At 32.6% G+C, this 67,921-nt stretch overlaps 6 protein-coding genes across 13 annotated transcripts; 5 read left to right on the top strand and 1 right to left on the bottom strand.

The window, feature by feature from the left end:
* Positions 1 to 3,410: 3,410 nt before the first annotated feature.
* Positions 3,411 to 9,972, top strand: LOC128195547 (uncharacterized). The gene is made up of 3 exons (XM_052873498.1): positions 3,411 to 5,397; positions 5,493 to 5,716; positions 9,778 to 9,972. The coding sequence occupies exon 1, from the start codon at positions 3,556 to 3,558 to the stop codon at positions 4,888 to 4,890; it is 1,335 nt and encodes a 444-aa protein (XP_052729458.1). The 5' UTR covers positions 3,411 to 3,555; the 3' UTR covers positions 4,891 to 5,397; positions 5,493 to 5,716; positions 9,778 to 9,972.
* Positions 9,973 to 12,051: 2,079 nt separating this feature from the next.
* Positions 12,052 to 22,322, top strand: LOC108329129 (D-lactate dehydrogenase [cytochrome], mitochondrial). Of its 5 annotated transcripts, XM_017563179.2 has the most exons (18): positions 12,055 to 12,382; positions 12,742 to 12,844; positions 13,196 to 13,296; positions 14,283 to 14,331; positions 15,173 to 15,265; positions 16,564 to 16,678; positions 16,754 to 16,814; positions 17,610 to 17,646; positions 17,720 to 17,781; positions 18,551 to 18,647; positions 19,335 to 19,409; positions 19,479 to 19,587; positions 20,079 to 20,188; positions 20,413 to 20,475; positions 20,974 to 21,053; positions 21,194 to 21,324; positions 21,472 to 21,515; positions 21,832 to 22,322. In XM_017563179.2, exons 1-18 carry the CDS (start codon positions 12,162 to 12,164, stop codon positions 21,949 to 21,951), a joined length of 1,671 nt encoding a protein of 556 aa, XP_017418668.1. In that variant the 5' UTR covers positions 12,055 to 12,161; the 3' UTR covers positions 21,952 to 22,322. The 5 variants fall into 5 exon arrangements, 4 of the variants coding, with proteins under 4 accessions (XP_052728778.1, XP_017418673.1, XP_017418672.1 ...); XR_008246863.1 differs by lacking the exon at positions 21,832 to 22,322 and having other exon boundaries at positions 12,053 to 12,382; positions 21,199 to 21,324; XM_052872818.1 differs by lacking the exons at positions 21,472 to 21,515; positions 21,832 to 22,322 and having other exon boundaries at positions 12,052 to 12,382; positions 21,154 to 21,281.
* Positions 22,323 to 30,214: 7,892 nt separating this feature from the next.
* LOC108328614 (probable carboxylesterase 15) lies at positions 30,215 to 32,971 on the top strand. Its single transcript, XM_017562496.2, has 2 exons — positions 30,215 to 30,951; positions 32,415 to 32,971. The coding sequence occupies exons 1-2, from the start codon at positions 30,275 to 30,277 to the stop codon at positions 32,719 to 32,721; spliced, it is 984 nt and encodes a 327-aa protein (XP_017417985.1). The 5' UTR covers positions 30,215 to 30,274; the 3' UTR covers positions 32,722 to 32,971.
* A 7,001-nt stretch (positions 32,972 to 39,972) lies between these two features.
* On the top strand, positions 39,973 to 43,364 carry LOC108326986 (myosin-binding protein 7). The gene is made up of 4 exons (XM_017560629.2): positions 39,973 to 40,412; positions 40,625 to 42,074; positions 42,252 to 42,298; positions 42,918 to 43,364. The coding sequence occupies exons 2-4, from the start codon at positions 40,806 to 40,808 to the stop codon at positions 43,024 to 43,026; spliced, it is 1,425 nt and encodes a 474-aa protein (XP_017416118.1). The 5' UTR covers positions 39,973 to 40,412; positions 40,625 to 40,805; the 3' UTR covers positions 43,027 to 43,364.
* A 2,111-nt stretch (positions 43,365 to 45,475) lies between these two features.
* LOC108328158 (pentatricopeptide repeat-containing protein At5g06540) lies at positions 45,476 to 48,718 on the top strand. Its single transcript, XM_052873990.1, has one exon. It carries the CDS (start codon positions 45,792 to 45,794, stop codon positions 47,658 to 47,660), a length of 1,869 nt encoding a protein of 622 aa, XP_052729950.1. The 5' UTR covers positions 45,476 to 45,791; the 3' UTR covers positions 47,661 to 48,718.
* A 2,251-nt stretch (positions 48,719 to 50,969) lies between these two features.
* On the bottom strand, positions 50,970 to 57,847 carry LOC108329462 (uncharacterized). Of its 4 annotated transcripts, XM_017563672.2 has the most exons (17): positions 57,711 to 57,847; positions 57,346 to 57,540; positions 57,197 to 57,252; positions 56,862 to 57,008; positions 56,304 to 56,377; positions 56,099 to 56,234; positions 55,886 to 55,974; positions 55,651 to 55,804; positions 55,369 to 55,553; positions 54,557 to 54,714; positions 54,363 to 54,458; positions 53,948 to 54,069; positions 53,596 to 53,697; positions 52,968 to 53,077; positions 52,565 to 52,652; positions 52,028 to 52,224; positions 50,970 to 51,528 (listed from the first exon to the last, which is right to left on the bottom strand). In XM_017563672.2, exons 4-17 carry the CDS (start codon positions 56,955 to 56,957, stop codon positions 51,312 to 51,314), a joined length of 1,824 nt encoding a protein of 607 aa, XP_017419161.1. In that variant the 5' UTR covers positions 56,958 to 57,008; positions 57,197 to 57,252; positions 57,346 to 57,540; positions 57,711 to 57,847; the 3' UTR covers positions 50,970 to 51,311. The 4 variants fall into 4 exon arrangements, with proteins under 4 accessions (XP_017419161.1, XP_017419159.1, XP_017419160.1 ...); XM_017563670.2 differs by having other exon boundaries at positions 57,197 to 57,540; XM_017563671.2 differs by having other exon boundaries at positions 57,197 to 57,532; positions 57,711 to 57,846.
* Between the last annotated feature and the right edge of the window lie 10,074 nt (positions 57,848 to 67,921).

Below are 67,921 nucleotides of genomic sequence, written 5' to 3' on the forward strand. Positions count from 1 at the left end.
GAATATCCTTCTTTGCTATAAATCTGTATGGGTAATTGTAGAACTATCATGCTGTAAATCTGGGATAAGGGGTGAAAGGTACGGGTCTCTGGGTTTTTCTCTGCTTTCTGTGCAATTCTGCTGAATTCTGCAGAATGTACGCTCGTCCCATTTTGATGAGTCAAAATTGGACGTTCGTCCAATTTGTGCTCGACCGGTCGGCCAAAGTATATGAGCGTTCGGTTTGGTGCTCTCAGATAACGAACGTTCGCGTTCGTCATTGTTAAAGTTAGAAATCTTAAACGTTCGTCCTTAGTCAAGTTACCTCATTAATGACGAGCGTCCTCTGGCTGAACGAGCGTCCCCTGGCTGAACGAGCGTCCCCTGGCTGAACGAGCGTCCCCTGGCTGAACGAGCGTCCCCTGGCTGAACGAGCGTCCTGTCTGAACGAGCGTCCTGTCTGAACGAGCGTCCTCTGGCTGAACGAGCGTCCTGGCTGAACGAGCGTCCGCGTCCTGGCTGAACGAGCGTCCTCGGCCTGGCTGAACGAGCGTCCTCGGCCTGGCTGAACGAGCGTCCTCCTTTGTTGGACGAGCGTCCTCCTCTGTTGGACGAGCGTCCTCCACTGTTGGACGAGCGTCCTCCACTGTTGGACGAGCGTCCTCCACTGTTCTTGGTATTCTGAGACTCTGATTGTAAGCGTTCTGTATTAATGATAAGTAGTTCGGTTTTATTTATGTTCTTTCCCAGATAGAAATTGTCCATAGTGAACGTTCGGTATTAATTTGATAGTCTTAAGTTCCAATCTTGAGCGTTCGTTATTATCATGTGATTAGTAAATTATAGCGTTCAATCTGGAATATGCTTAGGTTAGATTATAAGTGTTCGGTCTCGATGATGTATCACTCAGATAATGTTCATCATAGGCAGTGTTCGGTGAGATTTGACCTTTTAACATTTGTTCAACTGGGGCTCAACCTGGCGTTCGGCTTCGAGCGTTCGGTCTAGTGTTTGATCCATGTTTGTTTTAAGAGCATTTGGTTTGGGTCCCGAGTTTCAGTGTTCGGCTCAATAGTTCATTGATTTCCTAGCGTTCATTCAAATAGGATCTAATCAAACAGTGTTCAGTGAATAACGTTTGGCAGATAGCGATCGTCCAGTAGCTTTCGTCCATTTGAGTTGGTGAACAGTGCTCGTTCAAATGTATTCTACTTTTAGTATTGGATTCTAAGTTGGCTGAATCTATGCGTATAAATGTTTGGAATATAGGATATAATGTGATATGTGTAAATGCATGAGGTATGATAATTATTGTGATGTATGTATTCTATGACATTGATATGAGATCATGCATTTATGCATGATATGAGTATTGTGGGGAGGTTTTGTAATGGTATCATATGAGTTGAGGAACGAGTATGGTATGAATCTCATGGAGAGATTCTGAAATGTTATGTTGTTAGTGTATATGTTGATGTTGAGGGTCCCGTAGTTGGAGGTTATCCTGATACTCTAATAATTCATCCAGTCTCATGTAGAGAAGGATGAATTATGTGGTGAGAGGAGCAGGAGGTCCTGGTCTATGTGCCGGTGTTGGACATAGTGAGGGGACTAACCTTGTGAATGGTATGATGTATTTTGGAAGTGTATTTGTAAGAAAAAGTAGGAGTCATCACAAGTGCATAACCTTCCGTGACCGCTCATCAACGTATCATCCGGATGAATGTCTAGTAAGAATTGTGGTAATCTGGTATATAGGGATGTCTGAGATAAATTTTATATGATGTTTACATCAAAGCATTTATGCATGTTTTATAATTGTTGTGTTGCATGTTAGCTAACCCTTACTTATTTGTGCATGTATCGGAAAAATCTTATTTTTGCGATGATCGTATAACATTTTTGTTGTACGGGAGCAGATGAAGGATTGTCGCGTGATCCGGTGCGAATGAAGATAGAGATGGAAGACCAAATTAGAAAGATTCAATGTTTTATATTTGTAGTTAAATTTGAGCTTAAAATATATGTATAGGGTTAGGTATGAGGTTACGGGGTGTTACTGTAAATGTATTATTATTATATTTTTTTGTTGAGTTTGAATTTGATATGGTGAATTTTTGGGATGTTACAGTAATCCTTTAAAATCAAACTCTATAAACTTAACTAAATGATACATCTATGTATATCTAAAATTGAGAATTGTGTTTGTCTAAAATTATATATATAATTCTTTTAAGGAAAATATAGTGTAAGTTTTGTATCTAATACTTGGAATATTTAAGTAAAAAAATTTACATATAAGTTGTTTCATTAAAAAATTATTTAAATCGTGATTCATTACTTTCATTTGTATCAAATTTTAATTTTAATTTTTCAAATGCATGTAATTGTCTTTTTTAATCTACAAAAGTTAGTTTTAAGGAAAATGATGTTGGGTTCCTGTCCAAATACTGTTGTTTATGAAATAAATAAAAGACACAGTCATTAATTATCCTCCAGTATTAATTAATTCACTCTAAAATAAAATTATTATTGAACAGGTTAATTATTTTTTTAATAATTTTTTTATAGAATCTTAATGTTTAATAGGGAAATGTTATCAGTTTTGTTTTCTGGAATAAGGATAATAGTTGAGATGTAGAATATTATATTCTTTTTTGCGTCAATCTGTTTAAAAGATTATTAGTTTTTAGGTTTAATACTCAATTTTGTCCCCAGTTTGGTTCGGAAATCTCAATTTAATCCCTCTTTAGAAAAGTAATTGTAATGGATCCTTACTTGTAATTATGTGAGTTAAGTTAGTCCCTTCCGTTAAATATAAGCAAACAGAGTTAGTGATTAGGTGTCAAAACGCAATTGTGTGTGTGCTTACGTGGTGTTAGGGCAGCTGATTTTGAAATTGGGTTTTATTACAAATTGGGGATAAATTGATTTGGGTGATTTGTTGCAGATTAGGGCATTTTCGTTTGTGCGAAAGAAGACAGAGGCAGTGATCGCGAGAACCATTAACTTTAAGACAAAGCATTTATCAGTGGACGAGCATTCGTGGAGATTGTGTTGGTGGGGTAAATAACGAAAAACGACATTCGAAGGTGCGTTTATGGTAGGTTTTGTTTTGTGTTTGGTTGCTTTCGGTGTGGTCCCCCCAGAACTTTTGATTTTTGTATGGTTTTTCTGTGTTGTGTGCCCCATTGTCAATGCATTTGTTTTGTTTCTGTGGCGACATTGTGGTTATGGTCCTCCCTGATAATGTGTGGTACTGTGTTGTGGCATTTGCTTTGTTTACTGTGGTAAATGTGGTTTTGCTTTGTTTGAGTTGTTTATGGTCTGTACAGTGGTATGTTTATGCTTTGTTTTTGGCTTAGATATCATTTGGGTTAAGGGTTAACCATAGATTAACTGTGAACAATTTTTATATTAGATAATATGGCCAACTCAGACATTGAAGTCGTGTTTCACCATGGAGGGAAATTTGAGAATAATGGGACATTTGGATATCACTATGGTGAAACCACAACTTTAAAAATAGACTCTGATCGATGGAGTTATTTTGAAATATTAAGCATTCTAAAGGAGATGGGTTATAGGAATGTAAAGGACTTATGGTATTCATTGGATTGTGGTCCTGTATTAGAAGATTGTTTGGAACCTTTATTAGATGACAAGGGTGCTTGTCATCTGATCAATATTGCTATGTTGAATGGTGAAGCTCACCTTTATGTTGCACATAGGGTGTGTGAACCTGAGTATCTTCTGCAGTTGGAATACTTTTCTGAACCCCAAATTAATAGACCTAGTGGTGAAGGACAAGTTGAGAGAGAGTGTGGTGATTTACAAGTTGATAGACCTAGTGGTGAAGGAGAAGTTCAGAGAGAGAGTACTGAAAAGCAAGTTGAGATAGAGGTTGGTGAAGCAGATGTTGAGGCAGTGGGTGAAACAGAGGTTGAGACAGTAGCACCTGAGGTAGAACCTGAATCAGAAGTTGAGCCAGAAATGATAGAAGTTGAGGTTGATGTAGTGGCTGATGTAGAGGCTATGGTAGAAGTTCAGACAGAGGCAATGATTGATGTACAACCTGAGGTAGAACCTGAATCAGAAGTAGCCCTAGAAATGATTGAAGTTGAGGTTGATGTAGTGGCCGATGTAGAGGATGTCGTAGAATTACAATCAGAGCTAGTGGAGGATGTTGGTGTGGAGGCACAGGTTGAGGTACAGCATGATGGTGTAGAGGCACAGGTTGAGGCAGAGAGTGATTCAAATGCTGAGGGAAACATGGCTGTTGGTGTGAATGTAGACGGGCAGTCTGATGTGGAGGGGCAGGCAGAAGAAGAGGGTGAGGTAGAGGGTAATGGAGTAGAAGCTGATGAGTATGATGTTAGAAGTTGGAATGGGTCCGAAGAGGATGTATTGATTGACCATGGAGATGAAGTGGGATTTGATATATTTGAAGCTACTAATGAAGTTGAATTTGGTGGACCTAGGGGTTTATCTGATAGTGATTGGGAATCTGAGAGTTTGAACAGTGTTGTGGAAAGTGATAACACAGATGATGACAAGGATGGGTATGGGGATTTTGGTGTTTTTTCAATACCCAAAACTATGGAACAATATAAATGGGAAGTGGGCACGTACTTCAATGACAAAAAAGATTTTACAGAAGCTATAAGATCGTATGGAGTAGAGAATGGTAGAAAATTAAAAGTTTATAAAAATGACAAAAGAAGAGTGCGTGTCAGATCTTGTGGGGCAAAAGGGAAATGTCCTTGGAATGCATATTGTGCATATAAGGCAGCTGAAAATACATGGCAACTAAGGAAAATTGTAGACAACCACACTTGTAGTAGAGAATTTAACATCCGTTTAATGACTTCAAAATGGTTGAGTGGGAGGTTAGAGAAGACTATAAAATAGAATCCGAATATTAATCTGTATAACCTCCATAACAAAGTTTCTAAGAAGTGGAACATTGGTGTTTCTCGGTCCACAACCTGTAGGGCAAAAGCAATGACTTTTAAACAAATAGAAGGTGATTTTAAATAACAATATAGAAGAGTGTATGACTATGCCAATGAGTTGCTTCGGTCAAATCCTGGTTCAACTGTCAAAGTTCATGTTGAACCTAATGAGGACACTCCAATTTTCAAGAGACTATATGTGTGTTTGAAGGCCTGCAAGGAAAGCTTCGTGTCATGTAGGCCTATTATAGGTTTGGATGGTTGTTTCTTAAAAGGAAAATTTGGAGGTGAGTTGTTAACTGCAGTAGCAAGAGATGGGAATGACCAAATGTGTCCTTTGGCATATGCTGTTGTGGAGGTGGAGAATAAGGACAGTTGGGGTTGGTTTCTACATTTGCTCATTGATGATCTTGGTGGTGTGGAGATTTCTTCAACCATCACATTTATGTCAGATCAACAAAAAGTGAGTAACTTACTACCATTGGCATCTTTTTTTATCTTTTAAACCTTCATGTCTTTTATTTTAACTTGTATACCCTTATGTATTTACTTGAATAGGGACTTTTACCAGCATTACAAGAACTTCTCCCTGGTGTGGAGCAAAAGTTTTGTGTGCGCCACATCTATGCTAATTTCAGAAAGAGGTTTCCTGGCCATATTCTAAAACGTCTACTATGGAAGGCAGCAACATCAACACACCCTTAAACATGGGAAGCAGTGATGAGAGAAGTTAAAGAGGTGAATCCAGATGCCTTTAAATACTTATTAGCCATTCCACCAAGGTATGTCAATCCACATGCCTTTAAAATTCATTGTTCCTATTAACTGATCTTTGTTTTCGTAGTTGATATTTTGCACTTCTTATTTGTGTAAGTAGATTTTGGTCACGGTCAAGGTTTACAAGTAATGTTGTTTGCAAGGTTGTCAAACTTGAGAGTTTACGTAAACTCGTGAGAGTCCAGTAAACTCGACTCGTAAACTCGTAAGAGTTTACTTTGTATGAAAAAAATATAAATAACATTCTAATTCAAATAAGATAACAAAATTATATAAATTGAAATACATAAGTTCATAGAAATATTGTTCATAAAGATATAATGTAAAATATAAATTGAAATGTCAAAGTCTCTATGCCTAATCCTCTAATCCTCTAATAATGGCATCATCATCATCATCATCTAACTCTTCCTCTAATGAATGTTGTGCTTGTGCATCCTCATTGTTCTCAAATGTTATGTTCTCAAATGTTTAACAATGCAGTATGCAACACTTTATTTTTGAAAAAAATAAAAGGAATGATGTTGTAAAGTGGTGCAGTGCCCGTAACATACTATTATGTTGCAGCTGGAAAACAAAACAATATTTAAAATACGTGTTGCTGTTGCATACCAATGAACCCCACATAAAATTATTAAAAAAATATTTGTTGTAGTACAGTGCCCGTAACATCAACTTTACTTAAAATTAATAAAATATTATAAGTTGCAGTGCCCGTGAACTCAACTTTACTTAAAATCAATAAAACATTACAAGTTGCAGTGCCCGTGACGTGAACCCAAAGTATTGCAGTGCCATAAAAATGTTTAAAAAATATGTTGTTGGCCCGTGACATCAACTACACTTAAAATCAATAAAAAAAATCATGTTGCAGTGCCTGTGAGTGCCAGAAAGTGTTTAAAATATATGTGAGGGAGGCAAGGTCGAACGTGATAGAGGGTTTGCACTTACAGAACGATGAGAACGAAGGTGCGACAGAGGCAAGGTCGAACGTTGAGATCGACGGCGCGACGGAGGCTGAGTTCGAAAGTCAAGATCGACGACGCGGCGGACTGCGAACCTGATGGACGAGAAAGCGACGAAAGGCGAGATCGAACGAGATAGAATGCGAGAGTGCGAGAAAGAAGATGAACAATGAGTGAATCTTTTATAAATCCTAATCTGATGCGTCCTAAAAACGTAGCCGTTTTGCGTTTTCAAATTTTTTTTCCAAACTCGCAAAATCGGAACCAAAATCGCGATTTTAGGCGAGTTTAGCGAGTCAACAACCGAGTCTACCGATCCTACTCTAAAAACGAGTTTGCTTACGAGTTAACTCGAAAGCATTGTCTGAACTCGTAAACTCGGTCGAGTTAACGAGTTAACTCGCGTTTTCGATAACCATGGTTGTTTGTGACACCTTAGTGAATAATATGTCCGAAGAATTTAATAGTGTAATATTACATGCAAGAGGTAAGCCCATGATCACAATGATGGAAGACATTCGTCTGTACCTCATGAAGAGATGGGCAACAAATAGAAACAAAATAAGTACATATGAAGGTAGTCTTTGTCCAAAGATTAAAAAAAGATTTGACAAGGAATTGCACTTGACTAAATACTGGATACCTAGGTATGTTGACATCACTACATTACCGTTTGACTTCTTTATGTATTCAATTTTGTACTATAAGCCCTGATTTGTCTTTTAATCATTGCAGTTGGTCAGGACAAAAAAAATTTGAGGTCAGACACATTTCAATGATGAGTGAGAAGTATGTGGTTGACATAGATAAACTGGAATGCAGTTGCAGAAAGTGGACTTTAACAACCATCCCATGCTGTCATGCACTAGCTGCCATGACATTTATCAACATCAGTGGAGAAGACTACGTCCCACATTGGTTTACAAAGTCAACCTACCAAGAAACATACATTCCAATCATCTACCCTGTCAATGGTCCTCAGCTATGGGAAAAGACTTCTCAGCCTGATGTTTTGCCTCAAACTAAAAGAGTGTTGCCTGTAACATCCCAAATTCTCACACTTGATATTTCATAAATAAAATGAAAACTGTAACATTTCTACAATCATTCATTTGGAAATATAAAATATTTCACATGAATTACATATTTTAAACTCAGATTTCAACTTAAAGACAACCCGAGTTTTTCTTTACTATCATTCCTCCTCTATCTTCACTTGTACTGGATTAGACGACACTCCCTCATCTGCTCCCGTATAACAAATACGTTATAGGATCATCGCAAAAATATGATTTTTCCGGTACATGCACAAATAAGTAAGGGTGAGCTAACATGCAACACATCATTTATAAAACATGCATAATTGCTTTGATATAAACATCATATAATTTTTATGTCAGACATCCTCATACCATCATACTACAATTCCTATTAGACACTCGTCCCACAATCCCCAAAAACAACACAATACCCAGTAGACACTCATCCGGATGATACGTTGATGAGCGGTCGCGGGAGGTTATGCACTTGTGATGACTTCTACTTTTTCTTACAAATATACTTCCAAAATACTCCATATCATTCACAAGGTTAATCCTCAACACTATGTCCAAAACCGGCACATAGACCAGGATCTCCTGCCCCTCTCACCACATAATTCATCCTTCTCTACTTGAGACTGAATGATTATTAGAGTATCAAGATAACCTCCGACTACAGGACCCTCAACATCAACATATACACTAATACCATATCATTACCGAATCTCTCCATTAGACTCATATCATGCTCATATTCCTCAACTCATATTATACCCTTACAAAATCTCCCCATAATACTCATATCATGTTCAGATGCATAATTTCATATCAACATCATAAAATACATTCATCTCAGAAATCATAAAGGATAAATATATTACAAACAAAATAACAATAATAAAATATTACTATAAATGGTCACCGGAGAAGAATCAAATGTTTGACAATCATTAAAATAATCTTAATATATAAAAATTCTTGGGGAACAAGAAGTTGAATTTGGCAGAGCCGGTTAGACAACTTCTAATCCTTCCAAGAAGATGCAATAAAAATTAGATAGAACAGTAAAAGTTCTGGGGAAACAAGAAGTTGAATTTGGCAGAGCCGGTTAGACAACTTCTCGTCCTTCCAAAAACATGTACTGAAAATAGATAAAACAATAAAAGTTCTGGGGAAACAAGAAGTTGAATCTGGCAGAGCCAGTTAGACAACTTCTCATCCTTCCAAAAATACAATATAAATAAATAAGAAAACAATAAAAGGTATGGGGAATACAAGAAGTTGAATCTGGCAGAGCCGGTTAGACAACTTCTAATCCATCCAAAAATACAAAAATAAACAACTAATAATATACAAATGGCATAACATAATCAACATCACATTTTACAACTATCACACTTGGATCTAAACACAGAAGCATGTTCTCATTCAAAATTCAAGATCATACAGAAACAAAATACTTCATATTCAAGATTTAATATCAGACAAAAGCAAAATATTGCATATTCAAGACTCAAGATAATACAAAACGAAATACTCAAGGTTAGCTCCCCTTACCTCTATTCCAGACTTAATCTCCTCCTCTGAAACCGTTCTCCGAAAACTTCTAGAATTTCTCCTCTACAACTAGAATTTCCTCCAACTCTCTTCTCTCACAAATTTTTCTAGAATTTTGGTGCAAGTTTCAGCCTTCCCTCCCTTGCTATTTATAGCAAAAAAAAAAAAATTTACTATTCATTTTTACTATTCAAAAATATTATTTTAATCACCATTTGCTAAATTCTTATCTCTGATGATTCAATTCTACGTGGAGTGTTTATCTCTTCCACAATTTAATTTTTTTTTTTACTATTCACTTTTTACTATTCACTATTCCCTTTTTACTATTCATTTTTTTTTCAAAATCTTCTAAAATAAATTCTCAAAATTTTAAACTCCTTCCTCTGAAATTATTATCTATCATAAATTTTAATTTTTCTTGCCATAATTTTATTAAATTTTATTTTTATCCGTCAAAATTAAAAATTACTACTATTTATTAAATCTAAATATTTTTCATAGGTCTTACATTGCCTGGTAGACCAAAAAAGAAGAGAAGGCTAGAGGCTTGAGAGCTAAAGAAAGATGACACACAACTCAAGCAAAATGGAACTCGTAAGAGATGTTCCATATGTAGACAACTTGGTCATAAAAGAAATAGTTGTCCACAAGCTCCTCCAGCAAACCAAAGTCAATATCAATCAACTCAGCAACCTGAAACACAAGCTGAACAAAGTCAGCCAACTACTGGACCAAGTTAGGTTACTCAATGCGTTTTGGAACAAACTCAGCCATCTACAACACAAGTTTAAAAGTGATTTAGGACTGACAGTATGTTTAGGTTAAGTATGTTTAGCTTAAGTGATGGCTATTTTGTAAACCTTGACATGTATTTCGTAAACTGTCAGACGTGCATTTGAAGTCCACTTTGTAATTTCAATGATAGATTTTGTTTTCATTATGATGTAATTATGAATGATGTTTGGATGATTATAATATCAATTTCAATGACATATTTTCTTTTGGATGTGCATTTCACAAATCCAATTTCTCATTATATTGTCATCACAGCTTCTCTTTTGATTATGATGTCATTATGAATGGATGTGCATTATGAAGTTCAACAAAGTCCTGTGTATTGCAAACACTGACAGTGGATTTGTTCTTCAATTATATTACAAACACTGACAGTGTGTAATACCTCTGTTACACAACTCTCTTTTTGGATTAAAAGAATGCACATATACTTCTTCTTGTCTAAAAAGTCCCTTCTTATACAGAACTCTCTTTTTCGATTACAGAAGCCACTTCCTCATTTTATTGGCAGTTACACACCACTTCCTCATTTTATGTTGTATATATCAAACAAAATGTAAATTGAAACCATAATTTCAGATGCTTGAATTCAAATTTCACCTTCATTTGAAAACATCATATTACAATTTGCCCAAAGTGCTCTTCACATAAACTATTTAATAGAACACATCATGGACTTTTAAACAAAATACATACAACAATGATGTTAATCAATCCCAGAAAACATATCATTGATATTAACATCTTCTCACTTTTCTGACAATCCCTAACACATTTCTCCAGGCTATTAATCTTCCTCCTTTGCCTACCAATAGTACTAGCATCATCATCTACATAATCTTCATTAAGCCATTTAAAGAAATTGCATCCTTGAAGTTCTTCATTTCTTGTCCGTTGTTCAAAGTATCCAACCACAAAAATTTCATTAATAAATAAAAATAATTTATCACAAACATTAAACTACAAACCTTGTAGTTAGGGCAGCCCCAGAATTGTTTCCCCTCGTTCTTAACTGTTTTTGCCACTCTCAACACAACAGCCTCCCCACAATGGCATATTTGTCTTCCAACCAATCCTCTGGATGAACCACCACGAGAGCTCTCCCATGAGCAAGACGAACAACCGTGATTCGAAGACATTGCGAAGCCCAAAGCGAGACAACCACTAAGAAGGAAGAACAACTCGCCAACCACGAACCACCAACAACCACTGACTGAAGCACAACCCGTAAACAACAACAACACAAATGAGAAGATCATGAACAAGAAGAACACCCACAACTGTTCTGTGTTGGCAATGTACGTGAAGAACTCCAGCTGCCCTAACTTTCTTTCTATTCAATTGCACAAAATCAATTACAAACCCTAACTGCTACCAATTTATCCCCAATTAAATAAACTCAATTTCTAATTAAAACCCAATTTTAAAATCAGTTGCCCTAACACCACGTAAGCACGCACAAAATTGCATGTTGACACCTAACCACTGACTACTGTCATATCATCAACCCATTAACTCCGTTTGCTTATATTTAACGGAAGGGACTAACTTGACTCACATAATTACAAGTAAGGATCTATTACAATTACTTTTCTAAAGATGGACTAAATTGAGATTTCTGAACCAAACTGGAGACAAAATTGGGTATTAAACCTAGTTTTTATCTCTTACAAGAAGTAAATAGATTCGATAGTAAAAATGTAAATTGATTTTAATGATTGATTTTTTTTAAGATTAGTAATTGTGTTTTTTAGACTAAAAATATATTAATTTCTCTAATTCATGTGTCATAATTTAAAATTTAAATTTGAATTAATGAAAATGAGTTTTTGTGAAATAATTTTTTAAATTTATTTAAATTTGAAGGATACTTTTTTTTATTATTAGAGTTCTGACGTTGGATAATAGATTAATGAGAAGTTATCTGTAACTTGAAAAACTACGTCTATGAGTTTTGGTTCAGTTTTTAAAAGTAAGTTACCATTAGTAGAAGGAGCCCAGATATAGATCCATTTGACAAAACAAATTGTAGCTAAAAATTAGGGGAGAGAAGGTAGAACCACCCTTATCAGTTGCCACCATTCATCAGCATGTCAAATTTCTCGTCATGGTTCTTTCGCTTACGATATTCTTCCTCCAAGCTCTTCCATCGCTACCGCACCCTCCACAATAAATACACACCCACCGTCTTCAACAACTGCTCTGCCAGGAACGCACGCTCAACTTCTCTGCTTCCTTTCGCTCTCGCTCTTTCCGCTGGATCACTCGCTCTTCATCCACACTTCAGTCCTTCCTTCTGCGACTCCGACAGGTTCTCTTTTCCCAATTATTTTATGCCTCAATTTGAATTCATTGATTATTACTCGTCGTCGATTATGAATTCAGACGACACCTGTGCTGTGAAAACCTAACACGAATTAGTCATATGATATTATGTGTGCTTACTCTCATCCTTTTTTTTAGAGATTGTAGAGTTACGGCCGTAGTTTTTTTTCTTTCAAGGATATGCTACTAGGAACTTCTAAGCATGCATGAACTGATTCTGATACTGCAGTCTGAATACGATAACTATTATGCTTTTGTAACGATTTAAAGAGTAGTTAGTTGTGAATAGTCTCGATTAAGTAATTGTTTGATCACGGACATGCCGTGTCTTGTAATGGATGTTAGAGGTGTGAATGTCGGGGGCAAAGGTAGCACGCAATACGTTGTTAAGGGATCACAGAAGGAATTTCCGCGGGAGCTTCTCGAGGAGTTGAAGATCATCTGTCAGGTACAGCATATGTTCGCTTATCTTAATATTCTGTAAATGTGCACATAGGAAAGACAGGCTTTCAAATAATTCGGTCGGTTCTAATTTGATGATCAATTATATTTGAAAAATTCTTTTAGTTCTTGCGGTTTCTTGTCTGGTTGTTTAGTTACAACTTACATTCTAATTTGTGAAACTTGGTATGTGTTTTGGAAGGCAGGCTAGTTTTACTTTTTCATTGGTTAGTTGTTAGGTAGCATTCACGAATACTTTTTGTCTGTTTTGGATGAAGTCAAACTAAATGATCAATTGTTTTGGAACTTCTACCTTGTGATTGTCAACCTGCATTGTTATAATGTTTCATTCCTACAGGAAAACATATCAGTTGATTATGACGAAAGGTATATCCATGGAAAGCCACAAAACAGCTTTCACAAGGCTGTTAATATCCCAGATGTGATTGTTTATCCGAGGTGAGACGTACTCTGAATTGAAGCTTTGGCTGAAATTTCTGTTTGCTTCCTCGTTCATCTGATCATTGTTTTTGCAATGTTGCAGTGATTGCATTGTCCTATTACATTTTAACTATATCACAATTTGTTACTTGCATTGAGAAAGACCTTTGAAGTTTCTATTGCAGTGTTTTCCCAAATATTATAGTTTTGAAGAGACTTAAATTATGTTGTTCTTTCTTTCCATTACGATTATCAAAATAAAACTATTGAAAATACTTTCTGCTAAGCTATGCTGATAATCTGTTGTATTTCTCAAGTGGAGTTGTAATATTGTGACAATTATAATATAGTAGGTTATGGTGATCATCAGAGCAATTGGACCTGGTGATATTTTATTAGATGCATTTGTTCTGAATATCATTTTGATATATCATATGCTGATGCAGCCATGATGCTATAATTTTTTGCTCGTGGTGTATTTCTACCTTAAAACAAGTTTTTTTTTTCTACATTTGATCTGAATGCTGCTTGAAAACAGACAGTTCATATAACGAGGTTAATTTCTTTATTAAAATAATTTTCTGCACAACATTGGTCAATCTGGATTTTTGAAGATTGGTAAATTGGATCATTTCCATCAGGTCACCGAACCCTTGCAGAACTATATATTTTTGTTTACAAACATTAAGGGCTTTATGTCTAATATGCCATTTTATTAAGAGATTCCAGGACATTTGTTATGTGCAAATGCTTATGTGAGATGTAATGACTTTCTGATGTGTCATATTGTTGATTTCAAATTTTTTATCTAACCTGTCTATCATTTCTTACATACAATTACAATATATCAAAAAGACTTCTTATATTTCTAAATAGTTAATACTTGGACATGGATGAACAATGGAGAGTAGGAGAGGTTTTTAAAATATTGTGGATACATTCTTGTGGTAGAAGTTAAAGCATCCGCGTGTATTTATTTTCTTGCACTGTACTCTTATTTGCAGATCTGAAGAAGAGGTATCTAAGGTTGTCAACTTATGTAACATTCATAAGGTTCGAGTTGTTCTAACTCAATAAATATTGTTTAGCATGTTCTAGGTGATTTCTTTGCCTTAACATTTTATTATAAAGGCATTTGGATCAAACCAAATATCACTTGATCTTGCTTTTTCATCACAATTTCTGTGTTTATTTTTCTCCCTTAAAAAGAAACCTTTATTTCTCCTGTCCCTTCATACTTGAATTATTTCACATTTGGAATTTATTTCTGTTTTCATCATAATGAATTTGGTCCAGTCTACTTTTTTAGGTGTAGTCCTCAAACAAGACTATATCATCCTTCATCAAATACATATGTTTTTCTTTCACCTCATAGTGAATCATGAGTTTATCTTCTCTATCTTTGTTGCAACCATATATGTCTATTGTGATAGCCCAGCAATTTTTCTAAGGCATAATGGGTCTCATAGGAACTGCTTCAGCCAATGATCACAATCCAAAGTATAGTTCTTTGTTTTTAGCCATCCAACTAATTCATCAAGATGGTTCCCTTGATTGCACAATGTTTTTCTACTACATTTATCATTACTTGTATTAAAGCATCTGCAAATGGTTTAAACAATGCCATTTGTTTCTTCTAGTAGTATTGAGTTCTTTTATTGCTAAGTTAGACATATTATTTGAACTTACATTATAAAGACCACAAATCCATGCCATGACCACTACCTAATAATTTAAATTTTAAAACGAGCAGTTATATGGCATGCTAGTAGAGTGCCTTTTGATCAATAAAGTTAATAAAAAATAATGAGTGTGATGTTGAGAAACTGATAGTTGTAATTTAGTTTTTTTTCTTTCTTTTCTATGTTTTATTTAAAATAGCTTTTGGTAACAGGTTCCTATTGTACCATATGGCGGAGCTACATCAATCGAGGGTCACACCTTATCCCCTCATGGAGGGGTTTGCATTGACATGTCATTAATGAAAGTATGTGCATGTTCAATTATGATAGTATAATATCTGCATAATATTGTCAGTAGTATATGAAGATTATGAATTATGAAGTATATATTTGATTCTAATGGACTATGGCAAAACTCTTGTAAGACCAATTTGGCCCCATGTCTGCTTTAGAGTTGCTGAAGACAACTTGTCTTTTATATGTTTGAGATTAAATCAGGCATAATAGACTTGTAGAAAGTTGAAGACACCTTTATTGGCTTGGAATGGGTGTTAAATCCCTAGTTTTCCATTTTTACGTTCCCCTTTTTTTTTTCTCATTGTGTTTCTGGAAGAAGTCTTTTTCTTCCTTTTCTATTTCATTCTCATCCTTCATGAAAAATTCTACTCCTATGAACAAATAAGACGTCCTTTGTTGGAATTGAGCATCTTCTTTTTGATGCACTTACCCGACCATTGTCCTTAAGGTAAAATACAGAGTATGAATTTTTTATTGTACCTGCCTGTGGAGTTGTCTTCAGTCTGCAAAACAGGAAGCAATTTTACACACTTGTAATTAGTTTTAAGATGTATTTTTCCCCTCTGAAACAAAAGTTAAGGTTTGTATTGAATTGATCTCAGATGTATTCTTATTTTGTTGCCTTTAGGGTAGAGTTGAGAGCTCATAGAGGTTATATGCTTTTTCTTTGTGGCCTAAATATCTTCTTGCCATATCATAGTTTTTGTCAGAGATGCTATGTAAAACCATTTATGTGCACTCACCTAATAGCTTAAAACTTTTGGGATTTTGGGTTCAAGACAATCTGTATTGTTACTTATTTTCAAATGTTACTTTTTTATGCTTCCTTTTCTGTAAAATTTAGGAATTATATTTGTCAACCCATGGAATACATAGTTTTAATGTTGTGCTGAACTGTAATATGCATTGAGCATTACCATTGTAGAATGCTGGATGCTTTTCTACGAACACATTAATCAATGCATTATTGTTTAATTGTTATTACAAATTATGAAAATACTTTTGGTATCGTCATCCCAAAACTCTAAAGCCATTATGTTGCATCTATTTCTTGCTATAGTTAATTGAATTTGGAGTACAGAAGTTTCTGTTAGAGTCAACAACTGTATATTTTTTTGATGATTATTGTATTGTCATTAGATTGTTTATTGTGCTTGCACCTTTATGTAGACAGTACGCTTAATCATGTATTTACACATGCAGAATACAGAATATAATCATGTGTGCATATAGGTACTGAATGGGATGCAAATAAGTGAACTTCACTTTAGCTGTTATACTTACACTGTTTAGTGGTATAATCTAGACTGTGAAAGCATTACATGTTGATGACATGGATGTTGTTGTTGAGCCTGGCATTGGATGGATGGAGCTTAATGAGTACTTGGAACCTTATGGACTATTTTTTCCACTTGATCCAGGTCAGTTGGTTCTCTGATAGCTAAAGGTCAAAGAGGCTTAATATTTTAAGTTAAATTTTTATTTGTTACAAGCAGGTCCTGGTGCTAGCATTGGAGGCATGTGTGCTACACGTTGCTCTGGTTCATTAGCTGTGAGGTAGTGACTCTGATGTATATTATCATGTCATTGGCACACACTAGTACATGCTGGTTTAAATGTTTAATCCTGGTTGTTGCCACTCGTCTGCTTATAAGGTCAAATATTTGGTTTGAAGTTCTTTTACTCGAGGTTTGTTGCTTAAGATAATTGTTGGAAGTCCCACATCGACTAGAGATAAGGCCAAATTATAATATATAAGTGGTGCAAACCTCACCTTACAAGCCGGTTTTGTGGGGTTAAGTTAGACTTAAACCCACTTTCTAATATGGTATTAGAGTCATGGATAGAGTCTATCCTAGCGATATTTCTTGTTTATTGGGAATTTCTATTCCACTCGTTGTCGGGCCGCTATCGGACCACCCAATTTCTACTATCACGCTCGAGATGTCTATACCTCGGCGTGAAGGGGGTGTGTTGGAAGTCCCACATCGACTAGAGATAAGGTTAAATTATAATATATAAGTGGTGCAAACCTCACCTTACAAGCCGATTTTGTGGGGTTGAGTTAGGCTTAAACCCACTTTCTAATACTCTCTATTTGTAATAATCTAATTCTCCTAAAAAGGGAAATAGGGAAACTATGAAAGTAAAATAAAATAAAAAATTATATATCTATTTCCTCTAATTGGGAAGATTCTAAAGATATTATCTCAAATTACAACAATAACTAAGCTTAATGTTGATGCAATTCCATCGTAATTCAACATTTCCTGATCTTATGAAAACCATTAAAAGAAGCTATAAAAATGTTCCATCTTACTGAGGTTAATGGTTCCCCTTAAAAATTTGCAGGTATGGAACTATGCGTGATAATGTTATCAGTCTAAAGGTTTGTTAGTCCCAATTTTTGGTCTCTAATGTATTGATGTGATGCTGTATTTATTGTACTATGTGTATTCCAGGTGGTTCTTGCCAATGGAGACATTGTGAAGACTGCATCACGTGCCAGGAAGAGTGCTGCAGGGTTTGTTTTATTTTGTTCACTTTAGCTATTAATTCATTTCACTTATAATTTTTCCTCTTTGGTGTGCTTTCGAAGAGGTTGGGTAGTATGATTGAACTACGAAGAAAATATTTCGCAAACTCTGTCAACAATACAATAAATTGACCAAGACACTTCTCTACATCATTTATCCTTCTTGGATATGATATTTAACATCCTTAACAGTCCCTCTGTCGATTATGATGACTTTTCTAGTATTTGATGACACAATCAATAAATTTTGTCTGATGTTCTCAATTGAAATGCTCGGTCTCCAAAGCAATTCCTTGCAACTCCAACTCTAGCACCCATCCTTCAAACAATGTCATTAGCAAAACAATTCGCCAACACACTTCATCTTGAATTTGCTTTGTAAATTTGTTCACTAGGAATCAGAAAATCTGCAGAGTTAAATGTCAAACCTGGATATAAACTTGAAAAATATTCACTTATACCATCATTTGTCCAAACATTTATTACTGCTTCAACTTTTATAATTTGGGTTTAAGGTTTAACTTAATCTCAGAAATAGCTTGTAAGATGAAGAATATCCAAGCCTTATAATGATTACATTGATCATATCATCAGGTGGTGTGAGATCCTAAAATCTGCAAACATATCCTTTCTCTCATGGATGCAAGCAACACAACTCCCTTGCATTACATTACAAAATTCTTCAAAGAATCCCTCTTGGAACTGATGTAATAGCAAGCTAAGCTACTGAATTTTTCGTTCAAACTATATATTGTAGGTATGACTTGACCCGCTTGATGATTGGAAGTGAAGGAACACTTGGTCTTATAACAGAAGTAACCCTGCGGCTTCAGAAAATTCCTCAGCATTCAGTGGTACATTGATTAAATTGATCCTTTTCTCAAATTTGATATGGTCCATTGAACTTTGTTATTGTGATGAACATACTAAATTGTATATTGCATTCTCTTTTTAATGTTGGTTTTGATCCTTGACATGTGTCAATGCAAGCTGTGTGTTCTAAATTCTAAATTTGGATAGTAATGTTGTGTTTCTAGTTTCTATCCTGGAATGTTTTTAATTTACAAACAGCATCTCATTATGAAGTAGTGCAACATCCAATATTTAGACGTCTCTCCCCCCTACCCCCACTATAGGTTGCTCTGAAAATTGCTTTACCTTTTCCACTGCCTTGTGTTTCTTCCTCCTGCAATTTTCATACATGGCCAGTCTAAGCTCCTGGTAGAGTACACGTTCACTCTTTCCATTTTTTCACTTATTATCTGTTGGTACTGGCCTATTGTATTTCATAAACTTTTGGAATTGGCAATTAGAGATATAAAAACACGAAGACAGTATATTTGAACAATCTTGTCATATGACCCCATAGGGTGAAAAATGCTTTTGAACCATGGTTCTTTATTTTCACTGCCGGTGACTTTTTATTTATATGGTGCATGAGGGGATATTTATGCAAATAACTTATATATGTTTTATTCTGCCAGAATACATTTGTATTTGTTTAGAATCATATGGGTTATTTGACTAATCAAAATGCACAGGTTGCAATGTGCAATTTTCCTTCTGTGAAGGATGCAGCAGATGTTGCTATTGCCACAATGAGGTCTGGTGTACAGGTAGGATTCTGAATTTGAATATCAATATTTCTGTCTATCCAATTACAAGTTGCTGTTTATGGGGGTTAGGTGTCAAGGGTAGAGCTATTGGATGAAGTTCAAGTGAAAGCTATCAACATTGCTAATGGGAAAAATTTGCCTGAAAGTCCAACTTTAATGTTTGAATTTATAGGAACAGGTTAGTCCTTTCAAATTCTTCTTATTGGTGTAACTTCAAATTGTTGTTTAGCATAGAATATATTTTCTGAATATATTAAAATATCATAGATCAAAAAATTCATAGCATTTCAAATCACATTCTTGAAATGTATGAGAAAGTTCAGAATTTTCTTGGAAGATTTGATAATGTTAGGATCCAATTGCAAGGTATGAGATTTTACTCCCACCTAGGAAGTATGGGATTCCAATATGAGTTTCATATGGCCTTGGGTTCTTCCACCATAATTGGCTTAGTGTAAAATATCAGGGGCAAAACAAATCTTGTAGCATGATAATTTTAATAGTTATGACAGTATGAAACAGAAAAAAGTCGAAAGTTGTCTATGGAATAAGCTAATTACATTATTCACGTCAACAATAATGTAGTGTCCTTTAAATTGGATGCTCTACACTTTCATAAATGTAATACCTAACTTAGTATGTGTGTATATATATATATATATTCTTCAGAGGCATATGCACGTGAGCAAACACAAATTGTTCGGAAAATTGTTTCTGAGCACAATGGCTCAGATTTTGTATTTGCAGAAGAACCTGAAGCAAAAAAAGAACTTTGGAAGGTAGTAGTTTATTCGTTTATTATGCTTAGCTTCCTCCACCTCCATCCCCTGAAACCCAATGTTTGTGCAAATCCATCCACAGCTAGCAAACTTAGTTTTTGTATAGCGTCTTTTGAAGTTATACTCTTTATACTGTCTTGTACACTGAAGCTGACCTCACTATCAATTAGTCAGTATTACTATTTACTTATACATCTAGGTTAATATCCTCTGTTCTGTTGCAGGTAAGGAAAGAGGCACTCTGGGCTTGCTTTGCAATGGAACCTAATCTGGAGGCAATGATTTCAGTGAGTTAGTAATGAAATATTATACATTTTAATTCATTTTTCACACTGTTTAATTATATCGTAGTTGATAGGAAACTAACTAAAGAGTTTCGTACTATAAAAAATATATACTTTGATCTGATTTCTAGTAAAGATATACATATCAAACCTAGCTAATGTGGATCTAAGTGCACGTGCTTATTGTTGATGGGGAAATAGAATGACAGCAATTTTTTTTCTTTCTTAAAATGATTTTTTATAAGATTTAGCTGAGCTGCCTTGCCTCTCTGTAATCTTCATGTTAGTCCCAAGGTCTGATGAATAAAATGCTTTTGTGAAGACCTGATAGAGAAGCATGTGAAGTGAAGCTCTTTTTAAATTTGCATTTGAATATATTCCGATTTTCCAAGTTTTTTGAATGAGAAGAGTTCCAACTGTTCTAGACTTCCAATTGCATTTATGTTTTTCTGAGGACCTTTTTTTTTCTTGTTTGGGGGGGTGGTAATTTAACTCCCGCAGGATGTATGTGTTCCTTTATCTCACCTTGGTGATTTAATTTCAAGGTCTAAAAAGGAGCTGGATGCATCACCACTAGTTTGGTAAGTCTGGTCATGATCAGGGTTATTTGATTCTGGATACTGGACTTAAATTCTATTGGTCATAATTCATGTTACCTGATGATTGTGGATGATCAAACAGACTAATGATCAATGCGTGTATGTATTGTGTCCCTTGCCAGCACAGTAATCGCTCATGCCGGTGATGGTAATTTCCACACGGTTATTCTATTTGATCCTAGCCAAGAAGAACATCGACGGGAGGCAGAGAGACTCAACCAATTTATGGTTCATGCTGCCTTGTCATTGGAAGGTATTATCATTAACTTGTTGACTCTTGCTGTTGCCTGTTAGTCTGGTATTTCAGGTGCTTTTTAATATTCTGTGTTTTTCTTCTAAAAATCATAAAGTCAGTAAAGCCGTTGTAATTTTGAAATTCGCTTATGGTTATTCCAAACAGGAACTTGTACTGGTGAACACGGTGTTGGCACTGGAAAAATGAAGGTACTGCACTAGTGATTCTAATAAATCTTAAAAACAATATGTTGTGTTTAGGCTATTAGCTTTAGAAAACAATCTTTGACAGTAATCTGCCTGCTCCGCTCGGCTGCAGAATGCCTTGTTTTATATTAAGATAAACAAGAAATAAGCCGATCATGTTTTACGCCGTGGTTGTTATTAATAATCATAATTTACATAGAAAGATTGTCGGCAGACGACCATGTTTTGATGGTTTATGGTTCTTTAAGAACGTATTTTATTTTCAAATGCAGTATTCGATAAATTTTATAATTATAAGTTTGCCGTGTACTTCATGCAGTATCTTGAAGAAGAACTCGGAGTGGAAGCATTGAGGACAATGAAAAAAATAAAATCAGTCCTAGATCCCAACAATATCATGAATCCAGGAAAGCTAATTCCTCCCCATGTTTGTTTCTAGTAGTACCGTCCCTCCAGAAGTAAGTTCGCAGTACACTATCATGGATAAATTTTCAAAATCAACGTATTGCTGCTTCTATCATCAAGCCATGTCCGTAGAATGTATTTTTTACCATATAAGGCCATGCTGCTCCCCGTTATTTTCTGGCCATTTTTGGAGTTTCTGGCCTCGCGTATCTCAGTAACTCTATGTAAGATGCTTAATAATACTCCCTCTTCTCATTTCAAATCATATGATATATATGGTTTTAACTTGTTGAGGAGTTGTTCCCTATACCTACCGAGAAAGGAACCACACACAGTCATTGTCCCCTTTCCATTGACACAACTTCATTTTTTTCACAAATGAAATGAAGTCAAATTTAAATTTAATTCGTATATTTTTCTCTCCTTTGAGCAGTGATTTTTAATGACCATTTGTTTGAATGAGATGATGAAAAATAAGGGAGTGGGAAAATGAAAGAAAGAGAAATAAAGGGGAAATGAGATTTTTTTGAATTTGATGAAAAAGAGTTGAAATAGATGAGAAATGAGTGAAAAGTTTCTCAATTTAGGTAAATGATTTGGATAAATAAAAATGAGTTGGTAGAAGTTATATAATTACTATAATACGCACGTGACATATTACACTTTTTAAATGATTTGGCATCGCTATTGTGAATGATTTTATATGCAAGAAACAGAACTATTTACATGTATATAAAAAAGTCAAAAAAGTTTTAATCAGGGTAAAGAACTCAAGCGGGTTTTGTTTCTATCATCCGAGCAATATCATCATACAAAATTAGAAGGAAATAGATGTAATTCACTTCTAAGCTTATTTTTTACTTCAAATCTCATCTTTACGGCCACGCAAAAAGAAAATGGCAAAAGAAAGAACTTCCCATTGTACATAATTCACTGACTCGTTTTATAATTAAAAATTAAAATAAAAATAGTTTTAAAAATACTTTTTTGTATTATCTAACATTTATATATTAAGTTTTAATTATTATCTGTAATAAAATAATTTAACATATAGATAATATTCTTTTTAATTTAACCAATTAAAGATGTTAATTAATTAATTAAAAAATAATAAAATTATGTTAAAAGAAATTATCGAGTCAAGACTTTTGGCTCATTTCGTCCCAGTTTTACACGTAAATGACAGATGGAATCAAAACTGTCGAAATGACCCGTATTGTCCACCTTAAATTTCATCATACGACTATCACTATCAAAATTAATTTAATAATATAGATGGGAAATCGTACTTTAATAAAATAAAGGATTAAATAGATTTTTTTTATTATTCCGACTAAAAGAAAAGGGGAAAATCATATCCGATCTCTTCTGATCTAAACAATCTCTCGTACCATTTAACAGTAGAAGATATTTTTAACTGTAAATTTAATGATATTTGGGGGTAAAGATGGGTTGAGGGGGAAATTAGTCTCTATGAAATTTACAATTAGCGCCACGTAATTAGAACTTTAGCAGTTTATTTAAGTTTTTTATTTTTGTAAGAGAAAATAATATTTATGCACTTAGAGTGCAAAACAATTTTTTATTATCATCTAATAAAAAATCATGTATCGTGATTTTATTGAGTATTACACTCATCATTTTAAAAATTAGATTCTTTTATTGATTGTCGGTGTAATTTTTTCCTTTTCTAATTTATAGTCATCAAATTCTACTTTTTAATAGGTTAAACCCTAGTTTCTATTTATGTGGTTTTTTTTAGTTACATTTCGTCTTATCGATTTCGTTAATTTATGTTTGTGTCGTTAAATTGATTTAATGAAATTAAATTTTTGATGACTTGACACGTTGACGTGGTAACTTTTTTATAGGTGAGACATTCAAGCCGGTTACATGGATTGTATAATTAAAAAATAAAAAATAAAGTTTCTAATAATTGAAACCCAAATTAGGGTTCATCATCTTCAACTTTCTTCATCATCATCAACCTTAGCGATTGATGCTTAGGGTTCATCACCAAATTAGGATTTACTAAAATCAAATTGGGTTTGAGATTAAAGACGTAACAAATCACGGATTCATATAGTTCGAGATTGGAGTGAAGTCCAATGTTTCCTAGGGCCTCTCCTTTGAGATTGCGGGTTTTCTCATGTTTCTGTTTGCGTGAGAGAGATAAATTCGCAATGGGTTTCTGTTTCTGTGTTTTGTGATGTCTCTGGGTTTGTAGGTTGATCAATTTGTGAAGAAGGAGACTTGCAGAGATGGAGGATGCGTCGGTTCTCGCAATTGCTCGAGGAAGAAGAAACGAAGGCGATTGAGCTCTCACGGCGTGGTCTCGCAGCGACGCAAGGAGTTCGCGATTCTGTGTTTTTGCGCTACTAGGGTTTAACGTGATTTAGGGTTCTGCGTTGATGGAGATGAAGCTGTGTCGCAGCGCCGCTCACGATTAGGAAAAAAAATGTATTAATAGATTTGGACCCTTCAAATCTGTAGTAGTAGATTTGGGGAAAAAAGGACAGGTTAAATACTTGAATTCCTGCAGTTACCTCAAACCATGGCCAACCCTGACGGATTCATCTCCATTGAAATTCTCCAGCTTTTTCTTTACTGAATTGGTTATATTTTTCTGTGATTATTTTCTATGATAGTCATTCTTCAATTGAATTACAAGGATTTGATTTTCACCTTTTTAATTTTTTTTGGACATTATAATGCAGGTATTTCTTTTTTATTATGTAAATTGATGGTTAATTTGTCAGATGCTCCAAACAGAAAAAATTCTTAGAATCATTTTAGCGAAAGAAGATTTGGCAACCTTCGACTGCTTTCAATGCTTGCCAACCTTCAAGAAGAACGAACCCTAAATCCTTAATTCCTCATCTTTAGATTTAACACGTTTTAAAATTCACCCCCAAACCCTAATTTTAAAATGTTTAATGTTATCAAATTACACGTATAAAGCTATGTGAATGCCACGTATAAAAAACTGGTCACGTCAACGTCCCAGGTCATAAAAAACATAACCCCGTTAAGCCAATTTAACGACAGAGGCCTAATTGAATCAATTTTTCACTTTTAAGGACTAAATTGACAAAACTAATAAGACGGAGATCTAATTGAAAAAACCCCACATAAATAGAAACTTCCGAAGGAGTTTAACCTTTTTAATATCAAGCTCGTGAAAAAATATTATGAGTTTGGATAAATTTAATTCAAAATTATCTGCTTTTCAAAATTAATTTTGTTAAAAGTGAGACTAGTGTTAATATTACAAAAAGTATCCTCAAAGGTAGGCTTGTAATAGATTTAGCATAAAAAATTTCGCCATGATTTTTTTTTCCAAGACTTTTAACCATAATTTCCTTTGAGCAATGTCTGTCGCGATTAATAGTTTGACAGCAAAATCTTTCCGTCAACATGAATTTTCGGAGTATTACCAAACACTTCTAAAAGATAAGATAAAATTAAGAAAAGAAAATGAAAATCAACCTTTGTAAATTAAAAATAACTTGTACAAAAATAACTTTTTTTTCTATATATATATATATATATATATATATATATATATATATATATATATATATATATATATATATATATATATATACATTACATGTTTCAATACAAGGTCTCCGAATATACTAATAGTAGTTCACAAGTGGTGTTTTTAAATTGTAAAAAACTTAAAAAAGTTGTTAGCAATATATATTTTAACTATTGTGGGAAATTTATGTAGAACTTCATAAGATGTGGATGTCTTATTCTTAACAAGATTTACACGAACACAGTACTCGTATTTTCTACTTAATATATATATACTTAGAATGATCTTCAAAATCATGTCCAATAATAAAAATAACGTAACAGTTAGTAAGATTTATTTAAACGTTAATGGCCTTCATTTTAAATAATATGCTTGCGGACATTTTCATTGATATTTTGCAGTATCATGACATGCGATAGTTATACATTGTTTAGAGTTGCATTGTTCTGGTTTACACAAGTTGAAAATTTTGGATTTGTATCACTATGCACAAACGATGAGCAATTTTAAGGTTAACAACTAGAACCGCAAAATGGTTCAGACTAATACATTTGGGTAAGTTTATCTTGTATATAATAAGATGAGGATAAGGTGTTTGAGGAAATGATTCTATCACAATGTAACCAATTGATACGCATCTTCCTTGCCCTCTGACCCTTGTGTCTTATCACCAATAATATGACACCTTCTTTTTAGCATATGATTTTCATTCCAATAGGGTCCATACGTCACAAGGAATAGAGGCACCTACTTGGTCCTTCCCCTCTTCTCTTTCGTTTTTCAGAAAAGGTGCGGTTCATGCAAGTGAAATAGCAGAACACTGTTTTTATTGCGACTCAGAAAATGGCCCATTGACCAATGGAATGGTTGAGCCGTGACAGGGGAGGAGGGACATTGATAACGACGAAAAAGAACATGACAAAACAAAATTTGAGAAGATTGGCTTTAAAAGTTGAAGATTCTATTCAGACTTATTCTCCTGTTACAGAATTTTGTCTGAAGAAACTATATCTGTATAGTTTGTAGGTGATAATAATAGAAGATTATTGATTTGGATGAATCATAACAGAGTACGCATTATCTATCTACAATAAAACGAGCAAATCATTGATAAGGGGTGAAAACTTAAGCTTATCTTAGAGAAAATTATTGTTGGAAACATATCTAAATCATAACAGTGTCCGAATCTGAGGATAATTTCTTCTGATGATGATATTTAACAAAGAAAAAAAATTGTTTTAATTGTCTTGTCTCTTGTCTATTGGTCGTAAAGTTAACCACATCATCGTTGGCTTCCTAATGGACACTCATTTCATGGCTTAAAATGGATAATTTAAGGATAATAACATTAAGGAAAATAAACCCCTTGATGCAAAGCAATGCCTACCTACTAACAAAAGGTCCAAAATATACCTTTTTTTTTTTTGTGTAGGGATATGTTTTGAACAAAGAAAGAGAGTTCGATAGTTCTCTAGAAAAGATACAAGAGAGCCACCAAAACAAGTCTAACCAAGGTAAAGTGTGATATCCTTTCTCAATGTAATATAATCTGATTTTTAATTTAATTATAATTTAATAAATAAATAAATTATATTCGAATCTTTATAGAAGAGATATATACTTATATATATTTTAACTTACAATGCAAATCTTCTAATGTTTAAAGACAGAAAAGGAATTTTATTTATTTTTTATTTTTTATCAATACTATTATTAATTTTCATGTAGAAAGAGAACATAATTGGTTTTTCTAGAATAATAAGCATAATTGTGATCACTTTTAAGAAAAAAGTTTAGAATCTTTTGTGTTTCTATTTTTTAAAATAAAATTCCAAAATTTATTTTTCATACACATTAAAATAAAAAAGTGAAATAAATCTAAGTCACAACATATAAAAATAAAATATAAAGATTATTTTAAATTGACCAAAATATATTTTATTATATAATACATGGATTTTGTCATTTGGATATAAAATAAAATAACTTAATAACATGTCATCTTGAGTAATATTTATTTAAATACTTAAGATCACACTCTAACTACAATAATCAAATATTTATTTATTATAAAACTTATCATTCCGAAATAATACTTTGAATTATTTTATCATGTTATAATAAATAAATGAAATAATAAATATCAAAATCAAGCAATGAATAGAAAAGACAAATACATCATTACAAATAAATATAAATAAATAATTAATTAATTAATGAGGTTAGAAACATTCACTAAAACTAAATATAAAAATATATAACATGGAACTAGAAATAATAATTATAATTATAAAATAAATAAATAAGATAATTATTGTTTCATTATCTTATTAAAATATTTAAAGAAAATAAATTTCTATTATTCATAATATTTTTGTTATTCTCATATTGTTTCTTTTTTCTTGGAGAGGATGTAGATTCGAACTTTTATACCCAATTTAGTAATCATTATTTTTTTATTTTAATTAAAACTATCAATATAATGGAAACTTGTATTCAAATGATCGGTTTAGTTTGTTGCATTAGTAATAGATAAAGGTATTTGTAAAAGATAAGGCAATATGCCAACTTATCCATTATTTATGACACTGTTTATAATTATGTCTTTTTTTCTGTCTCTCAGTGAGTCACTTCAATAAATTATATTATTTCAAACATAATTATCATTACAACGTCGTATTAAATTAAAACTCTAAAAATTCATTATAGTAATCTTATATATAACCTTATTCTTTAAGTTATTTCTGCCATGAAACAAATAATAAAACAGTACATATATATTGGTAAACAAGTCGTTTGATAATAACATTTAAAATTTATATTCGATATGAACATTGATTTTTTCTCACTTATACATATTTTGATATGAATTGTTGATGACGTCAATTATAAATAAATTGACAAAATAATGTTGATTGTATTAAATAACTATACTTTTCCATCTATTTATGAGCTTTTGTTCGTGTATGAAAAAACTTAGAGAAAGATGGAGAAATAATTTAAAGTTTTTATCACTAAAGTCTATATCTGTGATATTTCACGTCAATAATAAATTACTTAAACCGGTAAACGTAAAATCATAATTTAGTACCATTGAAGAATAATGTCAGCATTAAGTCGTTGATGTAACTGAGTGTAGGAAAAAGTTAAAGAAAAAAGTGATTAAGATTTTTGAAATGCTTCCAACCAGATAAACATATTAATAATTTGTCAAAATGGGTTTGTTTCAGTTTGATCTGACTTATTATAAATTAATCAAATCTGATTCACTGTATATTGATGAATAAAATGGATTGAATCACTTAATTATAATTTTTTTTAATTATAAAAAATAATTCTTTTTAATTTAAAAATAATAATTCTTTTTGTAATTAAAATATAAATAAAATTTAATATAAAATGTTGTTAAACTTAAAATACAATATAAAATCATAAAAATATAATATAATCTAAATATATTTAAAGATATGAAACCAGTTAGTTTGGTTTTTTATTATAATTTTACACCTAAAATTTATGGAATGGATGAATTATATATCAACTTAACTTACTGCAAGTTCAACTTAACTCACTATTAATTCAATCCAGGCAAAAATTTTAATAAATCGAACTGATTTTTGACAAGTACCAAAACTTATAATTTTTCTTAAATCAATCCAATTTAAACCCAACTTACATATTTGAATCCGTTTTGATAACTCTCCTAATGTATTATAAATTATAATGGGTTATTTGATTATCATATGTACCACCTGCTAATAACAAGATAAGCCATTTTCATGTGTTCTTATGGCCCACCACTTTTAATTGCCTTCTGATATTTATCTATTAATTCCTTCCAGCCTCACAATTTTCAATACAACACTTCTGCTATGGACACCTCACATTTTTTTTTCTTTTTCAACCCTTTAATCTCACAATAACTGTGCCCAAAAACTAAACTTAAAATTAAATTCATGCTTTCGATTTTAAACATTATATGAAAAACAACCTTTTCAGAAGAAAACAACACCGAACACGTATCGCTGTTCTAGTGGATATATGTACGACAGATATCACTACACAAGGCGCTTTACACAAGTTTTCAAAGTCAACCAAACAAAATCACTGCATATATATCTTCTCTTCGCTCTGATTCACATTCTCATTTATTAATTTCTAAAAATACAAAATAAGAATAACTTATTTATGAAATGATAATGAACTTGTTGCTTGGTTTGTTTGGAAAGTTGTATTGTTATATAAAAGAGAAAAATCAAACATGAAAAGTTGTGACATGCACACATCCAATTTGCTGAGCATGCGATTTATGAACATTAATATTTATATAATCATGTCTATCCGAATCACTTGCCACTATCCCTTTTTTTCTGGAAATTTTAACTTTACTATTTTATCCCAAACAGAACACGTTCCAATCATATTAAGCGTCGATCCAAATCGTATCTCCACTTTCAATTAACTATATCCCTCTATGATCTTTCCTACATATACTCATTCAATTTTAAACTTTTAATAAGAATAACAACTTTTAATTTCAATATAAATTTAGAAAATAAAAACATATTTAATTTTTAATTAAATAAAAAGAATACAAATCCAGTATTATAAATATAAAAATAAGTATGGTTGTAATAAGTTATGAATTTATAGGCAGAAAGGAAATTAAATAGAATTTAATTGACAGTTGGATAAAGTGTTAAGATGTGAAGCGATGGTGGAGTTGTATATATATATATATATATATATATATATATAGATATGGAGAGAAAGAAAGGAAATTACAGAAGATATAGTAATATCTGTAGAATCAATGGGTTCTCTCCCACACGTAGTAGAGGACTGTTTGGGGTTTCTGCAACTCTTTAGCGACGGTTCTATTTTCCGTTCAAACGATATAGAGTTCAAAATATCAGCAGTTCAAGATCATTCCGTAACCTTCAAGGACTATCTCTTCCACAAGAGATTCAACCTTTCTCTTCGCTTCTACAAACCCCAACACATGACGCTCCACACCAAGAAGCTTCCTATTGTCATTTTCCTTCACGGTGGAGGCTTCTGCTTCGGTTCGCGCACCTGGCCCCATATTCACAACTGTTGCACGCGCCTCGCCGCTGGGCTCCAGGCGGTCGTCCTCTCGCCGGACTACCGCCTCGCACCGGAACACCGCCTTCCGTCGGCTGTGGACGACGCGGTGGAGGCGGTGAGGTGGCTCCAGAGGCAGGGACTGAGACTGAAGGAAGATGAAAACGGTGGGGACGCCTGGCTGAGTGCTGACGTTGACTTTGACCGCGTGTTTGTCGTCGGTGACTCCTCTGGCGGGAACATTGCCCACCACCTCGCGGTTCGGTTGGGGTCCGGTTCGAGTGAGATGGACCCGGTTCGGGTACGAGGTTACGTGTTGTTTGCGCCGTTTTTTGGCGGGGAGGTTCGAACCAAGTCCGAGGAAGGTCCACCAGAGCACATGCTTAACCTCGAGTTATTGGACAGGTGAGGCTAAGCACTTTTTTCTCCCTTCATTCCAACCTAATCATATATATTACATTATTTTTCCTTACCAAAAGTTTAATCTATAATATAAAATTTTGAAAGATTAACTAATCCATAATGTATACAAAAGATCTATTTAATTATGAAAAGATTAATTTCGAATAAATGTTTAAAATTGTCATAAAATGCCGGCTCAAAATATTCTCCGACAAACTCACATATAGAATATATATTATAAATTGATGAAATGACACAAAAATTGGAGTCCCATAAAAATAATGAAAACGAATTTTTCTTTGATGAGATTTTAACTACAAATCAACTATTAAAAAAGTTGCATAAATAGTGAATAACCCTTTTAAGGGACCTAAAAGTTTGGAACCCCCTGATGCTTTGGGCAGATTCTCTTATTATTGGATGATACCTACCTACTTTCTTTTATTACTTTACTTATATCCTATTTTTCTCTCTCTATTTTCTATCACGTAACCTATTTTTTTCTCTATATATTTTTTCTACTCCAATCCTCACCAAGTAGGGTAGACATTTATAACTTTGTTGAATTGTTGTGTTTGTGGAAAGTCTAAGTCTTTTCTTTGTGGATGTTGTGGTTTGAGTATTAGGTTTGTGTTATTGGAAATGAGTCACTTTTAAGCATAGTAATAGGATAAAATTAATAGACCCACTTTCACCACACTTGCTTTCGATATGGCCATAAATGGGAAAGGAATATGCTATGATTAAGACTTGCGCTACGCGTGTTTTAAAATTTCCCTACACTTAAATAATTTTGGTGCGCCTTTCGTATTAAAATATATATAATTAAAATTTTGAAATAAATATGTTAACATATTTCATTATTAGAAACACGTGAATGCATTTACAAAATAAAATGTTAAATTATTAAAATTTAGTAATAACGTTGTATATTTAACATGTAAACAAATTCAAAACATACTAGGGTTTTAAATTCCACACGCGGAAATCAAGATGGCAAAAGTGATTAGTGGTGACACTTGGCTAAACCCTCTTGCACACTTCTTTATGTTACCATCTCGTAGTGATCAATACGATGTATGAAAAAGTTAGACGCAATTAATGTTTTAATTTCATACCATAAAGAGTATTTTTTTTATCCAACATATATATAGCAAACTAAATGCAATATGCCAATTTGTTCATGTATTTAATCCAAGCTTTATCCAAAATATGCTTTGCAACAATTAGAGTTAACCGTTAGAAGTATATTCGTTATGTAGGTGTCAGTTAAATAAAGTGCCCGACAAGCGTAATTGAGAAAATGAAATTCACATACTAAAAAAATTAAATAAAATAAAGGCATTTTAATCTTAAAATTATTGGAGATTCTATATCAATTATACGGATTTACAGTATATAAATAAATATAAACATATTTTTTTCTGTGTGTTATATATGCAATAATAATATGTTATTTGGAACAGATTTTGGAGGTTGTCGATGCCTTTGGGAGAATCGAGAGACCATCCATTGACGAATCCGTTTGGAGCTGGAAGCCCTAATCTTGAAAAAGTGAAGCTTGATCCTATTTTGGTGATAGTTGGTGGCAATGAATTGCTTAAGGATAGAGCAGAAGACTATGCTCGAAGGTTAAAAGAACAAGGCAAAGACATTGAATACCTTGAGTTTGAGGGTTGCGAGCATGGGTTTTTCACTCATGATTCATACTCACAACTTGGAGAAGAGGTCATCCAAATCCTTAAACAATTCATGCTTCGGACTTCTGCTTGATTAGAATCCATCAATGGCTTCAAAGATAATTACGTAATTAGGTTAATTAGTCTATATTGCTTTTAGCCCAGTGAAGTAATAGTTATGGGAATGAATTGTATCCGTCAATTTTATGGTGTGTACGTGTAGTTTCTCAATGGAGATTGTAGTCAATTAAGTACCTTTCTTAGCTGTTAGTGCTATTACTTTTAAATTGTAGTGTGGGAGTTAAAGGTTTATAATACTAAATTTAAGGCTTTCTATTTCCAAATTAATCAAATTTGTATGTCTTTTATTCTTACCCAAAAAAAAAAAATTAAAGAGCAAATAATGAGATTAGACTATATAACTTCACGAGAAATTTTTAATTAGAAGATATTTAATGTATACCTTTGTATAATTATTTATCTTTACGTGGAGATTTATTAGAGAGAAATAACACTAATAAAATAAATTATTATAAAAAAATCGTATTTTATTCACTATCACTATTTATTGGTAATAACAAAAATTAGTCAGTAAATCGTCGACAAACTATCGATGGACAAAAATTATTAGTAAAGTTTATTGATGGATACAAATTTCGATAATTACTGAAAATTTCAAATTCGTCAGTAAATATTTGTCGTTATTAAATCATCTTATTCCTCTTCCTCTTCTTTTATGTTTACTTTTTTTCTTCCTTGTCATCGACTAATTGTTGTGTCATCACCATTACTCTGATTCATTTTCATCTTTTGAGATCTCATAATCTTCTTATTTGTCTTCCCCTTCTTCTATCTCATTTATCTCTATCTTCTTCTTTAATTTCGACCATTACTGTTATTGTTACCGTCATCACCAATCATTAATATCATCGACACGTGTCATTGACAAGTCTCCGCATCACCCACCTCTAACTAGCTCCTCCTCCTTCATCTTTTTCTTTTTCTCTTTTCTCACACTTTCCCTTTAATATAATATAAAACTTCAGTTAATTGGGCAAAAATTTTGTCTCCCAAAATATTGATGGATTTATTAGTGAAATTTAATAATAGATAATCGTTATAGTAAGACTACTATGGATCTTTTTGACAAATTTGATAGATAAAGGTAAATTAAAGTTTATCTATAAATTATTGCCTCTCAATAACATTTCAATAATAATTAACAAATTTTTTATATAAAGTCAACTCATATATAAGAAATTTATATCACCTTCAACTTAATACAAAAAAAAAGTTAATTTTCTTTTATACAGTGTTCAACTTTTTCATGTAATTAATGTGAGACATTGATCATTCTGTGAGTTGAAGAAATAATGGTGGAGTTTTGTTGGCATGCGTGTGTTATTGAGTTTTAGTTTAAGTGTGCAATGTGTTGTGCATGTTATAATGTTTTGGTGGGTTTGATCTTGAGTGAATTGACAATTGCTTTTTTGTTGTTGATGGGCACCATGAGTGGCGGTCTGTGGACCCATTAAATAAAAGAGTTAGACAAATATTTGAAGTAATTGATATGTGGTATAAAGCATTAGTATATGCCAATTCACATTTACATTTCTTCTCCATGCTATCTCCATCAAAATACTTCCAAAATTCTGCTGTAATTTGTGATACCAATTGCTCTTATGCATTTGAGGTCTAAAATGTAAATCAATCTTGTTGTGGTCACAATTTTCTAAACATACCAGGATACTAAATTTTACAATTTGTTTAATTATATGTTCTTAACCTTATAAATATTTTTCAAATTTAATAAATTTTAATTTTTAAATAAAGTATTTCAATAACCATGAAGTAAAAAAAAAAAATACAAAGAATATCATCAAACTGCATTAATATCAAAATTCTAGACATTTGACAAAAATATAACAAGTGCGATATTTTTGCAAAAAAAAAAACAAAATCTAGTTAATAATTAAAAAGATAAAAAATAATAATTTCACTGATATTTATTAAAATACTTATAATAATGTCAATTAAAAAGTTATAATTATCAACGTTGACTAAAAACTTATGACTTTTATAAGTTAAAATTATTTTCAAATGACATCATTAAATCCTAAAATTTCTAACTAGTATTAACTGAAAAGTAATTTTATCGTAGTTGGTCAATAAATGACTTTGACTTACATTCTTTAATGTTTGACATATGATAATAATACAAATCTATATCAACAAAATAAATTTTAACAATGACGATAAAAAATAATAATGACTTAATTTAATTTTTAAAAAAAATATTTATTTTCACCCAAATCGGTCAAAATTTTATTTCTAACTGCCAGACGGTCTAATCTCGTTTGAGTTTATGACACTCTCTAACCTTAACTAAGTTAAGGACATTTCGGCTAAAACTAACTTATAAATATTTCAACTGAAAAAGAAATATGAAAAATAAAAAACTTCTGAAAAGAAATTTGATATCATTTAAGTGATTAAAATACTATCACAAATTCTTATAATTTTAATTTATTTTAGAACTATTTATCTAAATATCATGTTTTATCTTAAAAAAATTAATTATACTTACAAACAAATTATTCTTTAAAATTTCACATATAAAAATATTTTATAATCATCATGTTTTATTCTTAAATGTGGAAGTAAGAATGTAACATTTTACGTTCCCAGATATTATACTAAATGATATTGATATCCTTTTTAATTATAAAATATATATGTGTCCACTTGTTATTTTAATAAAACGACACTCAAATTTGTAAATAAATACTCACTACCTCGTGTTTTTAGGAAACGATAATTGTAACCCTTATGTTTTAATAAAAAGATATTTATCTCTCTTATATTATTTATAAAGACTAATTTTAAATTGTTTTGTTTATAAATTATTTAAATTTTATATTTAAAACTTTAATCTTTGATCTTATACTTTTTTATTTAAATTTCAATTAATATAATATTTTCAAATAAAGCAAGATAAGTAAATGCCACTTTATTAAATATACACGAAAGAGTGCATTATCATTTTAAAAAAAAAAAATATAAGAAGTGAATACTTATTTAAAAACAAACAACGACGTTATGGTTTTAACGTACTTTTAAAACTATAATAGATACTATAGTAACATGCAGCATAACTTTAATCGAAGTAAATAGAATTTATTATAGTTTTTATACTTTGTACTATCTTTTCTTAACAATTAAAAAAATTGTTAGATAAATAAAAAAATATATCAATAAGACACGGTTACACCTGTAACTTGCTATCTCAAATTAAAAAATTCACCCATCATATTATGTACCAAACAGTTTTTCGTCGTAAAAAATAGCTTTCAACTTGAATTATTTTTAATGTTTTTCTCAAAAAAAAAAAGCAAACGCTTTCTATATTAAAACTCTAAAAAAGCTAATTACCCTTTTATATAGAAAAAAAATTATCTGAAATGAATTTTGAGAAAAAAATTAACTTTTATTTTTTTAAAATCTTATTTATAAGATAATTTAGAATATATATATATAATATAAATATTTTTGATTTTATGAAATTCAAGATATATATATTTTAGTGTAAAAAAGTAGGGTAAAAAACTCACATCAATTAAAAATATAATCAATCTAGTGTATAATTATAAATAAAAATATTAATTGAATTATGTTTAAAATTTATCTCTTGATTGTTTAAAAAAATATAAAGGTTAACATTTTATCGTTGTAATTAATATTTATTTTTACCAATATTATATGTTAATGAAAATCAAATTAAAAAATGATATGAGACATCTCTGTAAGAAAACATTTTTTAAGTCTTATTCTTTCATTGCATAATTGAAATATCTTTTTGTGAGTAATCTGCTTTATCTCAACGTCAACACTCTTTTTGGGAGGATCTGCGGTCCGTAAGATACATGCACATATCTTATCTCCAATTATGTTTATAAAATGCATCAATGAGATTAAATAATAATATTTTTTTAAAATGTCAGGTTTCTCTTTTGAACTTAATTTCTTTATTTGGAAGTTTAAGAATGATTGGACATTTTGAGTACAAAGTAAATTAACCTAGCCAACGTAGTGGAAAATCCATAATTTCCACTGCAATAACGAGCTGCAAAAGTTTGGACAATTGTCATAAGTTCACGGACGGAATATAAATGGTTGGATATCTTAACAACTTTTTTAATAAATTTTTTAATAAGTATTATTATTTTATTGATTTATATATTTAAAATGAACTGATGAGAAGTTATTATATAGTTATTATATAAGTTGTTATAAAAAAATTGTCAAAAAAATTGATAAAAAAACATTTTTCTAAATAGTTTGTGTATTTAATTGTTGACAACAGTTTTGGAGCATTTGAGAGAGTGGTAAAATAATTTCGTTGCCACTGAGGAGTTAACAGACGAAAAGGTGAAGAAAAGGAATGCAAACTCTTTAGAGACGCAATCTTTGAATTGAAAAACATTAAAGAAATAATTGTTGTTGCGCCACTTTATGATTGTGGATTCTTCGGCTAAGTAAACTTCTAGAAATGGGGAAATTCAGTTTCTACTTTTTCCGGCACTAAAAGGAAGATGATAAGCATCAGGGATTAGTTGATAATGATGATACTGTCTCTAACTTCTATCCTCACAGTCGTGTAATTATAGCATCTGTGATTCAAAATCAAATGCAGTCAAATTAGTGGGAGGAGAAGCTATATATATATATATATATATATATAATGTTTCAAGCCATTCGCAATCATTATACAAATTGTTATGTCAGCATGTGAAAAACGAAGGATGATGGGTGATTGAACAATTAATAGAAGATAGTAATCATGATATGTTTTAATTATTCTTCTTAAAAAAATTACATTCATTTATATATTATTAATTTATGTTTTTAATAAGATATTGACGATTGGCAGAACAGTTTACTTTTACACCTAATAACATGGTGTAGTATTTTAATTAGAACGAAGCTTCTTTATGGACCTTCAACCATTTTACTCTACATCTTCAAATATTTTTAAAATCCCAAAACTATTTTGGGAAAGAAAATTAAAATTAAAGTAATTTTTTTAATTTTCTCTTTTTCAATTAAAAATTCTACATCTTTTTCTTTAACAAATTTTAAAATTTTAATTATTTTATATTTTAAAATTTATTCAAATCTTTAACAAATTTCAAAATTTGAATAATTTCAAATAAAATTTTCAATAAATCTTTCAAAACGAATTTTAAAATTTATTAAAAATCTTTAATAATATATTGACACATCGAAAATGGTTTAACATATTTTTTCTAGATTTTGTTTTTTAATTTAAAAAATAATAAATATTTAATTTCATTTAATGTTTTAATATAATTTAATATATTTAATATTTTAAAATATAATTTATTAAAGTAAAAGATATTTAAAAAAATTGAAAACAAAAAATGTAAAAAAATAAAATTAAAAAAATTAAAAAGATCATAAATTAATTCTCAATTAATTTTAAAATTCATTATGGATTTCGAAATCCATTACAGTTTTTAACGAACTTTAAAATTCGTTGAGAAATATAATAAATTTTGAAAAATTTAATTTCTTTTTTAATTTGAAGGTCTATATAGAAGGTGGAAGAAGAATTCCTTAAAGGTTCATAACATTGTTAGTGTAAAGATTTGGTTTTCTTTTATGACTGTTTTACTCTACACCTCTAATCATTTATCTTGCACTTCCAACAAAATTTAAAATTTTTGCCGTTTGCAATTTAAAAAACCTTATACCTTATTTTTTGTGTTTCATTGAATCTCGAAATAAAGGAATTTTTTTTCTTTATCAAATTTCAAAATCTGATGAGAAAAAAAATATAATCCTAAGGTTATTTTTAGAAATTCGAGATGCAGATAAAATGTTTGGAAGTACAGGTGAAACAATTTTCTTTTATATATGGGTTGTGGAGTATGTTGGTCCAGCTAAAATAAAATACAAATTTTCTTTATACAAAAGTGCAGCAAGAAACATACGGAGGTGCAGAAAGAAACTGGCCATATGATGACATGCATAAGTTGGACCTATAATGAGCCCAGTTTTCACACAGACTTGAAGGAGTCTTGAGCGATTGACCTTGTTATGAATAGCTCTATTATTTATGGTAATGGCAAATAAATTAAATAGTTATACTCATTTTTTTTGTCTATATCAAACTTCATGATAAACCTGCTTATTCCGCATCCATGGTAAATAATTTTCTATTATTTTTTATTAAATAAATAATTTAATAATATAATAAATAAAACTAACATTCTAAATTATTGACAAACAAACAAATACTGTGATAGACATAAAAGAAATACCATAATATAAATTCGTATCAAAATAGTACCATAAATAAATAATGAAAATTAACATAAATAAATAACATCATAGTAATTAACATAAATACATTTAACATTATTAAATAAATAAATAAATACCATAACCATATGATATCACAATAAACATTGATAAATTAGTAAATGCACGTAAATAAAATAATGTAAAATTAAATGAAGAACCGCATAAATAAGTAAAAATAAAGGCGAGACGAAATAAAATACAGAAACATGAAGAATAACTAAAATTATTTCAAATAAAATAACTTTAAAATAAATAAATAAATAAATACAAAAATAGTTAATTAATTAACAAATACATCTACATACAAAACAAATGTTTAGTAAAATTAACCCACGACAAGAAAGAAAATAAAGACGTAAATGATAAATGAGCAAAGAAAAGGATAGATTTGGAATGGAATGGGAGTGTCTATATGAAATCAAAATTACTTTGTTTTTATTTGAATGCAATCATATGTAACAAATTGTGGCTTTTCTTCCTTCGTATATATCCATACACGTATTTACAAACTTGACAACTGGATTAGTTAGTTTTTTGTGTGCTGCCACGTGTTACACATAATCTGGATCTTCCACGACACACAGCAAAAAAACATTATTCTACTTTTTTCTATCTAAAATCTGTCAATCTATTTATTTAAGGAATGTCACGTATCATGCAACCAACTTCAACACATGACACGTTCAGATTTCAATGTTTTATACGTAAAACATCATATCGTATATATAACGATATATGCAATGATAGTAATCTGAATTTACTTAAACCACAAGAAATATTATCTTAACATATTCTAAGAAAAAAAAAATTAAAGTCTAAACATGGATTGTTCAGCTAAATTTGATACATCCATCGTCATAACAACATTAAAACTAGAGCATGGTAAAATTTGCGAATAACAAACAAAAGTTTGTATGTGGTTTGTAACAAAACGTCAAAATTTTAGTGGGTGATTTCTGGCCCATGTCGCTGTTCTGTATGGAAAACGGGTAGTTTTAATATGAAAAGGAAAAAGTAATATGTTATTATAGGTTGAAATTACTGATTAAATTGAAATGTACACGTTGATATTTGATTTAGTGTTTTTAAAATGAGAATGTTGAAGCAGCGGGAGTATATATAGTAAGAAAAGGGAAAGAGGAGAAAGAAACGGTCCATTTGCAAAGGGTTGTGGGGAGGAGAGAAAGAGAGGGTTGAGGTGAAGATGAAGGGTGATCAGAAAGCATGGCTGAAGAAAGAGTAATAAAATGGTAATTTTTAATAAGAAAAGAGATAGAAACTAGAAACAAATTCTAGGGTTTCCAAATCATTCTTCCCTCCAAACAAAACACCCGCATTCTTTCCTCCCAAGAAAGCGGGTTCACCCTTTTCCCTCTTCCTCAACGGCATTTCTTCCAGGTTAATCTTCCTCTTCCATTTCTTCTTTTTTTTTTTTTTGTCTTCAAAGTCACATCAGAGCGATCAGATTTTTGTTGTTTTTGCTTGGAATGGTTTTACTTTTTCCGTTACGCAGTCATTGTAAATTTGTTTGTTTTTATTATTATTCATTTATTGTTATTATAATAACGTAATGACGTCACTTGATTGTTGTTTTATACCTTTGTTGGTAGGTTTATGTCTGATTGGGCGATTGATCCAGGAGAGAAGGTGCTTGGCAGGGAGGGAGGGGAAGAGGGTGGTTGTGTGAAATGAAACAATGAGGGAATATTGCAGATCTTTCCTTATGTTCTGCGTTTGTTGTAATCTTCGGTGAATTTTGTTTTTGTTTTGAAAAGGACTTAAGTTTGAATCATGGATTTGGAATCTTCTAGGGATTCGGTGAAATGTTGCAAGCACTGCGAATGTGGGTGTAGTGATTGCTCCATGGTAGCGCAATCTTCAAGGAATTGGTCCCGTTGTGTGAAAAGGAAACACAAGGAGTTGGAACGGGGCGGGAAATTCTCTGTGCCAGGGCCGGATTGCGATCCAGTGGCGCGTGTTGACATTGGAAATGAATGTGAAGCTTTACGGCAGGCTGTTAGCAGCCAACAACAATCAATACAGGATTTGTATGCTGAATTGGAGGAGGAGAGGAGTGCTGCCTCCTCGGCTGCGAATGAGACCATGTCAATGATATTAAGGTTGCAGAGGGAGAAGGCAGAGCTTCAGATGGAAGCGCGACAGTTCAAGAGATATGTGGAGGAGAGAACGGTTTACGATCAGCAGGAGCTTTTGTTGTTGGAGGATATGTTGTATAAGAAGGAACAGGCTATTCACTCGCTCACCTGTGAGGTGCAGGCTTATAAGCACAGGTTGATGAGTTTTGGCCTCACTGAATCCGAGGCAGAAGGTGATCAGGATGAATTTCCCCCTTACGAGTACCCTCCTTTGAGATGTAAGGCAATGCATACTTGTGCTGATACGGACAATGATGACATAGACATTGATAAATATGCTTTTGGCGAAACTCCTAAGGACAGATTGAGGAACTTAGAAAGTAGGATATCTCAAATGGAGAGAAGCCCCACTTATAGCCAGGTGGATGGGGAATTTGGTGCAAAAAATATTTTTGAGAAGGTGATAGTTGGACAGTCTCCAAGATGGACCAAACATTCCAGGAAATTTTCTTGTGACTCATCTTCACTGTGTCCGGAGTATATGGTGGATTCCCCTAGCGTTAGGAAGATGGATTCTCTCTCACAATCGGGTGACCTTCCCAACTTGAAGAAGATGGATAATGTATCCGAAGCTGGTGATGATATGATTGATAAAGTCTATACAATTGACTCCGAGTTCAAAACTGGAGTTAATGTTTGCGATGATTATGCAAGCACTCCAAGGGACTATGTTAATAACGCGGATTTTGAAGATCCATACGTAAAGAAGCTTTACATGAGACTTCAAGCACTTGAGGCTGATAGGGAATCAATGAGGCAGGCAATCATTTCCATGCGCACTGATAAAGCACAACTTGTTTTACTGAGAGAAATCGCTCAGGAATTGTGCAAAGAGATGTCAGAGAAAAAAAGAATGGCAGCGAGGTCCTTTATTGGCAGCTTCTCATTCTTGACAGTTTTCAAGGTGATTTAGAAACAATTGGTTTCTGGAAATTATATGATAACCTGGACTCGTATCCTATTTAATTAATTTGGCCCTTTTTTGCTCTAGTTTCCTTTGACATAATCTTTATCGATCTCATAATTGAATATTTTGTTAGGAGCCACACTTATTATATTTCATCTTCTTTTTATGTTTCAGTGGATTGCATCAATTGTTTTCTGGAGAAAGGAAGCTAATAAAATCAAGTAAGTTGTTCGTATCTTTAGTCTTTGTTTCAGAATTTGTATACCACACCCACTAGTGCCTAGTGTGATAGTGCCTGGGTGTTTAGTTGTTGAAAAGCGTAGTCTCCCGAAGTTAGCATAATCAACCGTAATTCACAACCACCTTAGACAGACATCGTTTATAGAAAACAATAGTGTAGAAGTTTTCTTATTATGCATAATGCATGAAAAGGGTGCTGTAACATTGATCCAGGCATTCTGGATTTCTGAAGTTTCTTTATTTCCTGTGAAATTTCACTGGCTGGCAATTGATGTTCAATGTGATAAATATAATTGTAATGAACATAATCTCTTTAAAAAAGTTACATTTCTAGTTTGCAATACGACTATCATTGGGTGTAAAAACCTTTGATTATAATTAATTCCTCATTAACTGCATTTTTATATATAGTCCTCTCGAAGCACAATTGAGTATAACAATTATAGTGTGTTCTTGTGTCTATTAATTATGATAGTATTTCTTACAAGTGATTTTAGCGGGTACATATATTTAACTGCAAAGAGAAAATTTTGTTTGAGTGATCCTAGAGTGATTGCTTGACTACAAATTATACATCATCTCAACTACTTGTGATTGTAGGTATATGTTCGGACTACCGTCTGACAGCGTAGGCTTGCTAATGCTGCTTGACAAAGGACCCCATGTAAGGTCATGGAGATATATTCAGAGAACACAAGTGGGAGAGTAGTTCTCCAATTATTGTTTTAGCTTACAGGGTAGGCTCATCCGTGGGGGTGGAAGCACCAACCGAGTCTTAATCACACTACAGTATTTTTTTTTCTTTAGATTTTTCTTTCCAAAAGGGTGGTGACTTGTGCAGTATTCTTTTATTTCTTTTGTATGAAATTAAAATGTATTTTGTTGGTTGATTGGTGAAACTTGCATTCGACTAGGCATTAGAGCATTCTCCCTTGAATTTGTCGAAGTTGAGTCGAGGTACATGTCTTTGTAAGTTTCCTCGCCATACAGTTTCTATTCGATTTTCAATTTCGATTCTGGTAAGTGGGGTTCGGTTTGTTGAATCTATGGATTCTGTTATGTATAGAACTTTTTTGCAGTACTTTACTTTAACTCAAAACATGATCGTGAGGTATTCTGTTTATGGGAAAGATTTACTGTGACGGTCGAATTTGAAGTAATATCAAAGAACTGGATGGGTTGGTTGTATTTTAAAACATTGGGTAGCATCATCTTTCGTCATAGAATAAAGCCAAAGTTTGGTGTCATTTTTTTTGTATTTTTCACACATTCCTTTAAGGCATGGGGTGTTTTGAGTGTATATCCAGCAACTAGTTAACTTGACGAGGAAGGGCAGAGTTTAATGTATGACTATGTTTTTCCTTTCACTGACTGAAGTAGTGATCATACGAAATAAACAGACAAAATCTGTATAGCTAATATTATGAGCTCTATTCTATTGTAGCAGTGGTCTGCAGATTTTGACACTTTGTCTGCTTTTGATAACATTAAAGTTGTTTTCAAGGTTCTCCTCACTTAGATGACGAAAACAGAATGAAAATAGAAGTTAATTCTGATTCTTTCAACCCTGATTCCTATTCCCGGAAACATCTTCAAGAGGAAGATGAATTCTTAACAGTTTGATTCGTCTGTGCTAATTCATTAGTTGTATCCCTCTCTTAGATTTTGCTGTGGTCTACGGTGTGACGAAAATTAGAGAGAAAATGTACATGGTAGTGTGTTATCTTTTATTTACTTTAAAAGAAAAAGAAAATAAAATATTAATTTAAACACTTGTAAAGGATACAATAAATGTATAATTTTTGTAGAATGAAGAAGTTTTTATTTTTATTTTTATTAAAAAAATTCATACATATGAATTTTGAAAAATATTATTTTTAATCCTTATAAAATTGTGGATTTTAGTTTAAATTACAGTAAAATATTTTTTCCATTTGTTATATTTGAAATCATTGATTTTTTGTCCTAATGTTCAATTTAGAATAGATAACAAATAACATATTTTTATAAATATTAAGAAAAAAGTATTACTCGAGTTGTTATTATTATAATATAATAAGAGTTATTTGAAATATTCAACTTTTCGTTTAACACATGTCATATAATAAAAATAATTTTTTAGAGACTATAAAAGCACTATAGAGATCAAAATAAAAAACATATTTATTTTATATAAAATAAAAACTTTAATTTTTGTTATGAATAATTATAATAATTGTTTTTCTTTTTTATATTTCATTTTTAATTCTGCTATAGAAATGATAGTTTTTGAGTTGTTTTTAACTCCTGAGAGTTATATTGTATTTGGACCTATAAATAGGAGACTATTTTTTGTCAAAAATATACAAAGGAAATCATTTTAATTTATTCTCTATTTTTCTTTATTGTTCTCTTGTCTATTATATATTTTAAGTTCATATTTTTTATAATATGTTATCAATCGAAAAAAAAAACTCATACTTTTTAATTTATATTTTGGGTTAGTTGTGACTCTATTTCAAATTTCATTTAAATTGCTAGTTAATTTATCATTAAAAAATTATATTGCTAATTTTATAATTATTATCACAAACAATTGTTAAAATAATTATGAGATCTAAATAAAAGATCTTGAAACTCACTCCATTGATAGTGTTTCATTTTCTGGTGAACTCAATGATTTTTTATTAATAATGGTTATGGTCCAAATTAATATGATTTTGAAGAAAGTTATAAAATAATGAACCTTTCTCATCAAATATGGAAAAGTAATATGAAAAAACAAAATTGAGGAAATCACAAACTACGTTGGAAATCACAAACTACGTTTTTTATTGTGAATACAATTCATTTTTATTTTGTTGATTTCTTTGACAATATTGAAAATTGAAATAGAATGAGAATCGCAAAACATAAAAGATGATATGGAATTCTTAAAAAATAAAACTGTCACGTAATTTTCTTTTCTTTGATTATAATATTGATTAATAGATGATTTAATGTTTTCTTTTCTTTTAACGACAAGGTGCATTTAAATTGAATTCAGGATGGCTAGTTATTACATTGTAGAGAAAGTTTGCTATAATATGGATTAAAATATAAAACTTGTTTACCTTGTCCTAATTTTACTTTTATAATAATAATCATATGTTATTGGAATAACACTTCATAATCAAGAGTTCTATAGAGGTAATGCAATTTTTCGATCCTAAAATATGAATGTTAAAATGTGTCAAAGAACATTTTTCTATGCCGTCGGTTTCCACCATGCGGAGCTTCAGGATGAGAACAAGGAAAAGCATCAGAAACAGAAAAGCAACCACAGGAAACTGCATTTCCATATCAAAAGAGTTAGCAAGTCTAGTGGAACAAGAACATAAAAGAAGTTGTGATATGAATTAAAAACCTTGAAAAATATTGTAAAATGTAGAGTATAAAACTTAATAGATATATCATGAACGAGCATAATAATGATATGATTTGTTGTCGCAGAACATGAGCTACAACAGTGGTAGCAACTCAATTCTGAAAACGCTGAGGCTGAAGAATCCGAAACTTGTGCTGTTGGAGAGTTGTTGCAGTGTTGAGGACCTCAAAATCGTCCATGCCCATTTGCTAAGAACCCACCTTTTCTTCGATGTCTTTGTAGCAAGTCGCCTTGTTGCTTTCTGCGTACACTCAACTACGAACTTGCTTCATTACGCCTTAAGGGTTGTCTCCCAAATAAAAAATCCCAACCTTTTCATCTACAATGCTCTCATCCGAGGCTTTTCCACCAGCCGATGCCCACAAAATTCTTTTCACTATTACATCAAAGCTCTACGCTTTGGTGTCATACCTGATAATATCACTCACCCTTTTTTGGTTAAAGCGTGTACTCAGTTTGAGTCTGCACCTATGGGCATGCAAGCACACGGTCAAATTATTAAGCATGGATTTGAACTAGATTTTTTCGTTCAAAACTCCCTTCTTCATATGTATGCAACTGTTGGGGACATAAAGGCTGCAAGGAGCATTTTTCAGAGGATTGGTAGGTTTGACGTGGTTTCATGGACTAGCATGATCGCAGGGTACCACAGGTGTGGAGATGTTGAATCTGCACGCCAACTGTTTGATAGAATGCCCGACAGGAATTTGGTGACCTGGAGCACGATGATTAGTGGTTATGCTCGGAACAATTATTTTGACAAGGCGATTGAGTTGTTTGAGGCTCTTCAGGCGGAAGGGGTGGTGGCTAATGAGACTGTGATGGTTGGTGTCATATCTTCTTGTGCTCATTTGGGGGCTCTTGCAATGGGGGAGAAAGCTCATGACTACGTGATGAGAAATAACTTAAGTTTGAATCTAATTCTTGGGACAGCTGTGGTTGATATGTATGCAAAATGTGGGGACCTTGGGAAAGCTGTTAAGGTTTTTGAGCAACTGCCGGAAAAGGATGTGCTTTGTTGGACAGCTTTGATTGCTGGACTGGCCATGCATGGTTATGCAGAGAAAGTACTGTGGTATTTTTCAGAAATGCTGAAAACGGGGGTGGTCCCAAGGGACATTACGTTTACTGCAGTGTTGTCAGCTTGCAGCCATGCAGGAATGGTTGAGAGGGGTTTGGAAATATTTGAAAGCATGAAAGAAGATCATGGAGTGGAGCCAAGATTGGAGCACTATGGATGTATGGTTGATCTTCTTGGTCGTGCAGGGAAGTTGGGAGAGGCAGAGAAGTTTATTTTCGAAATGCCTGTGAAGCCAAATACTCCAATATGGAGAGCACTGCTAGGAGCATGCAGAATTCACAAGAATGTAGAAGTCGGGGAAAGGGTGGGGAAAATTTTGTTAGAGATGCAACCAGAACATAGTGGTCATTATGTGCTGCTCTCGAACATATACGCTCGCGCAAATAAGTGGAAAGATGTTACTGTTATGAGGCAGATGATGAAGGACAATGGAGTAAGAAAGCCACCTGGATACAGTCTCATCGAAGTAGATGGAAAGATTCACGAATTTACAATTGGAGATAAAACACACCCGGAAATAGAGAATATAGAAAGAATGTGGGAAGATATAATACTCAAAAAAATAAAACTAGCAGGGTATGTTGGAAATACAGCGGATACAATGTTTGACATTGATGAAGAGGAAAAGGAAAGTGCACTTCACAGGCATAGTGAGAAGCTGGCCATTGCATACGGAATCATGAAGGTTCAGGCTCCTGCACCCATTCGGGTCGTTAAAAACTTGCGTGTCTGTGAAGATTGTCACACTGCTACTAAGTTTATTTCAAAGGTTTTCCAAGTAGAGTTGATAGTGAGAGATCGAAATCGATTCCATCATTTTAAAGAAGGGACGTGTTCTTGTAAGGATTACTGGTGAAACAACAATCTCACTGTTTACGTATTACTACGACCATGGTTGTAGATTTAGCACAACCGGATCAAATCAAATGAATGAAGTTTCTCAAAATTATTAAATCTGAACTTTAACTAATTTGATTATATGATCAACGTTTTACTAATTTTAAAACTTTTTAAAATTTACATATTGAAAGCCTTTTTTATTTAGACATCTACTTTTAAACTATTGTAGTCAGGTTTACATGTGTTTATCAACCGACCTCCATTATCTTTTAGTCAAGTTTTAGGGTAGATAGTTTCTGAAATTCATAGTTTTCATAGAGTCTCTTGAGGGTGAGAGGTCTGCAAAGTATAGGGTTCTACGATGTTGGCAGCAGGAGTCTCCTTTAGCGAGTGCAAAGAAACCGTGAAGGGAGTCTTGGGCTGTGGTCTGCAAAGAGTCTGGGGCTTAGGATTCTCACGAGTGCAAAGTAACCGTGAGCAACCCCATGGTATAGATTCCTTGTACCTCACTTTGTTGAATTCAATACAATGCAGTTTCTGCTTTATCGTTCAAAATCCTTTTCCAATTTCCAGCTTTTACTTTCTTTTTATCTTTAATTTCTGCAGTTTCTCTAAGTTTCTTGTACTGTATTTTACGTTTATTGTTAAAATTCTGTGTTTGCTTTACTATTTATGTTGTTTACCACATTTCTGAATTGCTAGTTCGAAAATAGTGTAAGTAGATGATATTTCCTTCACATCTTGCCATAGGTTTTAATGTTTAGCTCTTGCTTTCTTGGTTTATAGTGTAGTAGTTACCATGCCATGTTAATTTTCTTGTAGGCTACGCATGATTCAGAATTGAGAATTTAATTTGTTTGGGGAATTAATGAGAACCTGCACATATCAAGTTTCTGAAATAGAATCTGTAGGACGCCAAAGTGGGCCTCTGTCTTCACTCAATATGGCTTCTTGAGCCAGATTGAGATTCAATTGACCAAATAGATCGAGTACTCAGTTTTGGGTTTTGCTCTGTTGAACGAGTTCTGCATTTTACGGTCATTGGTTTTTTAAATTCTGAAAATGTTCTTTTGATTGCTGTCTTTGCAATTTGCTTAGTTTCGTGAGTAGTGGTTGCTTGGTAGTTTTGAATTCTTTGAATGCTTGTCCATATCCAGTAATCTATAGGATCATAATTACAGTGCATTGATTCTGCAACTGCATATTTCTGACTTTAAACTTCTTGCACTGCATGCATTTTAAATTCCAGTTTTATGCATATACTTGATACCCAATTGAAGACTTTAAGTCTTGCGCATGTTCTGAATTGATCAGGTTTCAATTAGTGTCTTTCATTATGCATAGAATAGGTTTCTATAATTTGCATTCTAGTTGTAGACTTCAATTTCTGATTCAGCATTGCATATTTCTTAAATTTCCAGTTTTAACAAGTTTTAACTAGTACCCATTTAAGGTCATACAGTTCTTTGCATTTGCTGCACTAATTAGATAGTTCTAGGATTAATTCATCTTGAATTTGCACCATATTCGAATCAGTTTTTCTGCATAATAGGTAATTTTACAGATCAGGACAATTTTACTGCCACATTAACTCAGTTTTGGCTGGTTCAAATGTAATTTCTGCTTTCATGCATAGCATCCAGTCAGCCTGTATATCTCACGCAAATTGCACCATTTAACACCTGTTCAAGTTGAGATAATGCATCTACACAGCCTAGCTGCAGCACTTGAAACCTGATTTGCATCTTAGATTTAGGCTGTCATGCATTTCTTTTTATTGCTGCCAATTTTTTTCCATCAGTGATTTTTTTAGTTCTTTTCAGTCTTGAATCATGTGTTGCATCTCCGGTTTCATTTCAACATTATAAACTTGTATAAACCATCTTAATTGTATTTTAAACCCTTTTTACAGAATTTTGCACATTGCATACCTATAGCACACAGCATTGATATTAAATAATCTGATAGATGCAGTACATTAGGTCACTTAGGTTCCATACAAGCATTATAGTTCTAAGTATATTTTTTCATAAATCTGAAACATTGTTTCTGCCCATTTAGGTGTTAGTAGACAATTTTCATTTCTACATACATTTCTTGCATTTAGCTTGCATTGTCCATGCATAAACATCATTATCAGCTTGTCCATGACACTGCATCTGCATTCAACAGTTTTAGAACCCATATTTTGTCATTAAAATAGTTCTAGTGCAGTCAAAATTGCATTTTTGGGTTTTGAAACCAGATTTTTAGTTCTACATCTATTTTCTGTAATTGAGTTTCATAATTCATGCACATTGATTAATCTGGACTTGTTTAGGCATTCATAAGTAGTTCTGCATTGCATCCATTGTTTGTACCAAAATTCCATTTAAGAAGCTATTAAAAGGCTAGTTTAGGTTCACATGCATGCATTCTGCTTTTTTAAACTTGTTTTCGGCGTTTCAGCTGCATACCTTTCATTCACTAGGTCAATTAGATTAGTTGCCTGCATTATTGCATCTTCCGTAGCATTACATATTTTCACAGCATATTTTTAGTTCATTTAAGTACATTCTTTCCTTCTGCAATTTATTTTCTTTGTACATTTCTTTTTACATTTCCCCCATTGTTTTCATTGCATTTAGCAAGGATAAAACTACAAATTAATGCTTAAATATTCCATCTCCTAGGACTCATACCGTTTCTTACCTAAACTACATTAGGGGAAAATTAGGAGTTTTGCTGACTTGAGACAACTACATGGGTTTTAACAAATTGGCATAGGTGCCGGAAACATGACAATTTAAGTATTTAATTTATATAGATAGCCTTACAATTGTTTTTTTGAGTATGTTTCTTATTTTCCTAATTTTTTTATAAAAAAAAATCTGTAAATATGCTTGCTTTATCGGTTTTATATTTCTTCCTAGTAAAGAAATCATGTTTAGTACAACTTATTGACATACTTTTTCAAATTGTTAATTGATTAATATATTACATTTTTATAAAATAACATCTCAATTAAAACCATTTTTTCCTTAATAGTGACCCAAGTCTAAGCAATCCAACAGTAGATCAAATTGATTTAATTCAAAATATTTAAGAAAATAAATTAAATCAACAACTCCTAAACATATCCATTTACAAATGCATAAACTAGAGACGTCAATTATGGATGGATATGAAAATCATACAAACCAATAAATAAAGGTTTGTTCAAAATGAAATTTAAAGCAGCCAGAACTTTTGCATCTACTCAATCATTGTCCCAATAATAAGTTTCAAGATTCTCTTATACACTGATAATTCAAATAAATAATCATAAGATTGCTTCACGGAAGGATTGAATCAATGAGCACAAATACATAAATTTGCAGTGTTGAGTTAACTTTGGCAAATTACATCTTTAGTACAAAACTTTTGAATGTACGTATACAGACACAATGAGTTTGACAGTTTGGAACTCAAGGTCATAGTTTCTTAATCGTGAATAAGATGCTTCAAATGCATCAATTGCCAAAACTTGCTACTCACAGATGGCATGGATATTACGTTCGCTTGGTAAACAAGATGTTCCAGTAGTTTTGGATTTAGAAGTACAACACCCCATTAATTTTTTGGAGGGTCATCCAGTAGTCATTAAAATAAATTAACGGATACATGTATGTTCTTTGTTTTGACAAGATTATACAGGCGATAGAGATGCCGTATAAGATCCATCAATGTATCTTATGCCTTTTAATGAAGATGAACACATTCGAGAAGTGACTACAGTTTCTGGAATGCCAAAAGTATTTATGTGTTCTTGTAAACTTTCACTATCTACAGCTTCAGATTTCTCCTTCTCACAAATTGATTTCAAGGCAACATTCAATCCAATTGAGCTAAAATCCGTAGCAAAACTGTAAAGCATACGATAAACAAACATCATTAAGGTTTCAAACAACTGTGTATGTTACAATTGTGTATTATGATGTAGAAATTTATGACATTGCATAAATGCTTATGAAATTATTCTCACTAGATACAACTCACTGTCACTCAGAACAATTGGCAAGTTTCTAAAAATAGGGAAAACAACTATGTATGTTACAACTGCATTAAGATGCAGAAATTTATGACATTGCATAAATGCTCATGAAATTCTTCTCACTAGATACAGTTCACTGTCACTCTAACAATTGGCAAGTTTCTAAAAATAGGGAATGATGGAAATGTTCCTAAATCCTTATAAAATTTCATTGGATATCTACCCAACTTTTATGATTCGCATACAAGAAAGCTTCATTACCAAAGTTCAACCATAAACAATATTGAAACTACATTTGACCACATGAAATTATCCTATTGAAACAGTTCAAATTAGTGCAAAAAAATTCTCCAAATAAAGGCTATTCATACCTTGCTACAAAGCTTCTTCCCTCAGAAGACATCAATGCACACATACGACAAATAAGCCAAGGTGGAAGAAGAGTATCCTTAATTTCAATGGTACAAAGGCCATCAGACGATCCTTGTATAGGATCCCCATCTTTCCATGTAGACCCATTATAAGATGCAGCTATGTCCTCAGCTCTTCTTGTCTCTGTGAATTTAATCTGAAGCAAAAGTATAGTAATTCCAATTATTTAACTAGTTAGCATAGAAAAAGAATTATTGCAGCTTCAAACAAAGTGGTCACAATTGAATTTTCATATGGATTCCTACATGAGGTTTCCTATAAAATAACACATTACTGAAACTGCCCTGCCCAAATACACAAATCTGAAAACTAGAGCAGCTATTATAACAATAACATTGAACACCTAAAAATATTATTAAGATTACTTGCTTATAAAAGAATGGAATGATAGTTCAATGATCAACTTAAATTTTGCAAATTATAGAAACAAAGTACATGAAAAATAAAAAGGAAAGAAAATGAAATCAAGAACATACATCAGGAGAAGACAAAGCAGAATTTTGAAATGGCACAGGGGAGCACAAAACAGGAGTGTCCATACTAGATAGTGAAGTCAAGAGAAATCTGCAAAATGTTAGTCAGCAACAAAATTAAAAATACAGAAGGAAACATCAAATAAGTCTGATTTAATATAGATTAATGAAGCAGACCAATGAACTTCCTACAAGCAAGATGAGTTAATTTCAATGTGTTTCATAGTAAAACTTTCCAAAATAATATTCATTTTTGGTAAACTTCACACTAAGCTTACAAATAATATATCATTTGACAAGAACTTACATAACAAAATATGAAATCTGATACCCAACATGTAATTGTTTATCAAAACATATCAGTCTGAAAAAAAAACCTGAAATCTAAAAGAAAGAGGTTGGTCACCTATAATTTAGTAAAAGGTCATATAAAGCATGTACATTGTTGTTTCCACTAAATACCAGCAAAGATTGTGGACTATTATCAACTTCGGAGAATGACCTTAATCGCCGAATCTGCATTATTTGAGATAACAAGCACCAATTAATATAAAGTATACATTAAAAATAAATACAGAATTGGAGCTGGGGAGAAATCAGTTAATTGATAGACTTACTCTCAACACCATAATATACACCAAAAGGAAAGCCAACTAGTAACAAGAAGTGAAAGTGTGAAAGACAATTACCAATTTAAAAAATACATTTTATTAATGAATCTTTTAACCATCAACTAGTTCAGTTCAATTTAGACATACAAGTAAAAATTAACACTTTTAATAATTTAATAACACTAGGAGATCATTAAAAACATGTTTACAAGCAATTTTAAATTAAACTCCAAATAGTTGAGTTAATGTTAGCCAGGACCCAGAAGTGACAGATGTTTGGTTTCAATATTCAGTGCAAATTTATCAATAGAATCAAAAAACAATGAGCATGCTATGAAGGAATTGATCATTTCAATCATTCAGATATTAGTACAGACATCACCAGGAAAACAAGCATTGTATAAATAGCATAGACATACAAACCTGTCCTAAGTTTTGCTTCTCAATCTCTGACAGCTCAACTAGATCCTCAGTTGCAACCTGTTCCACTTTCGAATGGCAAAGAGGCATAGAGAAACAGACATCCTAATAAAGGGTATAGAACCAAAATAATATTCAGAAATCATCAAAAAATGAAATATTAATGCCAAAAATATAGTTTTATAATAATAACATCAACAACGATGCAGTGATAAAGAAGTTTTGCTGAACAAACACTACTGACAAAGGCCATAAAACAACATGAGTACTATATGGAAAACTACATTTGAAGTCCAAATGCTAACAGTAGCAAAGTCATAAACAAAGTACATCCCTTGTAATATGAGTAGCTTACATGCTCTCTTAGCAATGATCTTAAACCTTGGGTTGACTGAGAGATATAAGCATTGCACAAACATTTGGATTGCCCAGAGCTGTCACCACCAGTAAACATCACCACAAACTGAGCAGTACAAACTACAAAATAAAAAGAAAAAAATAACAACCGCAACATCCAATATTCCAATATAAAAAGGCAAATGTGCTAATACAAAATAATACATAATGAAGTTGGAAGGTTCAACCAATAGCCAACTTAATTATGCATCAATAATACCATAAGAAATCAAGAACCTATTTCAAAACAAACAAAAAAATGCTCTTTAAACAGAAACAAATTAAATTTCGTCTCACAAGGGGCCAAACGAAATTCCAGAATCGAAAAGGCAATATAAAAATGCATCAAAGAAATGAATATATTCGACAATTACCATAGAAAAGGCTACAAATGTCCTTCCGAAGCATATAATATAGGTCACGAAAGGATTCTTCCCAAGCTACTTGTCGTTTCCTTAAGAAATCCAATTCTATTGCATAAGGCAGAGGAAAGAACATAAGGATAATTGAGAAAGGAAAAGTAGAGAGAAGAAACCATAAATTGGCATGCTGAAAACTGATTCACAACCTCCATCTGATGTTGATGAGCTCAAGACTGATATCAGAGAAGGTGGTAGAATGGATTGAGGATACATCCATGAATGTAGACCATAACCTCTCACATTTTGACTCTTGAAATAACTATTCTGAAAGGCTAACTGAGGCATGGTGCCACGCATAACTGACCTATATCATGAAATTTGAAAGTCAAAATAGCATTAAACAAGAATGGACTTCAAGGATAGTTGCCACTAGAGCAAACAAGAAAAGAAAAAACTACACAAAACTCATAAAAATAGGTGCTGCAACTTCAAAATACATAGAAAAACTGAAGAGAATTGTTCACTGTTCAACCTATCAATCTAAGCCAAACAAGCTCTGTATATGGACAAAACAGTTTTTCATAATAGAAATAATAAAAAAACTAATGTTACCATACCATGGCTACTTAAAAATAAAAAAATACGGTGTTATACAAGCATTAGGCACCCTGGTTTACAAACAATGAAAACCTTGAAATCATGACATATCTCACATGCATGATAAATGCCTTAGTTCTATCAACTACTCTATTACAACATCAATGTCAATATTTTTCTTATCAATTTCTGAAATGTCATGAAACTAAAATCCCACCATATAGCTCTACCTCATCATTATTTTTAAAATGTTTCACCCACAGTGCATCTATCAGCATTGAGCATAAAATCAGAATATCTTCCTTAAAATGATTAAGGAAACCTAAAATACCACACCTTTCAATATATAAACCACAAATCCCAGTCTAAAGGCTTTTTAATTCAGTTAGGTGCAATTACTTCATCATAACTTAAGACTCACCTGTTCACAGATGACGATACAATTCGCATACTGGTTTTTAAAGTAAGATCCAAAGGGACCTTCTGGCCAATTAAATTGCATTCAGACAAGAAATTTCCTAAAACAGGGTGTCCATCAGCCAAATCAGCAGTTTTGTCATTAGCATAATGTTCTTCAGGTGCAGCTAGTCCTCTTAATGCTTTTCCCTACAATTTATTATTGTTGCTATTAATAACACCTGATAATGAGAATCTAAAGTACAAGTAAATAGTTGAGAAAGGGTCAAACACGGTCTTTGTATACCAGGTCAATAGCACCTGAGCCACAAGATATATCAACGGCTGCTGAAAGTTCAGAAACACTGCGAAATTTCCCTTGACTGCACTTTCCAAATGTTTGACAAGGTTGTAAGACACTATCTTTGCCAGGCTCAGAAGACACATCAGAAGTCTTTGGGCTGACAACAGATTTGGAACAAGATCAGCATTGGTAAAACAAGACCATGGGATCAAGCAAACAACAGGATTATCAGGCAAACCATGAATTTTCTTGCTGTCTCTTAGCCTCCAAAATCGAAAAAACTGAAAGATTTTTCAGATTACATGTTTGTTCCAAGGATGGAATACCCTGAGCACAGTAACAAGATTTCATTGTTCAGTAACAACAACATTAACATCTAGGGATCGTTGATTTGGAAAGATGTCAATTGAATAAACTAAATGAGCCATGAGTTGGGCAAAAAAATTGTAACCTTTGAGTTTTCTTTTCCAGATGCAATTTTAAACCTGGGCTTTTTTGCAGCAAATACTTCATCAACCCGTGTGTCAGTGTATCTAGGGGGCTTCCATAACCCTGTTCTTTTTAATCCATTGCTCACCTCAGTGGTCCTGCAAACATAAATCAAAAGTTATCAGCAAATTATGAAATAATAGATTGAAAGAGAAACAGAAGCTTACTTAGCAGTATCAGCCAAGGGGGGTGGAGATTCAGCATTATTATCCAGAAAGCTTGCCCGTTTCAATAGCTCTCCCTGTCAAGAATTTACAGTATGATAATGATATCTACATTTTTGCTCCGCTACAATTAAATGCTAGTTATCAATATGAACAGGAAGACATTGTTGTACGAATCTTAAATTTAAATGTGCTATGACTATACACTGAGGGGTATGGCAGCATCCATTTCGGTGGAAACGATAAATGAACATATACAATTACATGATGAATAATAGAGATGTAATGAAATATGTCACAAACTATAATTCTAAAGTTGGCTTCAAGACAGCCTTGAGAGCATACAGCAAGCCAAACAAAATGCACTCATACAAATCATCCTTGCACGGATAAAAATGAATTATATACCACAAAATATGTAACCATTACGGCAGAAATCATGCTCGGACATGGATGATGAACTACTTTAACCTAAACAGCTTCCATTGTAATAATCACAGAAATTGAAAGCTAGAATAAAAGTCCAGACAAATACTAAAGGTCACAAGTTCAGCAACCAACCCTAAGTTCCGAAGGTGTCTTCTTCTTAACCATAGGTCCACTTTTCAAAGGCACCGAACCAATTCGATGAGAACTCGGTTTAGCCACCTTTGCCATGCCTCGTTCCGCTATGCGTACTTTTACCAACCAAGCGTCATCGAGATTAATCTGTAAGTGCAGATTCAATGAGCAAGAAAGAAAAAAATTACAATAGAATTAACAAATTGCACAATAAGAGAGCAAGTTTTGTGTGCTGAAAATTGCGGTAGCAGATGAGGGGGTGTGGAAGGATAGCTTAGGTTTTCAAATTTGAATTGAATAAAGGTGAATCAGAAGCAGGAGGAGAAGGAACAAACCAAATAGAAAGGAGGTGAATCGTGACGTGCGACGGCGGACGGTGTCGTATGGGTTCCTGCGAAGCAGAGGATGGGGGGAAGATTGAGTGAGAGGGAGGGAGAGCGGGACCTAGTTGAAAATGAATAGTTCACTCTTCTTGTGCTTTTACATTTTAAAACGAAAATTTTCATTTCCCTCCTAATTGTGACAGATCACTGTGGTGGTCAGAACAGTTTTAGCTTTTGTAAGCCATTTGCTTTCTACACCTCCGTAATTGTCCTGTACACTCCCAATGGTGCAAAGTTCAAGATGCAAGTCAGGCCGTTCTTGTCCAGAAGCAAATTCGAAAATTTCATCTGCAAGACTGTGCGTACGTTTATTAAATATAAGATTTTAAATGAATACAAAAGATAAATTATTTATTTCTTTATAACATAAATATATTATAGGCATAATACCCAATTTTGTCCCCACTTTGGTTCGGAAATCTCAAGTTAGTCCCTTTCTAGAAATGTGAGTGTAATGGATCCTTACTTGTAATTTTTTGAGTCTAATGAGTCTCTTCCGTTAAATAGAAGGAAACGGAGTTAGTGGGCTGATGATGTGGCAGTTGTCTTTGGTGAGGTGTCAAGACGCAAGCTTACGTGGTGTTAGGGTTCCCCGTACCCCGGAAATTTGATCTCGCGGCGAAGTGCTTCGAGCGCGCCACTGATCTGGTCTCGAAGCTTGACATCAATTCAATCGTCGACGCTGGAGAGAGAAAACTGTTGCTGGATCTGAACCTGGCACGGTTCCGAACAGGGTGGGAGGTTCAGGATCCAAGCTTGTCGGTGGCGCTGCTTAACCGGAGCAAGAGCTTCCTCTTCGGTTCGTGCGACCACTACGCGGATCTCGCGAAGCAGTTCATGGCGTTTGGGAAACGCGTGCTGTCGAACAGCGGCGCGGACGCGAGTCGCGAGGCGCTGAAGCTGATGAACGAGGCGTTGGAGACTTGCGAAAAGGGATTCGATACAGCGCGAACACGGGAAGAGAAGGTGGAGATCCGAGGGTTGAGGTGGAAGGCACTTAGGTTTATTGCTGCGATTCATTTGCAAAAAGAGGAATATGAGAGTGTGATAAAGTGTGTGAAGGTTTTGAGAGACTCGGCTGATGGCGGTGACGAGCATCCGAGTCTTTCGGTGTTGGCGATGCAGGCATGGTTAGGGTTGGGAAGGCATGGTGAGGCGGAGAGGGAGTTGCGGGGTATGGTGATTGACAGAGGGATTCCGGAGGGAGTTTGGGTTTCGGCGGTGGAGGCGTATGGGCAACCCTAACACCACGTAAGCTTGCGTCTTGACACCTCACCAAAGACAACTGCCACATCATCAGCCCACTAACTCCGTTTCCTTCTATTTAACGGAAGAGACTCATTAGACTCAAAAAATTACAAGTAAGGATCCATTCCACTCACATTTCTAGAAAGGGACTAACCTGAGATTTCCGAACCAAAGTGGGGACAAAATTGGGTATTATGCCTATATTATAATGTGAATTATTTATTTTTATTAAAATTTTATTTCTCTAAACATTTTACTTACTTTTTAAATATGTAAAATTCAAAATTAATAAGTGATATAATAATATTTTTTATCATATGTGTTTGATTTCTCTATTTATATCTAAGTTATAAAATCTTTTTAATCTATATTAGAATGGTAAGAGGACATAGCCAGGCACAGATTTTATTGTCCATCTCGTCCTCCATCTTATTCTCATATTCAACTGGTCAAATTTACATTGATGTTGATGACCGATACATTCATACTTATTTTCTTATGATTTTAATATTAATTGTTTTTTAAGAAAATATTAAAAAATATATTATCAAATGTTTTATATAAAAAATTAGCGAATATTAAAACATAATGAATGACTGTATAGATTTTAAATTGAAATGGTAAATAACAATTAGATAAAAGGAAAACAATTGTATAAAAATATTACACAAATACACATAAATAAAATTTTATTACAGTCAAAATATTTATTAATTTTAAAAACGTTATGAAATAAAATTAATGTTAAAACCTTTTCTTAAAAATTTTGAAAAAAAAAATATAAATATTTTAATGTTGTTTTGCATTTTATATATACGGTTGAACATTTTTTTAAAATTATAATATTATGTTATAAGATAATGATATTTGTAACATAATTTAAGTTAATATATAAAATAAAAGTATATTTGCTAATAATTACAAAAAGTTTATGATTCAATTTCAAATATGTTTAATGACATCATCATAATCATAATCAATTATTGTATTTAAAATATTTAAAAAGTTTTTTATTTTTATGAAATTTATTATAAAATAAAAAATAATAAAAACTTACTATATTTACAGTTTCATAATATATGTAAATCATATATATATATATATATATATATATATATATATATATATATATATATATATATATATATATATATATATATATATATATATATATATATATATATATATATATATATATATATATATATATATATATATGGGGTTTGCTAACGGGCGTACGTCTGTTTTTAAGTCAAAAATATATTTGTATATAATGGATTCTAAATTTTAAGGTTAAGGGTATTTTAATAATTTTCATTCTCAAAACTAAAAAAAAAAAAAAAAACCTCCAAATCCTTAGTCACCTCTCTCTCATATTCCTCTCAACTCTTTCTCTTTCATCACTTTCATCTCTTTCACTCCAACCTTTTCTCTGTTGTAACCCCAATTGAAATTGTGGTTAAACAATCTTACAAAAAATAATTTTATAATGAATTTTCATTTTATAATTTTTGTCTTATCTAATTTTATCCAATTTTCACAAGCATAAAGGAATTGGTAATTGACCTGGAAAAAATCGGAAATACTCGTTGTTAAACAATTTCTTACAAAAAATGATTTTATAATGAATTTTTATTTTATAATTTTTGTCTTATCTAATTTTATCTAATTTTCACAAGCATAATGACATCAAAGGAATTGGTAATTGGCCTGAAAAAAAATCAAAAACACTCGTTGTTAAACAATTTCTTAAAAAAATGATTTTATAATGAGTTTTCATTTTATAATTTGTCTTATATAATTTTATCTAATTTTCACAAGCATAATGACATCCGAAGGAATTGGTGATTGGCTTGGAGGGTTTTTTCTAGAGATGATGATTCAACATATGCAGATGATGAAATTATAGAGGTTAGTGAAGATGGTGAAATTGAAAGATCTTGAATGAACCTTTGCCTGAAGGTGAATATGTCAATTACTCAACTCTTTACAAGGCAAATTGTTTAACAACAAGTGTTTCTGATTTTTTCAATTGGGACTACAGTAGGGATGACAGAGAAAAGGTTGGAGTGAGAGATGAAAGAGAAAGGATTGAGAGGAATGAGAGGGGTGAGTAAGGGTTTGGGGGTTTTTTTTTTTAGTTTTGAGAATGAAAATTATTAAAATACCCTTAGCCTTAAAACTTAGAATTCATGATATATAAGGGTATTTTTGTTTACTAAAACTCGGTACACATTGCTAAAATGTACCAACTGAAAGAAACTTAGAATTCATGATATATCAGGATATTTTTGTTTACTAAAACTCGGTACACATTGCTAAAATGTACCAACTGAAAGAAAAAAAGCTTACGCAAGTTAGCAAACCTATATATATATATATATATATATATATATATATATATATATATATATATATATATATATATATATATATATATATATATATATATATATATATATATCGGGTTTGCTAACACGCGTACGTCTGTTTTTCAGTTGGTACGTTTTAGCAATGTGTACCGGGTTTTAGTAGACAAAAATATCCTTATATATCATGGATTCTAAGTTTTAAGGTTAAGGGTATTTTAATAATTTTCATTCTCAAAACTAAAAAAAAAAAAAGAAACCCCCAAACCCTTACTCACCTCTCTCATTCCTCTCAACCCTTTCTCTTTCATCTTTCTCACTCCAATCTTTTCTCTGTCATCTCTTCTGTAGCCCCAAATTGAAAAAATCAAAAATTTCTCTCAACCTTTTTCTCTTTCATCTTTCTCACTCCAATCTTTTCTCTGTCAACCCTACTGTAGCCCCAATTGAAAAAATCAAAAACACTTGCCGTTAAACAATCTTACAAAAAAATGATTTTATAATGAGTTTTCATCTTATAATTTTTGTCTTATCTAATTTTATCCAATTTTCACAAGCATAAAGGAATTGGTAATTGACCTAGAAAAAAATCAGAAATACTCGTTGTTAAACAATTTCTTACAAAAAATGATTTTATAATGAGTTTTTATTTTATGATTTTTGTCTTATCTAATTTTATCTAATTTTCACAAGCATAATGACATCAAAGGAATTGGTAATTGACCTTGAAAAAATCAGAAACACTCATTGTTAAACAATTTCTTACAAAAAATGACTTTATAATGAGTTTTCATTTTATAATTTTTGTCGTATATAATTTTATCTAATTTTCACAAGCATAATGACATCCAAAAGAATTGGTAATTGGCCTGGAAGATTTTTTTAGAGATGATGATTCAACAGATGATGAAATTAGAGAGGTTAGTGAAGATGGTGAAATTGAAGAGATCTTGAATGAACCTTTGCCTGAAGGTGAATATGTCAATGACTCAACTCTTTACAAAGGCAAATTGTTTAAAGGCAAATGTTTCTGATTTTTTCAATTGGAACTACAGTAGGGATGACAGAGAAAAGGTTGGAGTGAGAAAGATGAAAGAGAAAGGGTTGAGAGGAATGAGAGAGGTGAGTAAGGATTTGGGGGTTTCTTTTTTTTTTTTTTTTAGTTTTGAGAATGAAAATTATTAAAATACCCTTAACCTTAAAACTTAGAATCCATGATATATAAGGATATTTTTGTCTACTAAAACCCGGTACACATTGCTAAAACGTACCAACTGAAAAACAGGCGTACGCGCGTTAGCAAACCCCTATATATATATATATATATATATCATGAATTCTAAGTTTTAAGGTCAAGGGTATTTGAATAATTTTCATTCTCAAAACTAAACAAAAAAACAAGAAACCCCCATAACCTTACTCATCTCCTTCATTCCTCTGAACCATTTCTCTTTCATCTCTCTCACTCTAACATTTTCTTCGTCATCCCTACTGTAGCTCTAACTGAAAAATCAGAAATACTCGCTATTAAACAATTTGCCTTTGTAAAAAAATGAGTCATTGGCATATTCGCCTTGAAGCATATTCGCCTTGAAGCAAAAGTTCATTCAAGATCTCTTCAATTTCATCATCTTCACTAACCTCTCTAATTTCATCATCTGCGGATGTTGAATGACCATCTTTACAAAAACCCTCCAGGCCAATTACTTATTCCTTCGAATATCATTATGCTAGTGAAAATTAGATAAAATCAGATAAGACAAAAATTATAAAATGAAAACTCATTACAAAATCATTTTTTGTAAGAAATTGTTTAACAACGAGTGTTTTTTATTTTTTTTTCCAAGTCAATTACCAATTCCTTGGATGTCGTTATGCTTGTGAAAATTAGATAAGACAAAAATTATAAAATGAAAACTTATTATAAAATAAGTTTTTGTAAGAAATTGTTTAACGAGTGTTTCTGATTTTTTCTGTTGAGACTACTATAGATATGACAGAGAAAATGTTGGAGTGAGAGAGATGAAAGATAAATGGTTGAGAGGAATGAGGGAGGTGAGTAAGGGTTTCGGGGTTTCTTGTTTTTTTTAGTTTATAGAATGAAAATTATTCAAATACCCTTGACTTTAAAACTTAAAATCCATAATATATAAGGGTATATTTGCCTACTAAAACCCGGTACACATTGTTAAAATGTACCAACAGAAAAAAAAAACGTACGCAAGTTAGCAACCCCCCCACACACACATAATCATATATGATATCAAAAGATGTTTTTATAATGAATTACCATATTTGAGTATTGTATGATTTGGAACTTAGAGTGTTTTATGATTTTTTTTCTTATAAGACATCTTAAATGGTCGAAAGAGAAATGTGTATTTAAACTATCATTAGTCTCGACTTCTAAGTGATGTGAAACTATTCGGTGTATCAAAATATAAGCCTCATGGTCGAGGGTTTATCTCCCAATAAAAGACTAAGGGAAATCATTTCATTACCCACAAACAACGCCAATGTTTCAATCCCAGTTTCGTCAAGTGACACTATTAGGATTAATCATTGCATTTGAGGTACTATTTGTTTTAGAGTATGCATTTCCTCTAGCCTTCCACTAGGAGATGAACCCTCGTTCCTTTAGACCTTGACTATGAGGCTTATGTTTTAATACATCCAATAATCCTACATCTTTTTGGAGTCAAGGTCAAGGGAAGCTTAAATATTTATTAATCTTTAAACCCTATAGAGCGCCTTCTAATGACAAAATTGTGATGAAACTTCACACTAAAAAACAGACAATACCTCGAATGCGGTAATTAATCCTACCAATTTTATCTCGAAGGACTTGGGATTGAAACATTAACAATATTCATAAGGACGGAAAAATATTTCCTTTCACTTTAGATCTCAACTAGGGAACTTATGTTTCGATACACTTTAAGTTGAGGCTAAGACAAAAAAGAATTAAAATACCAATTTCTCCTTCAACCCTCTAAAGCATCTTTTAAGGGCAGAATCGTGAATGAGTTTCAGACTCCAAAGCAAGCAATACCTCAGATATGGTGATTGGTCTCCACGATGTAACTCAATGGTTTTGGAATTGAAACATTGGTGTTTTTGGGACTAAAACTCTCATGACCTTGATTATGAGGTTTATTCTAATACACCTAATAATTTTACATCATTCATAAGCCAAGACCAATATTAGGTATAACTTCATTCTTCAACTTTTCAAAACGTCTCTTAAGAAAAAAAAAACTGTGAAGAAGTTATAAACTCCAAAATAAATCACATCTCCAATAAAATGATTTATCCAATGATATCATAAATTTGAACATAAACTTTTTTTAATTGTTATATTTTTTTAATTTTCTTATATTTAATAGTTAGTTAAAAGTTAATTATTTATAAAAAATATTAAACTGAAAGTAAAAGTTAAAAATAAGAAATACAATAGTTGTACATTCTGACATGACTTAATTTTCCTTACAATTTCGAATATAGAGTAAAAGCTTTTTATTAACAAATATATTGAATTGAAGAGGTGTGCTTTATAATAAACTTATACTGGATCAAGCTTATAATAATGCGATTGGAATGTTATCTAAAATTATGGGTCTAAAGATATTTTAATGATTAAACTATTTTTAAAAACAATTGTTAAAAGTGATGTAATAATGACGGGAAGCATTTAAAGTAGATTAATATCTTCGATTGATTATTGTGTGAGAAATTGTGATGTTGTCTTCTTAAGGATGTCCTAAAGGAGAAAATATGACAAAGGGCCAAAAGTAGGAGAAAAACAGAGAGAAGGTAGTGAAGAAAGTGATGATCCGTGGTCCACGTGGAATAGAAGGGAGGAACTGGGCCATGCAAAGCCACGTGTCATGGTCGTACGGCGATGCCATTGAGGTGTCCACAGTGAATTGTGGGCTACACACTTGGCGATACATGACGGCTCAACTCACATTTTTGTTTTGACGAATTAATTATCGACAATAAATAAATTACAGGAATAAGAATAATTTAATTTGTAAAATAAAATAAATTAAAGCTCTAAGTGAGTGGACCTGATTTATACATACAGTGTTTTAGTAAGCATCACGTCCTTGTCACGTGAGATTCCCTTCCACTAAGGGCACCGCCCCTATCAGTTGAAAGAAAGTTTTTATGAACAGTGTTCAGCAGTGCAGTGTAATGTAATTACTGGGACTCATATAAAGGGAGAACAACCTTCCAATCCTTATTTATTCTCTCTTTTAATTCCATCCTTATCATCTGCAGTTCTCATATAATGTTTTTCCATTACTCATTGCACTTTATTTCATCAATTAATATATAATAACACTCTCTGTATCTAAGATATTATTTGTGTGTATAGTATGCATCAGTGCTGGTATTTATTAAGGTCAACCATCGTCTGCAGTATATAGTTTGTGAAGCCTTTATCTTCAAAATGAATGATTGAATTTGGAGCGTTGAAGGGTTTATTATTGATAGATAGATATTTCCTACATCACATCGGAATAATTGAAGTGGAGCATTATTTGATAGAAAGATGGTTCATTTATGAAGCATATAATATGTATTTATTTAGAACTTTTATTTGATTAATCATGTTTGTCATTCTTAAAATTTGAAATGGAAAAAAGAAAAACGTAGCGTGTTGCATGTAAGTTGCAAATGGTAATTAATTATCAGTGTTTGGAATATAGTAATGGGATGGTTTAAAAGCAGATTTGGAGTGGAGTGATACGTGGCGAGTTGCTGGAAAGGATTGCGACCAACCATGGACAGGAAAAAGATATAGGGACAGCTCCTTATCGTCAGTAACCACCAAACAACACCTTTTGAGCCACTCTTTTAGTCCACACCTTTCTCTGCACTACACCTATTCCTTATTCTCACCACGAATCTTAATTTCCATTACTGCATGAGAATGACCTCTTTTTTTTTTTCAACGTAGAAACCGTGTACTCTTCACCAAATTTCCAGTCATAGATAACGAAAGCATGCCAAAATATACATGAATGCAGTCAGACAAATATGTATTCAATCTTTCTCTTTAGTAGAAACAAAATATCGACATTGATCGGTGTCTGTAACATTTTTATATTAACTAATTTATCAGCTGGATATTTGCGAGTTTCTAGTAATATCCTCAACCCAAAACTTATCCATCAGGAAGGAATACGAGCATCTGCGTACCAGTGTGCGATCTGGATTATTTCAACGCTATAAATATTCAAAGAAAGTAAAATATCTGATTATCGAACAAAAATATATAGTAACATGTAGTGTACCTTTTGAAATGAAACTACCTTGATTTAAACGAACAGAAAACGGTGAATTTTGAGAGAAAATTAGTACAGGGTTTTGTTATGGAAAATTCCAAAACTCGGGGTTGCCTCTGGTGCAGGTAATCTTGATCGGATGCAAGCAAGAGGTTTAAGCTTTTGTACACATGCAGAGGACCCTCCAACCCAACATAAGTTCAGTGAAACAGCATTGTATTTGTCGTTATTAGGTGTACTTGATTAGCACACACATCAGTGACGATAAGGCATGCCCATGTAACGTTAAACCTTCATTAATATATACCAAAAGCGCTAGCCTTGTCCTTGACGTGCATGGCATAAAAACTCCAACCAGTTTACACACATCATCGTCGTGTCCAAAAGCCTCCGAATTTCATGGAAAATGTTGAAAACCTATAATACGTGTATGGTAGACATGGTCGGCAATGCAGGGTCAATGCTGTCTTAGAAGATGTCAAAACAAACTTACTCACCATGACGTCACTCTCGCCTAATAATTTAGTAATCTTACACTCGAATTTGGAGTAATGATAAAGAAGAAAATGTGAGATAAGATTAGTGATATGATATATAAAGAAAAAGAAAAATAACTATAAATATAAATATGAAATGTTTAAGGCCTTGTTCACTTGAATGTATTTGGAGGAGAATGATTGAGGGGATTTGAGAGGATTTGAAAGTAAATTTTTGGTTTAATCCTTTTCGACATCCCTATTTGTGTAGGAATGTCTCAAATAGGTCCTCGTTTTGTAAAGTGTATCAAAATGGTCCTTATTTTGAAAATTGAGATCAATTGAGTCCTTTCCGTTAAGTTGGCTGGACGACGTTAAAAAAATTGATGAGTGGGATGCTGAGGTGTCCTTTAATTACGAGGTGGCATGGCATCAAAAGAGTCTTGTTGACCAGCTTTGACTGATTCATAACGTGACCAGTGAAGACCTGCCACTTGTCAACCCCTTTCCCACCCAAAATTAGGGTTTCAGATAGGGGAAAGGAGGAAACCCAGAAACCCTAGCCGTCAGCCACCTTGAAGCCACCACCGTCAACCTTCAAATCACCGCTATCCACCATCGCAGAAACGTGAATCGTATCAGCCACCAGAATCGCGATTCCTTCGTCCTCCGCCACCAAGCGTGATTCGATCTCTTTCCTCGCAAGCTTCGCCGCAACCTCCCCCAAACCAGAGATGCAAGCCTCTCCGAATCGCGCCTTTTTTTTCGCATCTCGCAGCTGCTTCGCCAAACCTTAGTGCCACAAAACCGCCGTGAAGACGCTGCCATGATCGCAACCACTAACCTTCATCACCCTCGCACCTGTCAGAGAAAACACGCAGAAACCCAATCACAGAGAAAATCAAAATCGCACAGCTGTTCGAAAGCCATGGCGCGAATCATCTTCTCCTTCGTTCATCTCCACCTGTAACCACAATCAGACCTGCAAACAAACCCAGAAACAGAAGAGAGCCATCTCCATTCGGAAATTCGCGTGAAGGAGATGGTGGCGAAATGAATTGGGATTCTGGCTTGGAGTTTGATTTCGGCGTTTAGGGTTCGAAGGATTTTTCAGATCGGATTGGGTTTTTGGATATGCAGGTCTGAGATGATGATTGGGAAAATGAATGGTGGCACGGTGATGATGACTTGTGGCTGGCGGTGCGGTGGCACGATGTTGTTTGCGGTGGTCCGGGGTTGTGCGGCGGTGATGTTGCCGATGACGCTAGGGAGAAGATGGTAAGGAGACGC

The sequence above is a fragment of the Vigna angularis genome, chromosome 2, assembly GCF_016808095.1.
Source record: "Vigna angularis cultivar LongXiaoDou No.4 chromosome 2, ASM1680809v1, whole genome shotgun sequence".
Taxonomy (NCBI): domain Eukaryota; kingdom Viridiplantae; phylum Streptophyta; class Magnoliopsida; order Fabales; family Fabaceae; genus Vigna; species Vigna angularis.

What these genes read in the sequence shown, in the direction of transcription:
- LOC128195547 (XM_052873498.1), top strand. Translation starts at nt 3,556, where the DNA reads ATGGGTTATAGGAATGTAAAGGACTTATGGTATTCATTGGATTGTGGT.
- LOC108329129 (XM_017563179.2), top strand. Translation starts at nt 12,162, where the DNA reads ATGTCAAATTTCTCGTCATGGTTCTTTCGCTTACGATATTCTTCCTCC. An exon ending in TCTGGTTCATTAGCTGTGAG is followed by an intron (nt 16,815 to 17,609) that starts GTAGTGACTCTG and finishes AAAAATTTGCAG; the next exon opens with GTATGGAACTATGCGTGATA. An exon ending in GTTTGAATTTATAGGAACAG is followed by an intron (nt 19,588 to 20,078) that starts GTTAGTCCTTTC and finishes TATATTCTTCAG; the next exon opens with AGGCATATGCACGTGAGCAA.
- LOC108328614 (XM_017562496.2), top strand. Translation starts at nt 30,275, where the DNA reads ATGGGTTCTCTCCCACACGTAGTAGAGGACTGTTTGGGGTTTCTGCAA. An exon ending in AACCTCGAGTTATTGGACAG is followed by an intron (nt 30,952 to 32,414) that starts GTGAGGCTAAGC and finishes TATTTGGAACAG; the next exon opens with ATTTTGGAGGTTGTCGATGC.
- LOC108326986 (XM_017560629.2), top strand. Translation starts at nt 40,806, where the DNA reads ATGGATTTGGAATCTTCTAGGGATTCGGTGAAATGTTGCAAGCACTGC. An exon ending in CATTCTTGACAGTTTTCAAG is followed by an intron (nt 42,075 to 42,251) that starts GTGATTTAGAAA and finishes TTTATGTTTCAG; the next exon opens with TGGATTGCATCAATTGTTTT. An exon ending in AAGGAAGCTAATAAAATCAA is followed by an intron (nt 42,299 to 42,917) that starts GTAAGTTGTTCG and finishes TTGTGATTGTAG; the next exon opens with GTATATGTTCGGACTACCGT.
- LOC108328158 (XM_052873990.1), top strand. Translation starts at nt 45,792, where the DNA reads ATGAGCTACAACAGTGGTAGCAACTCAATTCTGAAAACGCTGAGGCTG.
- LOC108329462 (XM_017563670.2), bottom strand. Translation starts at nt 57,367, where the DNA reads ATGAAAATTTTCGTTTTAAAATGTAAAAGCACAAGAAGAGTGAACTAT. An exon ending in GATCATTGCTAAGAGAGCAT is followed by an intron (nt 53,698 to 53,947) that starts GTAAGCTACTCA and finishes ACCCTTTATTAG; the next exon opens with GATGTCTGTTTCTCTATGCC. An exon ending in GACCTTTTACTAAATTATAG is followed by an intron (nt 52,653 to 52,967) that starts GTGACCAACCTC and finishes AACATTTTGCAG; the next exon opens with ATTTCTCTTGACTTCACTAT.